The sequence below is a fragment of the Oncorhynchus nerka genome, linkage group LG2 (assembly GCF_034236695.1).
Source record: "Oncorhynchus nerka isolate Pitt River linkage group LG2, Oner_Uvic_2.0, whole genome shotgun sequence".
In the NCBI taxonomy this organism is placed as follows: domain Eukaryota; kingdom Metazoa; phylum Chordata; class Actinopteri; order Salmoniformes; family Salmonidae; genus Oncorhynchus; species Oncorhynchus nerka.
Genome location: NC_088397.1, coordinates 33,807,545 through 33,879,633, shown reverse-complemented (window position 1 = coordinate 33,879,633; position 72,089 = coordinate 33,807,545). Strand labels below are relative to the sequence as shown.

General features: G+C 42.0%; 1 protein-coding gene across 1 annotated transcript; it reads right to left on the bottom strand.

The window, feature by feature from the left end:
- Nucleotides 1-12,624: 12,624 nt before the first annotated feature.
- On the bottom strand, nt 12,625-40,778 carry LOC115145207 (interleukin-10 receptor subunit beta-like). Its single transcript, XM_029686586.2, has 7 exons — nt 40,634-40,778; nt 40,241-40,361; nt 31,099-31,271; nt 30,842-31,005; nt 21,457-21,625; nt 21,071-21,219; nt 12,625-20,786 (listed from the first exon to the last, which is right to left on the bottom strand). The coding sequence occupies exons 1-7, from the start codon at nt 40,677-40,679 to the stop codon at nt 20,553-20,555; spliced, it is 1,056 nt and encodes a 351-aa protein (XP_029542446.1). The 5' UTR covers nt 40,680-40,778; the 3' UTR covers nt 12,625-20,552.
- Between the last annotated feature and the right edge of the window lie 31,311 nt (nt 40,779-72,089).

The window sequence follows — 72,089 nt, the reverse complement described above, 5'->3', positions numbered from 1 at the left end:
AAGGTGCTTTGGTGACAAAACGGATGGCACTGTGATAGACTGCATCCAGTTTGCTGAGTAGAGTGTTGGAAGCCATTTTGTAGATGACATCGCCGAAGTCGAGGATCGGTAGGATAGTCAGTTTTACTAGGGTAATCTTGGCGGCGTGAGTGAAGGAGGCTTTGTTGCGGAATAGAAAGCCGACTCTTGATTTGATTTTCGATTGGAGATGTTTGATGTGAGTCTGGAAGGAGAGTTTGCAGTCTAGCCAGACACCTAGGTACTTATAGATGTCCACATATTCAAGGTCGGAACCATCCAGGGTGGTGATGCTAGTCGGGCATGCGGGTGCAGGCAGCGATCGGTTGAAAAGCATGCATTTGGTTTTACTCGCGTTAGAAAGAAAGTCATTTAAAAATCATGTCAACCTTTCACAGACTGAGTCTGTAACGTATTACGAGATTTGATTAAGCCCCAGTATATTTAGGTTTTCCTAAACAAATTCACCTGTTGCGGATTGTGGTCCCTGTACAGGAACCAAAATCAGCGGAAATTTCAGAGCGCCACCTGTAGTACTCGATAAAACTCGATTTAACTTTCATTAAAACACACATGCAAGGTACTCAATTAAAGCTACACTCGTTGTGAATCTAGCCAACATGTCAGATTTGTAAAATGCTTTTCGGCGAAAGCATGAGAAGCTATTATCTGATAGCATGCACCCCCCGAAATACCTGAACGAGACCTAAACAAAAGATTTAGCGGTAGCCGGCGCTACACAAAACGCAGAAATAAAATATAAAACATTCATTACCTTTGACGAGCTTCTTTGTTGGCACTCCTATATGTCCCATAAACATCACAATTGGGTCTTTTCCCGATTAAATCCGTCATTGTATACCCAAAATGTCCATTTATGAAGGCCGGTCTGATCCAGGAAAATTCACCTTTACAAGACGCAACGTCACTTTTTAAAATTAAAAAAGTTGCCTATAAACTTTTACAAATCACTTCAAACTACTTTTGTAAACCAACTTTAGGTATTAATAAACGTTAATAATCGACCCAATTGATCACGGGGCGATCTGTATTCGATAGCAGCAAGTCTTGAAATCATCGTCCATTTTTTCACTTTCATAACTTCCTCCGGTGCACACCAAGGATATCCCACCAAGGATAAAGATGCAATGAAATGCCAGTACTGGCGACATCGTGTGAAAGCTGTAGGCATTGTAAAAGGAACCTCATCTATTGTCTATCGCCATAGACAATACATTGACTGGCGGATGAATATTTTTTGTGTGTTTTTGGTGAACAGTCTTCCTTGGGATTTTTACTCCTAAACACGTTCTGTTATAGCCACAGACATGATTTAACTAGTTTTAGAGACGTCAGAGTGTTTTCTATACACACATACTTATCATATGCATATACTATATTCCTGGCATGAGTAGCAGGACGTTGACAGGTTTTAACAACTGTTACACTTTTCTTCCACTTTGACATCAGAGTGCTTTGAGTAGATTGTTGACAAGAAAATCATAATGAAATCAATTTGAATCCCACTTTGTAACACACAATTTGAAATCCAGTGGGTATGAATACTTTTGCAGGGCACTGCATATACAGTACCAGCCAAAAGTTGACACACCTACTCATTCAAGGGTTTCTTTATTTTTACTATTTTTAACATTCTATAATAATAGTGAAGATATCAACACTATGAAATAACACGTATGGAATCATCTAGTAACCAAATCAAATGTTACATTTGAAATTCTTAAAAGTAGCCACCCTTTGCCTTGATGACAGCTTTGAACACACTTGGCATTCCCTCAACCAGCTTCACCTGGAATGCTTTTTGAACAGTCTTGGAGTTCCCACATATGCTGAGCACTTGTTGTCTGCTTTTCATTAACTCTGTGGTCTGACTCATCTCAATTGGGTTGAGGTTGGGTGATTGTGGAGGCCAGGTCATCTGATGCAGCACTCCAGTCTCCTTCCTGGTCAAATAGCCCTTACACAGCCTGGAGGTGTGCTGGGTCATTGTCCTGTTGAAAAACAAAATGATAGTCCCGCGAAGTGCAAACCAGATGGGATGGTGTATCGCTCAGAATGCTGTGGTAGCAATGCTGGTTAAGTGTGCCTTGAATTCTAAATAAATCACTGACAGTGTCACCAGCAAAGCACACCCACACCTCCTCCATGCTTCACGGTGGGAACTACACATGCGGAGATAATCCGTTCACCTACTCTGCGTCACAAAGACATGGCGGTTGGAAACAAAAATATCAAATTTGGACTCATCAGACCAAAAAGGATAGATTTCCACATGTCTAATGTCCATTGCTTGTGTTCATAGGCCCAATCAAGTCTCTTCTTTCTGGTGTCCTTTAGTAGCAATTTGAACATTAAGGCCTGATTTACGCATTCTCCTCTGACCATTTGATATTGAGATGTGTCTTAAATGAACTCTGTGAGGTATTTATTTGGACTGCAATTTCTGAGGCTGGTAACTCCAATGAATGTATCCTCTGCAGCAGAGGTAACTCAGGGTCTTCCATTCCTGTGGTGGTCCTCAGAGTCAGTTTCCTCAAAGCGCTTGATGGATTTTGCGACTGCACTTGAAGTTTTGGAAATGTTAAGCTTGCCAAAATATGGACTTGTATACAGAAGACGAATTAAGGAGAGAAATTCCACAAATGAAATATTAACAAGGCACACCTGCTAATTGAAATGCATTCCTGGTGACTACCTCATGAAGCTGGTTGAGAGAATGCCAAGAGTGTGCAAAGCTGTCATCAAGGCAAAGGGTGGCTTTGCTCAAACCCAACCACCTTTCCTACATGCATATTGATGATTGAAATTGTAACTAACACAATGTGAATAATAAAGTTTTTTTTTCTTAAATTTGGAGTAAACTATTACAATCTCTGCACTCTTTTGAGCCACGTCACAACACCTATTGTATCTGAAATGATTCAGCAATATGTTTGGGTTTGATATAAATCTGTATGGTAGATGGTCTCTCCATGATGATTGACGGGTCATGTTCTGCCTTGATGAACCTGTAACACACAGAATATATATTCAATAAAAAACTGTCCCTTCTGACATAGTTACATCCCATTCTAAGGAATCATAACATGCAGTGAACACCCCATAACTCCATTGGCAACACAACATGCTAGGCCTCAAAGTATATAGTAAATGTAAATATTTTTGTTATTAATCTTACCTTAAGTAACTGCAGTATTAAAAGGGACCACAGTATCAGTCCAGTGTTCTATGTCCAGTTAAGTTCCACCATTGTTGGCTTTTCTTTTTCAACTGAAGAGCGATGGCACCAGGAAGCTTCAATATGACCACTCTCCCAGTGATAGGGACTCTTGGGCACCTCACCTCCAAACCATCTGGAGTAAAGACAATGCTCACTGATGATTATCATTTTAATAAATACTATTTTATATCAGTAAAACTACAACAAAAAAAGCATAGATCTGTAATAGATGTGAAACAAGAGTTTGCGTAACAATGTTTGCTATCCCTCACAAAAATGAAACTTTTTGAAAAAAGCCATTATGCTGTTGCTTTCATCAGAAATTAATACAGAATCAATCAATACAGTGCAGAATTAACTCATGAGCCCCAATTACACATTCCATGATAGAAAAATAAAAGAATGTTTGTCTAATATCAGCATTATGATACTAACCCAGGCTTAATAACCAATAGTAGCATAAAACATAAAACATTCTCAAAGCCCCTGGTCACTCGCTGTCGTGTGATAAAAACTAGTTCCAAGAGTTGTGCCTTTAGCCTGGCAAGTGAGACTAATAAAAACATTCTTCACTTGTTTTGTGGCAACAACTGGTGCACGGTCGTCTCCTCTTTATGTCTCCCTTACCTTTAAAGTTTACCCTACGGTGGAATTGGTCATTTCCATTCATTTAAACATGTAGATGGGTGATAATGAGTGTAAACATATAAAAACGCTTTGCTAATTGCTTGATTATTTTATATGCTTTATTATTTTATAAGATTGCAGATATAGTGCCCACATTTGTATGTAGTTTGTCAAATGGCCAATTTCCATATACTGTATGACATGCCATGCTTTTATTATTGCATGTTTTTTTGGGGGGGTACACAAAATAACTCTGGGGAACGCATGTATACAACCAAAATGTATATGGGGAGGTTCTGACCTAGTGTGTAGCCAATAATACACGCAAAATATCACTCAGTTTCACAATTCATAATAACTTCCTTCACAATAGTGTAAAGGTACAGTATTTAGTACTACAGTGCACTCCTGAGCTTTCACATCAAACTGAGGTTGTGATGAACCTCACAAGACAAGCAGATTCCTTTACTCCCCTCACCCTTCCAACAACATAAACTGCTACTAATGCTGTTCACATAGCATTAGGCATCCATTTGTTCGTGCAGATGCTATGTGTGGTTTCCTGTCTTGTATGGACATTTATTCTAAGAGATGCAGACCTGAACGGTGTAGAGACATAGCCTACCATGACAAGAACAGGAGAGAGAACAAAACAAAAAAACAAAAGAAATCGGTACGCATGACAACAAGAACAAAAAAGTATTACAGTGCAGTCCTGCGCCTTCAAATAAAACTGAGATTATGATGAACATCAAAAGACGAGCAGACCATTTTACTAACCCTCACCCTTCCAACCACATGGACTGCTACTAGCTCTGTTTTAGTCCTCCGTTTGTGCAACTGCTATGTGTGGTTTCCTGTCCTGTATGGGCATTTCCTCTAACAGACACTGTCCTGAGAGGTGTGCTTAACATTGTCATTGAGCAATTAAATGACTATTCCAGTGAAATTCTATGAAATCGGATATTATTTTAAGTAGTACAAACCCTCCTGTCTTCCAACATACAAGTTTGAAGCTGGTTTATAAAACGTTTCATTTTTTTCGTAAATGTTAGCCGTTGAATACAAATGATGTAGTCTTTTGAGCCACGTAGCACCTCATTTGTACGTAAAACGATTCAGTTAAATCTTTGGGTTTGAATCTGTATTGTAGATGGTGTCTCCATTATAATTGATAGGTCATGTTCAGCCTTGACGTTATCTGCCATCAGCTAGCAAACCAGCTCAATGATTAACCTGTTAAACACATATAATCATCAATAAACAAGAGACTTAAAAATCAAAATATCTACATTATTTTATGATTGGCTGCGAAGTATAAATGTACAAGTGCATTTTTTGTGTATTACTTTGTTATTGATCTTGCCTCAAGTAACTCCAGTATTAGGAGAAGGGACCACAGTATCATTCCAGTGTTTCATATGTACAGTTCAGTCCACCATTGTTGGCCTTTCTTTGATCAACTATGGGAGCTGCTGTTATAGGGTTAGAATTCAACATTATTGATTAAATGGTTGGTTTGTTGATTGCTTAATTGATTGACTGATGATCATGCTACATGGTTGTTTCACCTTAGTTGAATGTCGTTATTGTAAGTCTCCGTGGGTTAGAGTAACTCATAATAAAAATGTACTGAAAAAATGTAATAGACAATTACCTTTGACCATGACATTTATGTAGTGTCCCATGGTAGTATGGCCTCTGATTTCACATACTGCATGGCACTGATAGACTCCTTGGTCAGCTGTATGAAGTCTGTTACAACGTGTCTATGTCTGACACTGGTCATCCATAAACATCTTGTTGACAACGGTGAGGTTGGGACACTCTTCCAAAGTGTGATGACACCAAATTACATCAGTACGACCAGATTTGTTTTGTGTCATACTCTGCCTTACAGGTGAGCCTCAAGGGCATGCCCTCAATCCCACCCACAGAAGTCCTGGATTACTCTAACTCAACGGCATCTGGAGTAGTTAAAGAGTGGGAGTTGTGGAAAAAGGACATAACTCAGTTCCAAAACACCTCTACATATAACTTCTTTGTTTTTGTTACCAAGCTAGTTTATTAGGGGTTATTTCTGAGGATTAAAAGCATTGAACACTATCTAATCGCAAATACCATACCTAGGGTTTAACCCTGTCCCACTTTTGAGTTAAGACACTTGTGTGTTTATTACCCCCTATTATTATCATTAGTGCTCACCCGTGCCACTGTTTATTTTTTTTATTATTTAACCAGGCAATTCTTATTTACAATGACAGCCTAGGAAAAGTGGGTTAACTGTCTTGTTCAGGGGGAGGGTGATATATTTTTAACTTCTCTGCTCGGGGATTTGATCTAGGAACCTTTTGATTATTGGCCCAATGCTCTAACCACTAGGCTACCTGCCACCCCTGTTAACAGCATGGTCAGCACTTTACATCCAAGGAGCCAAACAGCCGGCCAGGGTGCGAAGTCCAAGGCGAACTTCTGTGCGCTCCTCGTCCCCTGCCTCAAGTGGAACAGACGTTCACCCGCCTCAGTCGAAAACTCTGTGTAATGGTCCAACAACGCTTCTCCTTCCCCTCATACGGCGTTGGCCCACTCCAGGGCTTTCTCTGAGAGACAGGAGACGAGGGCGGACACGCTCTCACGTCCCGAAGGAGCTGGGTGGACGGTTGCCAGGTAGAGTTCCAGCTGGAGTAGGAACCCCTGGCATCCGGCAGCTGTCCCATCATACTCCCTCGGTAGCGCGAGCCAAATCCCACTGGGACCAGGTGAAGGAGGGGTGAACGGTGGTGGCTGTTGTAGTGGTGCCGGTGGAGGCGCTGGCAGAACTCCTCTCTCCCATCGGTCCATCGTCTGCAGCACGCGATCCATGGCGGTGCCGAGATGTTGCCAAAGGGGTTTTGTCTGCTCCTGCTGACTCCATTTGGGGGTGTGTGTTTCTGTAAAAGGTCTGGGTGTGGCTGGTGTAGAGGAGTCAGGCGCAGGACAGCAGAGATGAGTAATTAAAGTACCTTTACTCAAAATTATCCAATACATGTAGAAATACCAAGCCCACAAAAATGGACCGAAATACATAAAACCAACACACGTAAAATCCATGGGGAAAACAGAGGGTTGAATAATGAACATGTAATTGGGGAATTGAAAGCAGGTGTGTAAAACAAAGACAAAACAAATGGAAAATGAAAAATGGATCGGCAATGGCTAGAAGGCCGGTGACGTCGACCGCCGAACGCCGCCCGAACAAGGAGAGGGACCGACTTCGGTGGAAGTCGTGACAGATTTTTGCAATTCTTTCCAGTCATTGGTAGCAGAGAACTGGAAGGATTCCGGCCAAATGAGGTGTTGGCTTTGGGGATGACCAGTGAAATATACCTGCTGGAGCGCATGCTAGGGGTGGGTGCTGCTATGGTGACTAGTGAGCTGAGATAAGGCAGGGCTTTAGCGAGCAAAGACTTATAGATGACCTGGAGCCAGTGGGTTTGGCGACAAATATGAAGCGAGGGCCAGCCAACGAGAGCATACAGGTTACAGTGGTTGATAGTATATGGGGATTTGGTGACAAAACAGATGGCACTGTGATAGATTACATCCAATTTGCTGAGTAGAGTGTTCGTAAATGTAATTTTGTAAATGACATCGCCGATGTCCAGGATCGGTAGGATAGTCCGTTTTACTATCCTTACGAGCATGAGTAAAGGAGGCTTTGTTGCGAAATAAGAAGCCAATTCTATATATAATTTTGGATTGGTGATGCTTTAATTAATGTGAGTCTGGAAGGAGAGTTTACAGTCTAACCAGTCACATAAGTACAGTGGTTCCTCCTTTAAAAGTTGTGTCATACTGCGGCACACCCTGCATGCTGCTGCAGCAGCATTCGGTGGTGCGTCATTTAATTCTCAACCATTTCTTCTGTTACTGCAAGTTATTGCTAGTTTGACCACCAGAGGGCATCTTTGAGAAGCTTTTGTTAGTATTCCGTATTGGCAGAATTTTAAACCTTTTTTGTAATAGCATAGTAAATGGGATTGATTTGAAGAAATTTGGCATAATTAATTTGATTAATATTAAGTTGATAACATTCAGAGAAAAATTGTCAGTTTGTAAATCCAGACCTTGATGCTCTCGGAGCGCACACCGAACGTTCGGGCCGAGGAGTAGGGTTCTGGCCTTACAATGGCAGTCAAGCATCCAAGTTAGCTACTTCCAGACACAAATGATACAACATTTGACTTGCCCTAGCAGAGCTGGTAAGGCAGTTTTCGTGTTAACCAGAGTGTTGGTGACTGTAAATGTGCTGCTGGAAACAATTGAATTATGCATTTTTTCCAACGTTTACTGACACCGGCCATATTCAATGGGTGTTGTCCGCTCGTAAAGTAATTATTCTGCGCTCTGGTACACTCAGACTAGAGTGCTCTGAATTCCGTGTAGATAGTAGGCTGGACCCATTACATTTTTAACAGTGTTCTTTTCTGATAAAAACGAGTTAATTGCATCTGCCGTGGAGCCCAGTTTCATAAAATGCCCATATTTCACAGCTGCTTGCTGTCGTTTTGAAGTCATCGTTTAAAAACAGGCCTTATTTTAGTGCATTTTTCACCCTGCCGGCTCCTATTAGATCTATTGAACACCTTGGCACCAACTCGCCTTCCTATTCCCAGCTTATTGTTCAATGTCACAATGCCTGCTTCGCTATTGTTGGCAATGAGATCTGCTCATGTTGTTTTATAGTTAAAATGTAAACAACAAAAATAATATTGGAAGTCTGCAGTCTTCCCATTGTTTCCAATAGGGGAAATATAGACATGTCTGTCTATTTAGCCAAATATCTCGCAATGTGTATATTTAGATTTTTCAAGTTGGGTGTAACGGTGTGAAATGGCTAGTTTGCGGGGTGTGCGCTAATAGCGTTTCAATGGGTGATGTCACTCGTACTGAGACCTTGAAGTAGTTGTTCCCCTAGCTCTGCAAGGGCTGCGGCTTTTTGGAGCAATGGGTAATGATGCTTCGAGGGCGGCTGTTGTCTATGTGTGCAGAGGGTCTCTGGTTTGAGACCAGGTAGGGGCGAGGAGAGGGACGGAAGCCATACTGTTACACAGGAACCATTTTAATCATGAGAATCTCCTCTTTGTAATTAAGACTGGGCAGCGAGCTCGTTTATCATCGATCGCTGGACCTGAAATAGTCAGAAGTTAAAAAAAATCCCTACTTTTTCATTAATGAGACATAAGCACAGTTGACACCATCAAGGTGCGGATGTTTACTTTCTACACAAGTAGTTTTTTTCCACTTTTGTACCAAGAACAGGTTGTCGTGGTAAAATAAAAAGGGATACCTATTTTATGGAATTCTAAGCATCACTCCAGTCAAAACAGGCTCTGCGAACATTCGAATCCATTAATATTCTATGGGCTCAAGCTAGTGCTCCAGTTTAGCCAAGCTGTTTTTCAGCCTTGGGTGAATTTTGACTAGTTCTATTGTCCAGCCTATAGATCACCAGAGCGAATTTACGAAAGCACCCGGATGTCTATTGAGAAAGCCCAACGACTATACCATTTAGCTAAGCTAAGAAGGACGAGAATATTCAAGTCAATAAACGTTGGGTAGTTAGTTAGCCTATAGTTAATATACTGGCAAGTTTGATGTATAGCTACTAAGGTTAGGTAGCTAGCTAACATAATGGTACATACTGCTGTAATGATATGCTATGTGTTTCGTAAGGACAGCGTAGCAAACAAATTGTCATCCAAAACAACGTGTGAGGTAACTTTTTTGAAAAGTCATTACTTTATTACATTGAGTAGCAAGCTACCCCTTGACCGTTAAGGTCAAATCTGGTCTGTGATAGGGGGGGGGTTCACACCTAGCTCGGCTATTAGGCTATTCTTTAGTAAAGGTTGAATAGTCTATTGTTCAGATATTAGCCCTCCTCCCCAACTTGCAACAAATTGCTGTTCCCATCTCATTCCTTTCACGCGTCATCATTCTGCTCCGGAGTGGCTTGCTTGTGGGCGTGCTGGCAGGATATCTTCAGTTGTGCGTGAAGAATTCTGCATACAGTAGCACATTTGTATAAAGGTGTGGTTAGTCAAAGGCAAACTGTGATTTGCTATGGAGGTACATTTTTTATTTTTGTCGAGAGCAAAACCTTTTTTATTTTCAATGAAAAATAATTGTTCGGTAAGCAACTTTTTTCCGACACAAAGGAAGTCAAAGCGGACACCTGCGAAGATGGCATCTCAGGTGAGCAGCACCGGGCTGTAATTGATATATCCTAAAAATCTGCTGCTTTAAATTGAACAGTCATATCTCAGTTATTGTTTTTATATCTATAAAAAATAAGTTTTTTTCTTTACTTTCAGAGAAACCAAGGGGTCAAAAATGTAGATATGGCCAGATGTTCACTGTCTGAGGAACAGGCCGTGGAAGCTTTATTTCTGGCAAAAGTGGCCATAACCAAAGGTAATTAAACTGTTCTGTGATCTTTTTCTCTATCTCTGCCTGTCTTTTTGTACATGGAACCTGTCTCGCATGCATTAATTTAAAAAAACGTAAGATGTCAGCTGCTAATTTTCAGATTTACACCACATAAACACAACCATTTTCATTGAGAGAGGAACCAGTCCCATCATCGCCACCTCACCCACTCTTAAGATAACCTTCGGGCCAACTGGGGGCCCAAGGCTGGTTAGGAGACACCGCAATTATGATGAACTGAGAGGATATTAGCGTAGCACCGTAATTCATGAAACATATGCTGTCTGCCGCTGTTCTTCTTTCCCTTTCTGTCTTCTACACCTCTCTCCCCACCTCGTCTGTCTTCTTAATTTTATAATGCACACCATGGGTGATTGAACTTGTATTTATAATATTACAATTATCATAATTACATTGCATTTATGTATTTATAACACCTGGATAATGAACTTCTTTCAATAAAACGTTTCACATTCTCCACTGGTTGAAATTAAATATCTCATTGAAATACTATCCTGTGTCCTCAGATTAATGCAGATGAAGGGAATTAGATATGCATTTGTTTCTGTATATATGATTAGGGATAGACGTCCCCGTCAACAGGGCAGTTGTAAATCATTCAGCGCTGTGTGTCACAATTGCAGATTTTAGAGCAGCAACAAATGTCGGTACATATAAGTTTCTTATATGGGCTGAAAGCTTAAATTCCTGTTAATATAACTGCACTGTCCAATTTACAGTAGCTATTACTGCAAAATAATTCCATGCTTTGTTTGATAGAGAGCTCCTATCCTCAGAGATCCTAGAATGTAACCAGACTTCACTATATCATTAGGAGTATAGTATATCCTATAGGACACCAAATTTGTTCAGAGAGCGACTCCTTCATGTCATGCCGATGACACTGCTGGTCAGTCACTTGATTGGCTGTAACTTTATCAAATAAGCACCAATTGGGGTCAAACAAAGTTAGCTAGGTATCTGAGATAGATAGATGAGCTGGGCTTTATGTGAGTATACAGAAACCCCATATCTGCCGCAAAATTTGGCTGCTAACCTTATGCGACAGCAAGCCTTTACCTTTTGGAAAAAAATGGCAAGAATTGTAAATGTTGAACATACCATATGGCTACAAATACTGGAAAATCTAAATCATAGTCCATGTATACCGATTTGATGATATTCTTGCAGAAAAATGTAATGTAAATGTGTCCTTCACAATTTGCCCAAACGTACCTGGGTGACGTCACACTAAATATCATGTAGCTTGCTCATACTTCAATGTATTAGTCTGATACTTTGCACATACACTGGTGCCCTATTGTGGACACCATCGGAATTACAACCAGAGTGATGGCTAGATTTGGGACCTTTCTATTGCATTTCAAAGATGGTGGTAGAAAGAAAATGCAAAACAAAACGGTTGTTTTTTTTCTTTGTATTTTCATCTACTAGATCTATTGTGTTATATTCTCCTACTGTCTCCTGCTACAAATGTTAAAGTGTTTCCTTTCAAATGGTTCCAAGAATATGCATATCCTTGCTTCAGGGCCTGAGCTACAGGCAGTTAGATTTGGGTATGTAATTTTAGGCGAAAATTTAAAAAAGGGGGCTATCCATAAGATGAATTACAAATCAATCATGTTAAAAGTCTATTGCATATTTGTAATGTGTAATCATTGATGTCCCAGGAGCAGAAGTGGTAAACACTGTTGAAGTGTAATTTAAGCTTCCCGGGTGGCGCAGTGGTTAAGGGCGCTGTACTTCAGCGCCAGCTGTTCCACCAGATACTCTGGGTTTGCGCCCAGGCTCTGTCGCAACCGGGAGGTCCGTGGGGTGACGCACAATTGGACCAGTGTCGTCCGGGTTAGGGAGGGCTTGGCCGGTAGGGATATCCTTGTCTCATCGCGCACCAGCGACTCCTGGGCGCAGTGCACGCTAACCAAGGTTGCCAGGTGCACGGTGTTTCCTCCGACACATTGGTGCGGCTGGCTTCCGGGTTGGATGCGCGCTGTGTTAAGAAGCAGTGCGGCTTGGTTGGGTTGTGTATCGGAGGATGCATGACTTTCAACCTTCGTCTCTCCGGAGCCCGTACGAGTGTTGTAGCAGTGAGACAAGATAGTAGCTACTAAAACAATTGGATACCACGAAATTGGGGAGAAAAAGGGGTAAAATTCAAAAAAGAAAAAGTGTATAATACATACATGCAGACACAGTGTTATTCAAATCATGGAGTTTGATATGACTGAAAATGAATGTCTCAGAGATTCCCGAACTGCACCTTTATTTGCCCATGAAGAGTACATGATCAGTGAATATATTCAATGTACAGGCTACAATGTAGGAATCTCATGCGTGGTAATAACTACAGTACATGTGTATACAGGACTTGCATCCTTGGCACAATAAAGTTATTATATTCTACTCTATCCATAGGCTTCATTAATGCCATTCAGACTTTTAGACTTGAAGTTGATACAACAACTATGATAGCTGAGGTTCATAGATTAGTATGAATATTAGTTCAGAAACTAATGTTTTCACACACAGATCAGCTAGCTACACATCCATAGGCATACAGTTATTTTGAATCCTCCACTACACAATAAGCAAGTAAATAGTTAGTTAACTGTGTTACTTCAGCTGCATTGCAAGGCAAGCTTACACAATTGTACATTCAATTTACAGTAAATGCTTTAGCTAGCTAGATTCCTTACATCCACTGTTTCACAAGATGACATCCTGGTCCCTAAAACATTAAACAACACAAATTACAAACTAATTCTCCTAACACTAGCTAGCTGGCTAATATTAGCAGGTCAGATAACTTTTCGTGAATTAACGTCATGACAAAAGTATGCACAAACGTTTGTCTCTACATTAATAACTAACATACTCCTCTCAATTGTACATTTTTTGCTTGACTCGTTATGACATTATAACAACTTACATCTGGTTCAACCGTAATGTTTTGTCAGCCATCTTTGTTGAAGAACACCACAAGGCAAGGGTGGCTCGCGTCAAAATCCGTCATTGGAACCATTCGATATGACTGGACATATAAAAACCTTGGGACCCAAATGCACAATGAGTGCTCTAACTCCCCCTTGTGGTGGTCTGGAGCAATGAAGCCGTGACGCTGGGTAACGCTAAGTCCCACAGTGCAAGCTAGCAACTTTTAAACGAGGAGCCACTGTATTTGCATGCATTTAGTTTTACTAGCATTTAAAAGCAGTTGGAGGCCACAGAAGGAGTGTTGTATGGCATTGAAGCTTGTTTGGAGGTTTGTTAACACAGTGTCCAAGGAAGGGCCCGATGTATACAGAATGGTGTCGTCTGCATTGAGTTGGATCAGAGATTCACCGGCAGCAAGAGCGACTTATATCAGACGATACGAAAGAGAGGTTGAACAGGACAATAATAGGGGTTGCAAAAATTTTGGCGGCTAATTTTAGAAAGAGAGGGTCCAGATTGTCTAGCCCATCTTATATGTAGGGATCCAAATTTGAATGGGGAATGCTAATTTAAGATCGTGAGGAAAACACTTATAAAGAACAACCAGGCATAGTTGGCAGATTGGCTGTACCAACTTCTGACGATTCCCAAGACACTTGTGGGTGTCGATGCAAAACAGAGATCAACATCGTGTTCGTGAGAGTCTACACAAATCATATCAAATGTATTTGTCACATACACATGGTTAGCAGATGTTAATGCGAGTGTAGCGAAATGCTTGTGCTTCTAGTTCCGACCGTGCAGTAATATCTAACAAGTAATATAACCTAACAATTTTACAACTACCTGATTCAATTTTTCAACTACCTGATTCATAAAAATATATGAATGAGTGATGCCCAAATGTTATAGGCAAGATGCAGTAGATGGTATAGAGTACAGTATATACCCTCTGGAGAGCCTTACAGTTATGGGCGGAGCAGTTGCCGTACCAGGCCGTGATACAGCCCGACAGGATGCTCTCGATTATGCATCTGTAAAACTTTGTGAGTGTTTTTGGTGAAAAGCCACATTTCTTCAGCCTACTTAGGTTGAAGAGGCGCTGCTGCGCCTTTTTCATCAGGCTGTCTGTGTGGGTGGACCATTTCAGTTTGTCCGTGATGTGTACGCCAAGGAACTTAAAACTTTCCACTCTCTCCACTACTGTCCTGTCAATGTAGATAAGGGGCTGCTCCCTCTGCTGTTTCCTGAAGTCCACGATCATCTCCTTTATTTTATTGACTTTGAGTATGAGGTTATTTTACACCACACTCCAAGGGCCCTCTCGTCATTGTTGGTAATCAAGCCTACCACTGTAGTGTCGTCTGAAAACTTGATGATTGAGTTGGAGGCGTGCATGGCCACGCAGTCGTGGGTGAACAGGGAGTACAGGAGAGGGCTGAGAACGCACCCTTGTGGGGACCCAGTGTTGGGGATCAGAGGGGTGGAGATGTTGTTACCTACCCTCACAACATGGGGGCGGCCCTTCAGGAAGTCCAGGACTCAGTTGCACAGGGCAGGGTTGAGACCCAGGGTCTCGAGCTTAATGACGAGTTTGGAGGGTACTATGGTGTTAAATGCTAAGCTGTAATCGATTAACAGCATTCTTACATTGGCATTCCTCTTGTCCAGATGGGTTAGCGCAGTGTGCAGTGTGATGGTGATTGTGTCGTCTGTGGACCTATTGGGGAGGTAAGGTAAGGTAGGGTGGAGGTGATATGGTCCTTGACTAGTCTCTCAAAGCACTTCATGATGATGGAAGTGAGTGCTACAAGCTCAGTTACCTTAGCTTTCTTGGGAACTGGAACAATGGTGGTCCTCTTGAAGCATGTGGGAACAGCAGACTGGGATAAGGATTGATTGAATATGTCTGTAAACACACCAGCCAGCTGGGGACGCGGCCGGGGATGCCGTCTGGGCCTGCAGCCTTGCGAGGGTTAACGTGTTTAAATGTTTTACTCACGTTGGCTGCAGTGAAGTAAAGCCCACAGGTTTTGGAGGCGGGCCGTGTCAGTGGCACTGTATTGTCCTCAAAGCGAGCAAAAAAGTTGTTTAGTCTGCCTGGGAGCAAGGCATCCTGGTCCGTGACTGGGCTGGGTTTTCTTTTGTAGCCCGTGATTGACTGTAGACCCTACCACATACATCTTGTGTCTGAGCCGTTGAATTGCGACTCCACTTTGTCTCTATACTGACGCTTAGCTTGTTTGATTGCCCTGCGGAGGGAATAGCTACACTGTTTGTATTTGGTCATTTTTACGGTCACCTTTCCCTGATTAAAAGCAGTGGTTCGCACTTTCAGTTTTGCGCGAATGCTGCCATCAATCCAAGGTTTCTGGTTGTGGAATGTTTTAATAGACCCGCAGGTACAACATCACCGATGCACTTGCTAATAAACTCGCTCACCGAATCAGCGTATTCGTCAATGATGTTGTTCGACGTTTTGCCAGCCCTGGTAGCACAATCGATACGCTGATAGAATTTGGGGAGCCTTGTTTTCAGATTAACCTTGTTAAAATCCCCAGCTACAATAGATGCAGCCGCAGGATATCTGGTTTCCCGTTTACATAGAGTCGAATGAAGTTCTTTCAGGGCCGTCGATGTGTCTGCTTGGGGGGGAATATACACAACTGTGATTGTGATCGAAGAGAATTCTCTTGGTAGATAATGCGGTCGGCATTTGATTGTGATATGACAAACCACCTTCAGGATTGATTCAAACAACGTTTTCCATGTTTCAGTCGATATTATGGAGTTAATTCGGAAAAAAGTTCGACATGTAGGTGACTGAATTTTCGGTTAGTTTCGGTAGCCATATGCATAGTAACAAAAGGGAACGATGTGTACACAAGAATCTTTCAGGAAAAACTGGACATCTGCTATGTAACTGAGAGTCTCCTCATTGAAACATCTGAAGTTCTTCAAAGGTAAATTATTTTATTTGATTCCTTGGCTGGTTTTTGTGAATATGTTGCGTGCTAAATGCTAATGCTAACGCTAAGCTAGCTATCACCACTCTTACACAAATTAGTGATTTTCTCTGGTTCTAAAGCATATTTTGAAAATCTGAGACGACAGGATTGTTAAGAAAAGGATAAGCTTGAGAACAGGCATATTTATTTCGTTTCATTTGCGATTTTTAAAAATCGCTAACGTTGCGTTATGCTAATGAGCTTGAGGCTGTAGTAACGATACCGCATGCGGGATGGGGTGGACTAAGAGGTTAAATAAATTGCACTAATTTGACACAAGAAGTTCTAAATCCAAGATTACAATATATAATATTCCTCCTCCATCTCCTGTAGTTTGAGGAAACTAATTTGAATTGAATAATATCCAAAAAATTGTCAACTATCACTCTTTCGCTCTCAATCAATATGTCACCAACTCACCAAGCTTCTCAACACATAGAACTCCAATAATGCTCTGCGGCACAACCCCAGTACACCACACTAGGTTAGTTCTTTGATCTTAAACCTATGATTGGATGAACAACATGTCAGTTCCTATTTCAAAAGCTTTGCTTTTTTGGAGGATATCCTCCGGAGGTGATCATAATTACCATGTAGGTCTATGGATGTGGGTGAGGCCTACGAGCCTCCTAGGTATTGTATTGAAGTCAATATAGCCAGAGGAGGACGGAAAATAGCTGTCCTCCGGCTACACTATGGTGCTATCCTAAAGTGTGTTGTTGAGACTACTGTTAGACCTTCAACGAAAAACAGTGTGTTTTATTCAGGTATTTGGTGACATGAATATGTTTAGTATAGTTTTATCTAACAAGAATAAAAAAATTATGTTTCATTATGTGCTGATTTAAAGAAGCAACAAAACTGCCTTCTTTAGACTAGTTGAGTATCTGGAGCATCAGCATTTGTGGGTTCGATTACAGGCTCAAAATGGCCAGAAACAAATAACATTACTCTGAAACTCTTTCAGTTTATTCTTGTTCTGAGAAATGAAGGCTATTCCATGTGAGAAATTGCCAAGAAACTGAAGATCTCATACAACGCTATGTACTACTCCCTTCACAGAACAGGGCAAACTGGCTCTAACCAGAATATAAAGAGGAGTGGGATGCACCGGTGCACAACTGAGCAAGAGGACAAGTACATTAGAGTGTTTAGTTTGAGAAACAGACACCTCACAAGTCCTCATCTGGCAGCTTCAGTAAATAGTACCCGCAAAACACCAGTCTCAACATCAACAGTGAAGAGACGTCTCCGGGATGCTGGCCTTTTAGGCAGAGTTGCAAAGAAAAAGCCATATCTCAGACTGGCCAATAAAAAATAAAATACTAAGATGGGCAAAAGAACATAGACACTGGACAGAGAAAGATTGGAAAAAAAGTGTTATGGACAGACAAGTCTAAGTTTGAGCTTTTCGGATCACAAAGAGGAACATTCGTGAGACGCAGAAAAAAATGAAAAGATGCTGAAGGAGTGCTTGATGCCATCTGACAAATATGGTGGAGGTAATGTGATGTTCTGGGGGTGCTTTGGTGGTGGTCAAGTGGGAAATTTGTACAGGGTGAAAGGAATTTTGAAGAAGGAAGGCTATCACTACATTTTGCAACGCCATGCCATACCCTGTGGAGGGCGCTTTATTGGAGACAATTTCCTCCTACAACAGGACAATGATCCAAAGCAAAACATCAAACTACGGAAGAAGCATTCGGCTGGTAATCTGTCTATAATGGAGTGGCCAGCACATTCACCGGATCTCAACCCTATTGAGCTGTTGTGGGAGCAGCTTGACCGTATGGTACATAAGACATGCCCATGAAGCCAATCCAATTTGTGGGAGGCGCTTCAGGAGCATGGGGTGAAATCTCTTCAGATTACCTCAACAAAGTGAAAACTAGAATGCCGAAGGTCTGCAAGACTGTAATTTCTGCAAACGGAGGATTCTTTGACGAAAGCAAAGTTTGAAGGTGTTTATATATTTATATATACTGTATATATATATATATGTATATAAAATATATATATATACAGTGGGGAGAACAAGTATTTGATACACTGCCAATTTTGCAGGTTTCCCTACTTACAAAGCATGTATAGGGCTGTAACTTTTATCATAGGTACACTTGAACTGTGAGAGACGGAATCTAAAACAAAAATCCAGAAAATCACATTGTAGGATTTTCAAGTAATTAATTAGCATTTTATTGCATGACATACGTATTTGATACCTACCAACGAGTAAGAATTCCAGCTCTCACAGACCTGTTAGTTTTTCTTTAAGAATCCCTCCTGTTCTCAACTCATTACCTGTATTAACTGCACCTGTTTGAACTCGTCACCTGTATAAAAGACACCTGTCCACACACTCAATCAAACAGACTCCAACCTCTCCACAATGGACAAGACCAGAGAGCTGTGTAAGGATATCAGGGTAAAATTGTAGACCTGCACAAGGCTGGGATGGGCTACAGGACAAAAGGCAAGCAGCTTGGTGAGAAGGCAATATCTCTTGGCGCAATTATTAGAAAATGGAAGAAGTTAAAGATGACGGTCAATCACCCTCCGTCTGGGGCTCCATGCAAGATCTCACCTCGTGGGGCATCAATGATCATGAGGAAGGTGACGGATCAGCCCAGAACTACACGGCAGGACCTGGTCAATGACCTGAAGAGAGCTGGGACCACAGTCTCAAAGAAAACCATTAGTAACACACTATGCCGTCATGGATTAAAATCCTGCATGGCACGCAAGGTCCCCCTGCTCAAGCCAGCGCATGTCCAGGCCCGTCTGAAGTTTGCCAATGACCATCTGGATGATCCAGAGGTGGAATGGGAGAAGGTCATGTGGTCTGATGAGACAAAAGTAGAGCTTTTTGGTCTAAACTCCACTCGCCGTGTTTGGAGGAAGAAGACGGATGAGTACAACCCCAAGAACACCATCCCAACCGTGAAGCATGGAGGTGGAAACATCATTCTTTGGGGATGCTTTTCTGCAAAGGGGACAGGACAACTGCACCGTATTGAGGGGAGGATGGATGGGGCCATGTATCGCAAGATCTTGGCCAGCAACCTCCTTCCCTCAGTAAGAGCATTGAAGATGGGTCGTGGCTGGTACTTCCAGCATGACAACGACCCGAAACACAGCCAGGGCAACTAAGGAGTGGCTCCATAAGAAGCATCTCAAGGAGTGGCCTAGCCAGTCTCCAGACCTGAACCCAATAGAAAATCTTTGGAGGGAGCTGAAAGTCCGTATTGCCCAGCGACAGTCCCGAAACCTGAAGGATCTAGATAAGGTCTGTATGGAGGAGTGGGCCAAAATCCCTGCTGCAGTGTGTGCAAACCTGGTCAAGAACTACAGGAAACATATGGTCTCTGTAATTGCAAACAAAGGTTTCTGTAACAAATATTAAGTTCTGCTTTTCTGGTGTATCAAATACTTATGTCATGTGATAAAATGAAAATTAATTACTTAAATCATACAATGTGATTTTCTGGATTTTTGTTTTAGATTCCGTCTCTCACAGTTGAAGTGTACATATTATAAAAAAATTACAGACCTCTACATGCTTTGTAAGTTGGAAAACCTGCAAAATCGGCAGTGTATCAAATACTTGTTCTCCCCACTGTACATATATATACACATACATATATATATATTTATGTGTATATACATATATATATTCACATATATATACATATATATATACATACATATACATATATATATATATATATATATACATATATATACACATTTATATTGTAATTTGGATGATATACTGTACATTTATACTGTAATTTGGACACCTACTCATTCAAGGGTTTTTCTTTATTTGGACTATTTTCTACATTGTAGAATAATAGTGAAGACATCAAAACTATGAAATAACACTGAACAAATGTCTTCACTTTTATTTTAAAATGTAGAAAATATTAACAATAAAGAAAAACCCTTGAATAAGTAGGTATGTCCAAACTTTTGACTGGTAGTATGTATATATATAAAGTATGTAAAAAAGCAACTAAAAAGTATGAAGTTGAATACGGTTTTGTAAGCAGGAAAATTGAAGAGGAAAAACACTTAAAAGTTAAAATATTTATGTTGAAGGGTAGGGGCCTCAGCCCCTAATGGGCACGCTAATGTTAATGGCTTGCAATCCATCATGACTACCTGTTATACTCAGATTCCATATGCCCATATACAGAATGATTACAGTAGCTCATGTCTTGATACCATTGTCAGATATTCTTGTAGGGCATGTCAAAATTGGCATTTTCAGCAACAGCATTGTAGTATTTAGGCATCTCCACAGAGACCCCACTATCCACAGGGTAAAGGTTGTCCTCTGGTATGTCAGTCAGCACATTGTATGGATTTTCCTCACACAGAGCGCTGATCTGATCATACTTCTCTTGTAGAGGAGAGGTGATCTGCGAGGCCAGGTAAGGGTATTGATGAGAATCAATCAGGTGCTGTGGGGGAGAAGAACTGTCAGTCAATCAACCATCCAATGAATGGATGGATGAATGGGTGGGTGAATAGATGGATGGATGATTAATTAATTATTTGAACACAGACCCACACAAATGTGCACCAAGTACGCAGGGGTGCACACATGCACCCATGCATACACACACACACACACACACACACACACACACACACACACACACACACACACACACACACACACACACACACACACACACACACACACACACACACACACACACACACACACACACACACACAGTACCTGTTTCAAATGCTCGGGCAGCTTAACCTTGGGATGGAGAAACCTTTTCCCTTTGTAGATGACCCAGGGGACTAGGAGTAGTAGTGGAAAAGCCACAGCTACCGTCACCAAACTGACCACCAGGCCCTCAGACAACCTTCGCTCCCCATCTAAAGCACAGACACAGGTGGACACCAGTTAGAACGACCCTCAGAAACTGAACTGATGGCACAGATCATTTAAATTTCTGTTTTGCTGAGGCAGTTTTACGTTCCATTTGCAACAAGGAACACAAATGCTCTTTGGTATCATCAAATTATGAAGGGCGGGGGAAAAAAGTGGAAGAAAGGGGGGAAGGGTGTGCGTGAGGGAGAAGGGAGAAGTGGTGGAGGAGGTGGAGAGCTCACCTGTGGTTGTGTTGTTTGTGGTGCTCATCACACACGCAGCCTTGCTGTACTGCCCCGTATTGTTGTGCGGCATTGGTATGTACACCTGGACCTGAACGCAGTATCTGGTGTTGGGCTCCAGTGGCTTCAGCTTAACACGTTGCTCAGTCACCATCTCTCTCTCAGACACCTATGATAACACATGTGAGTGAGTGAGTTGAGTGAGTGAGTGAGTGAGTGAGTGAGTGAGTGAGTGAGTGAGTGAGTGAGTGAGTGAGTGAGTGAGTGAGTGAGTGAGTGAGTGAGTGAGTGAGTGATGGGTGAGTTGAATGAGTGAGGGGGTGGTGTGTGGGTGGGTGAGAGAAATAGTGGGAGTATGTGTGTGTTTGTGTGTGTGTATATACACTCACTGTATAAACATTAGGAATACCTGCTGTATCCATGACATAGACTGAAAAGGTGAATTTAGGTGTAAGCTATTATCCCATTTCAATCAGTGTAGAAGAAGGGAAGGATTTTAAAGAAGGATTTGTTAGCCTTGAGACAATTGAGGCATGGATTGCATACATTGAATTCGGAAAGTATTCAGACCCCTTCCCTATTTCTAAATCTTATTCTAAAATGTATTTAAAAAAAAACATACAGTTGAGGTCGGATGTTTATATACACCTTAGCCAAAAACATTTAAACTAATTTTTTCACAATTCCTGACATTTAATCCAAGTAAAAATCCCCTGTTTTAGGTCAGTTAGGATCACCACTTCATTTTAAGAATGTGAAATGTCAGAATAATAGTAGATAGAATTATTTACTTCAGCTTTTATTTCTTTCAAGATTTACATACACTCAATTGGTATTTGGTAGTATTGCCTTTGACTTGTTTAACTTGGGTCAAACGTTCGGGGTAGCCTTCCACAAGTTCTAACAATAAATTTGGGGAGTTTTGGCCCTCCTGACAGAGCTGCTGTAACTGAGTCAGGTTTGTAGGACTCCTTGCTCACACACGCTTTTTCAGGTCTGCCCACACATTTTCTATCGAATTGAGTTCAGTGCTTTGTGATGACCACTCCAACACCTTGACTTTGTTGTCAAGCCATTTTACCACAACTTTGGAATTATGCTTGGAGTCATTGTCCATTTGGAAGCCCCATTTGCATTTTTAACTTCCTGACTGATATCTTGAGATGTTGCTTCAATATATCCACATAATTTTGCTGCCTCATGATGCCATTAATTTTGTGAAGTGTACCGGTCCCTCCTGCAGCAAAACACCCCCACAACATGATGCTGCCACCCCTGTGCTTCACCGTTGGGATGGTGTTCTTCGGCTTGCAAGCCTCCCCCTTTTCCTCCAAACATAACGATGGTCATTATGGTCAAACAGTTCTGTTTTTGTTTCATCAGACCAGAGGACATTTCTCCAAAAAGTACGATCTTTGTCCCCATGTGCAGTTGCAAGCCGTAGTTTGGCTTTTTTTATGGTGGTTTTGGAGCAGTTGCTTCTTCCTCGCTGAGTGGCCTTTCAGGTTCTGTCGATATAGGACTCATTTGACACTGGATACAGATACTTTTGTACCTTTCCTCCTGCATCTTCACAAGGTCCTTAAATGTTGTTCTGGGATTGATTTGCGCTTTTTGCCGCAAAGTACGTTAATCTCTAGGAGACAGACCGTGTTTCCTGAGCGGTACGACGGCTGCATGGTCGCATGGTGTTTAAACTTGCGTACTATTGTTTGTACAGATGAACGTGGTACCTTCAGGCATTTGGAAATTGCTCCCAAGGATGAAGGGGATTATTTTGATTTTCCCATGGTGTTCAGCAAAGAGGCACTGAGTTTGAAAGGAAGCCTTGAAATACATCCACAGGTACACCTCCAGTTGACTCAAATGATGTCAATTAGCCTATCAGAAGCCTCTAAAGCCATTACATAATTTTGGGGAATTTTCCAAGCTGTTTAAAGGCACTTTCAACTTAGTCTATGTAAACTTCTGACCCAAAAGAATTGATACAGTGAATTATAAGTGAAATAATCTGTCTGTAAACAACAATTGTTGGAAAAAATACTTGTGTCATGCACAAAGTAGATGTCCTAACTGACTCGGCAAAACTATAGTGTGTTAACAAGAGATTTGTGTAGTGGTTGAAACACGAGTTTTAATGACTCCAACCTAAGTGTATGTAAACTTCTGACTTCACTGTACATCCTCATCAATCTTCACACAATACCCCATAATGACAAAGCAAAAACACGTTTTTAGAAATGTTTGCAAATGTATACATTTAAAAAAAACAGAAATAACTTCTTTACTTAAGTATTCAGACCCTTTGCTATGAGACTCGAAATTGATCATCATGATTCCATTGGTCATCCTTCAGATGTTTCTACAACTTGATTGGAGTCCACCTGTGGTAAATTCAATTGATTGGACATGATTTGGAAACCTGTCTATGTAAGGTCCCACTGTTGACAGTGCATGTCAGAGTAAAAAGCAAGCTATGAGGTTGAAGGAATTGGTCTGCAGAGCTCCGAGACAGGATTGCGTCAAGGAAAAGATCTGGGGAACATTATCAAAACATTTCTGCAGCATTGAAGGTCCCGAAGAACAGTGGCCTCCATCATTCTTAAATGGAAGAAGTTTGAAATCACCAAGACTCTTTCTAGAACTGGCCACCTAGCCAAACTGAGCAATCGGGAGAGAAGGGCCATAGTCAGGGAGATAACCTTATGGTCACTCTGACAAAGCTCCAGAGTTCCTCTGTGGAGATCGGAGAACATTCCAGAAAGACAACCTTCTTTGTCAGCACCCTACCAAACAGGTCTTTATGGTAGAGTGACCAGACGGAAGCCACTCCTCAGTAAAAGGCACATGAAAGCCCATTTGGAGTTTGCCAAAAGACACCTAAAGGACTCTCAGACCATAAGAAACAAAATTCTCTGGACTGGTGAAACCAAGATTAAACTCTCTGGAAGAAACCTGGCACCATCCCTACAGTGAAGCATGGTGGTGGCAGCATCATGTTTTTCAGTGGCAGGGACTGGGAGACTAGTCAGGATCGAGGGAAAGATGAACAGAGCTGTTATGTTCTGTTAATTACTGATGTCCACTTTAAGGAGCACCCTTGGTCATGCGCAGTGTTGTTCTATGTTATTCTGGTACTAAATCGTTTGAGTAAATGTGAAGCTCCAGTTCAATTGCTTGTCTTCAGAGTCTTTCATTTTATATAAATACAGTTTGCTAAGAGATCTGACTGCCCCTCTGAAGCCCTCCAATAAAACATTCACAGAGATTGTGGAGATATTGCAAAATCACCTATCACCTAAACCACTCCTCATCGCGGAACGTTTTCGTTTCCACAAGAGAGATCAGAATGAGGGGGAGGGGGTTAGTACATATGTAGCAGTGTTGAAGAAACTGTCGGAACATTGCCAGTTGGGAGAGAACCTAAATGACACATTAAGGGATAGATTTGTTTGTGCACTGAAACATGAACACATTCAGAAACGTTTGCTCACAGAATCAGATCTCACGTTTGCAAAGGCTGTTGAAATTTCTGTGACAATGGAAATCGCGACTAAAGATGCAGTTGAGTTGCAAAGTAAAATAATTACTGGCCTTTCACAAACTTCTCTGCATAAGTTTTCACGCAGCCGACAGCGCCCCCGTGTGGCCTAAAAATGCAACAGGTGTGACAGAGATGGTCATAGAACAGAGGACTGCCGTTTTAAAGACAAAATTTGTCACAAATGCAGTAGAAGGAGGCACATTCAAAGAGCATGCAGAGCAAAATTCAGTCACAACAGGAAAACTGAAAAAATTAAAGGGTCTGTGAATGCACTAGCAGAGAACAGTGGCAGTGATTCAGATGAATGATTAATTGGTACAATGGAGTTTTTTTTTATTTTAATTTTTTTATTTTTTTATTTCACCTTTATTTAACCAGGTAGGCTAGTTGAGAACAGGTTCTCATTTGTAACTGCGACCTGGCCAAGATAAAGCATAGCAGTGTGAACAGACAACACAGAGTTACACATGGAGTAAACAATTAACAAGTCAATAACACAGTAGAGAAAAAAAAGGGGAGTCTATATACAATGTGTGCAAAAGGCATGAGGAGGTAGGCGAATAATTACAATATTGCAGATTAACACTGGAGTGATAAATGATCAGATGATCATGTACAGGTAGAGATATTTGTGTGCAAAAGAGCAGAAAGGTAAATAAATAAAAACTGTGGGGATGAGGTAGGTGAAAATGGGTGGGCTATTTACCAATAGATTATGTACAGCTGCAGCGATCGGTTAGCTGCTCAGATAGCTAATGTTTGAAGTTGGTGAGGAGATAAAAGTCTCAACTTCAGCGATTTTTGCAAATCGTTCCAGTCACAGGCAGCAGAGTACTGGAACGAAGGCGGCGAATGAGGTGTTGGCTTTGGGGATGCTCAATGAGATACACCTGCTGGAGCGCGTGCTACGGATGGGTGTTGCCATCGTGACCAGTGAGCTGAGATAAGGCGGAGCTTTGCCTAGCATGGCCTTGTAGATGACCTGGAGCCAGTGGGTCTGGCGATGAATATGTAGCGAGGGCCAGCCGACTAGAGCATACAAGTCGCAGTGGTGGGTAGTATAAGGTGCTTTAGTGACAAAACGGATGGCACTGTGATAAACTGCATCCAGTTTGCTGAGAAGAGTGTTGGAAGCCATTTTGTAGATGACATCGCCGAAGTCGAGGATCGGTAGGATAGTCAGTTTTACTAGGGTAAGCTTGGCAGCGTGAGTGAAGGAGGCTTTGTTGCGGAATAGAAAGCCGACTCTTGATTTGATTTTCGATTGGAGATGTTTGATATGGGTCTGGAAGGAGAGTTTGCAGTCTAGCCAGACACCTAGGTACTTATAGGTGTCCACATATTCAAGGTCGGAACCATCCAGTGTGGTGATGCTAGTCGGGCAAGCGGGTGCAGGCAGTGGATGGAGTTAAACACAGTGACTTCTGCCAGCAGTAGCATAATATGGGTGACACCAGATATCGAAGGCAAACCCCTCAAAATGGAGCTGGACACAGGATCTGGAGTGTCTATAATTTCCACTACTGTCTACAATAAGCACTTCAAGGCTATCAAGCTGAAGAACACAAATGTGTTGCCGAAGACCTACTCAGGAGAGAGATTGAGCCCAATGGGGGCATTGCAGGTCAGAGTGCATTATGGGGGGCAAACACAGCAGTTACAGCTGTATGTGGTGCCTGGAACTGGCCCCCCATTATTTGGCAGGGAATGGCTTTCAAAAATAAAGCTGAACTGGTGTGACTTGAAAATGCTCCAGCCGTTCCAGTCCAAAGAGAAAGGCACAGACCAAACACTGGAACACTTGCGGAAGAAATACAACACAGTGTTCAGTGATCAGATGGGAACAGTAAAAGGCTTCACAGCCAAACTTGTACTGCGAGATGTCGCAACCCCGAAATTCTGCAAAGTCAGATCTGTTCCATACTCCCTGACACTAAAGGTGGAAGCTGAAATCGATCGCTTGCAGAATACAGGGATCCCGACGAAAGTGGACAGAAGCGAACGGGCCGCACCCATAGTTCATATTGTGAAGAAAGACGGGTCTGTTAGAATGTGTGGGGACTTCAAGGTAACTGTGAATTTCATGTTGCATGTGGACCAATTCCCCCTGCCACATCTGGATGACATCTTTGCTGCACCAGCTGGTGGGAAACACTTCAGTAAAATCGATCTGAAACAGGCTTACCTGCAGCTACCGGTTGAAGAGAGTTTCAAACAGTACCTGACAATAAACACACACAAAGGTCTATACAGGTATAACTGCCTGGTTTTTGGCATTCCATTGGCCCCAGCCCTTTGGCAACGAACTATTGACCAGATTTTGCAAGGAATCCCAGGATCCCAATGTATCCTGGATGACATGATCATAACAGGACGCACCGACAAAGAGCACCTGGCTAACCTGGAACAGGCCCTGAAAAGACTGAAAGAGTATGATCTACAGGCAAACTTACAGAAGTGTGAGTTCTTCAAAGACAAGATTGTCTTCTGTGGACATGAAATTGACTGCAATGGATTGCACAAAACACAGGACAAAATTGAGGCAGTGGTACAGGCACCACGACCACAAAATATCACAGAAGTGAGATCTTTCACGGGACTGATCAATTACTCCAGAAGATTCCTCACAAACCCTTCAGCAGTACTGCAGCCTCTAAATCAGCATAGGACATGGCGGCGGACAGAGCAGTGTAAAAATGCATTTCTGGAGGCAAAACGGCTCATAACATCTGAACAGGTCCTGAGGCATTACGACCCTGAAATGCCAGTGAAGTTGGCTTGTGATGCGTCCCCTTATGGATTAGGGGACGTCCTTTCACACACACTGAAAGATGGGTCAGAGAGGCCAGTTGCATTCGCGTCACGAACATTGAATGATGCAGAGAAAAACTACTCACAAATCGACAAAGAGGCACTGGCACTAGTGTGGGGCGTCAAGAAATTCCACGCATACCTATATGGCAAGCGTTTCACTCTGGTTACAGATCACCATCCGTTGCTTTCCATTTTCAGTCCAAAGAAAGGCATTCCGGGAATGACAGCAGCCAGGTTACAGCGATATGCCCTGTTCCTTGCCAGTCATATGTATGACATTGAGTTTAAGCCGTCATCCCTCCACACAAATGCAGATGGATTATCCAGACTGCCGTGTACAAGAGAAAGACAAAGTAGGGTGGATGCAGTGGACATGTTCCATACCGCTCAGCTCGAGGCACTACCAGTCACAAGCACATTTATCAAACAGGAGACAATGAAAGATGTGACCTTGTCAAAAGGGTACACCTACACCATGTCAGGATGGCCAGCTACTGGCAGAAAGGAGCTGACTCCGTATTTCCAGCGGAGAAACGAAATTACAACGTACCAAGGATGTTTGATGTGGGGAATGAGAGTCATGATACCCCAGAAATGCCAACATCTAGTATTGCAGTAACTACATGAAGGTCATGTTGGAATTGTCAAAATGAAGCTGCTCGCAAGGAGCCACTTGTGGTGGCCAGGTCTGGATCAACAGATAGAAAATATGGCGAAGAACTGTAGTGGATGTTTGGAAACCCTCCACATGCCTGCTCCTGTCCCAGTCCACCCATGGGAATGGCCCGCAGAGCCATGGCAGAGAATTCATGTGGACTACGCTGGTCCCTTTGAAAAGCACATGATTCTGTTTATAGTTGATGCCCATTCCAAATGGCCAGAGGTGTTTTGCACTGACTCCTCCACCTCAGCTCAGACGATAGAGTGTCTCAGAACAACGTTTGCATGCTTCGGTTTGCCGCTGCAGCTGGTAAGTGACAATGCACAAGCTTTTGTAAGTGACGAGTTTACAAGATTCATGTCAGTAAATGGAATCAAACACTCAACCTCAGCTCCGTACCACCCTGCCACCAATGGGTTGGCAGAACGCTTTGTGCAAACCCTAAAGCAAGGACTCCGTGCAGCAAAACGAGATGAAGGGACTTTGCAAACAAAACTGGCCAAGTTCCTGGCCTCCTACCGAAACACCCCACATGCCACGACAAATGAAAGCCCAGCCGCACTGATGTTCGGGAGGCCTCTCGCACACAGCTGGACATCATGAAGCCAAGCAGTCATAATGAAGTGCTGAACAAACAAGCCAAGATGCTCTCCGGTGGCCGGGAGCGCCGTTTCCAAACAGGACAGGAAGTGATGGTGCGAGACTACAGAAGAGGAGGGAAATGGACAAGAGGGACCGTACACACACAAACGGGACTCAGAACTTACTAGGTTCAAGTGAGCCCAGACATAATGTGGCGGCGTCACATTAACCAAATGCATTCCACGGAAAACACCACAACAATCGAGAGAGAACAGGCACAGAGAGATCCTGAGAGTGACACACAGGGAACTGTAGAGGATGGTGGGGCAGTAAAGTGACCCCAGGCTGAAAGAAGGGAATGTGTTGATGAAGGTGCTGCTATAGCAGAAGCTATAATGGAACAAGCACACACTGAGGATGTTCAAGAGCCTCCAGACAATCCGAGGCGCTACCCAGAACAAAGGCACCGTCCACCAGACAGACTAGACTTATAAACAAACAAATGAAAACGAACTGTTCAAATTAAAAGATGCAAAATAACTACAACAAGTTCTGGGAAATGTTTCAGTTGTGATTTGGTAAAAGTAAATCTCATTGTATAAGAGAAGGAATGTTATGTTCTGTTAATTACTGATGTCCCCTTTAAGGATGGAGCACCCTTGGTCATGCGCAGTGTTGTTCTATGTTATTCTGGTACTAACTCGTAAATGTGAAGCTCCAGTTCAATTGCTTGTCTTCAGAGTCTTTCTTATTATATAAATAAGTACTAAGTGTTAAGACACTACAAGAGCAAAGAACAGAGATATCCTTGATGAAAACCTTCTCCAGTGCACTCAGGACCTCAGACTGGGGTGATGGTTCACCTTCCAACAGGACAATGACACTAAGCACACAGCCAAAACAACGCAGAAGTGGCTTTTCGACAAGTCTCTGAATGTCTTTGAGTGGCCCAGCCAGAGCCTGGACTTGAACCCGATCGAACATATCTGGAGAGACTTGAAAATAGCTGTGCAGCGACGCTCCCCATCCAACCTGACAGAGCTTGAGAGGATCTGTAGAGAAGAATGGGAGAGACTCCCCAAATACAAGTGTGCCAAGCTTGTAGCGTCATACCCAAGAAGACTCAAGGCAGTAATTTCTGCCAAAGGTGCTTCAACAAAGTACTGAGACAAGGGTCAAAATACTTATGGAAATGCGATATTTGCATTTTTCATTCCTAAAAACCTGTTTTGCGTTGTCTTTATGGGGTTGTGTGTAGATTGACAATAAACGTTTTAATCAATTTTAGAATAAGTCTGTAACGTTAACAAAATTTGGAAAAAGTCAAGGTGTCTGAATACTTTCCGAATGCTCTGTAGCTTCTGAATGAAAGGTGAAAAGGTAGTTTTAAACTTTGAGACAATTAAGACATGGATTGTGTATGTGTGCGTTCAGAGCTTGAACAGGGTATGGTTCTAGGTGCCAGGTACACCGGTTTGAGTGTCAAGAACTGCAACGCTACTGGGTTTTTCATGCTCAACAGTTTCCTGTGTGTATCAAGAATGTTCCACCGCCCAAAGGACATCCAACCAACTTGACACAACTGTGGGAAGCATTGGAGTCAACATGAGCCAGCATCCCTGTGGAACACTTTCGACACCTTGTAGAGTCCATTTCCTGACGAATGCAGGCTGTTCTGAGGGCAAAGGGGGGTGTGATAGTAGGAAGGTATTTTGTACACTTAATGTAAATAGTATATGTGTGTGTGTTTGTGTGTGTGTTTGACTGTCATATGTTTCTCTTACATTCTTCTTGTCAGTCTTCTTCCAGTATCTGATATTGTATTCCACTTTGCTGTAGGCTTCTTTCAGTGATGAGATCTTTAGCACCGGATTCTGAATGTTCACCTGCACAGCTCCTATAGCTCCTCCCTTGGTGACCAAGGTTACGTTTGGAGGACCAATTACGGCTGAGGAGACACAATACAGGAAGTTAAAGATAGGATGTCAAGAATGAGAGAGCTACAATGAACAATGTAACCAAAGTGCATGTTGGTACTCACTTCCTTTCTTAAGAGAGAAGTTTGGGGTTTCCGCCCAACTGGAGTTATTTCCCTCTAACTCTATCCTCACTCTGAATTGATAATTTCCATGGCAACTGGGAAGTTTACCGAAGTCACACCTGTGCTCTTTGGTGGCTTTACATACGGTGTAGAAGAAGGTAGTTGAAGGCATTCTGAGTATCAGACAATAACAAGAGGTTAACATTTTAATTGCATTTTTTTGTGGCATCGATGTGTAATAACAGTGTCTTTATGTTGCTTTACTATTAAGAAGAGAGGAGAAAACACACAGCTGATTTGGCAAGGTATTCCAGAATAACATAACACTTGTTAATGAATGTCAAAAAAGTAGCTACAAACTCAATAGCTCTGATGCAATTGATTCATTCGACAGGAAATCCTCTTCATTCTCTTAATTTCTCAGTGTTATGTTACCTGTTGTTATGTTATCTGTTTCATAAAAATCGAAAATTGGCAGGTGTGTGCGTCTTGTTCTCTTCCAGAAAAGATGGAACTTTTTTAGTTCCTATACTGTATGTATGGTCATATCAATGCCCTATCATTGTTCACAACTTCCCCTCTCAGTGAAGTTCCTCATGCAGATTTAGAATCTTCATTCGAGCCAGTTTGCTAAAGCAGGAAAATAATCCTGCAGCAACAGGACATTTGAATTATTAAGTGGATAACTATTATTATTTTCTTATAGGGGTTGTTAGGGCAATCAAGTCTGGCATTTTAAACCTTGAATACACTGACGAGTAGAGTGATCAAATTAAGATCCTACATCTGTATAACCACAGACATAATGGTACTGATACACTCACACTATGGCAAAATTTCAACATGCTCTCGCACACCCCGAGAGCTTCTGGTCAGCGGGGTGGTGGCACCGGGATCCTCATCTCTCCCAAGTGGTCATTCTCTCTTTCTCCCCTTACCCATCTGTCTATCGCCTCCTTTGAATTCCATGCTGTCACAGTTACCAGCCCTTTCAAGCTTAACATCCTTATCATTTATCGCCCTCCAGGTTCCCTCGGAGAGTTCATCAATGAGCTTGATGCCTTGATAAGCTCCTTTCCTGAGGACGGCTCACCTCTCACAGTTCTGGGCGACTTTAACCTCCCCACGTCTACCTTTGACTCATTCCTCTCTGCCTCCTTCTTTCCACTCCTCTCCTCTTTTGACCTCACCCTCTCACCTTCCCCCCCTACTCACAAGGCAGGCAATACGCTCGACCTCATCTTTACTAGATGCTGTTCCTCCACTAACCTCATTGCAACTCCCTCCAAGTCTCCGACCACTACCTTGTATCCTTTTCCCTCTCGCTCTCATCCAACACTTCCCACACTGCCCCTACTCGGATGGTATCGCGCCGTCCCAACCTTCGCTCTCTCTCCCCCTTCTCTCTCCTCTTCCATCCTATCATCTCTTCCCTCTGCTCAAACCTTCTCCAACCTATCTCCTGATTCTGCCTCCTCAACCCTCCTCTCCTCCCTTTCTGCATCCTTTGACTCTCTATGTCCCCTATCCTCCAGGCCGGCTCGGTCCTCCCCTCCCCGCTCCGTGGCTCGACGACTCATTGCGAGCTCACAGAACAGGGCTCCGGGCAGCCGAGCGGAAATGGAGGAAAACTCGCCTCCCTGCGGACCTGGCATCCTTTCACTCCCTCCTCTCTACATTTTCCTCCTCTGTCTCTGCTGCTAAAGCCACTTTCTACCACTCTAAATTCCAAGCATCTGCCTCTAACCCTAGGAAGCTCTTTGCCACCTTCTCCTCCCTCTTGAATCCTCCTCCCCCTCCCCCCTCCTCCCCTCTCTGCAGATGACCGTCAACCATTTTGAAAAGAAGGTCGACGACATCCGATCCTCGTTTGCTAAGTCAAACGACACCGCTGGTTCTGCTCACACTGCCCTACCCTGTGCTCTGACCTCTTTCTCCCCTCTCTCTCCAGATGACATCTCGCGTCTTGTGACGGCCGGCCGCCCAACAACCTGCCCGCTTGACCCTATCCCCTCCTCTCTTCTCCAGACCATCTCCGGTGACCTTCTCCCTTACCTCACCTCGCTCATCAACTCATCCCTGACCGCTGGCTACGTCCCTCCCGTCTTCAAGAGAGCGAGAGTTGCACCCCTTCTGAAAAAAACCTACACTCGATCCCTCCGATGTCAACAACTACAGACCAGTATCCCTTCTTTCTTTTCTCTCCAAAACTCTTGAACGTGCCGTCCTTGGCCAGCTCTCCCGCTATCTCTCTCAGAATGACCTTCTTGATCCAAATCAGTCAGGTTTCAAGACTAGTCATTCAACTGAGACTGCTCTTCTCTGTATCACGGAGGCGCTCCGCACTGCCAAAGCTAACTCTCTCTCCTCTGCTCTCATCCTTCTAGACCTATCGGCTGCCTTCGATACTGTGAACCATCAGATCCTCCTCTCCACCCTCTCCGAGTTGGGCATCTCCGGCGCGGCCCACGCTTGGATTGCGTCCTACCTGACAGGTCGCTCCTACCAGGTGGCGTGGCGAGAATCCGTCTCCTCACCACGTGCTCTCACCACTGGTGTCCCCCAGGGCTCTGTTCTAGGCCCTCTCCTATTCTCGCTATACTCCAAGTCACTTGGCTCTGTCATAACCTCACATGGTCTCTCCTATCATTGCTATGCAGACGACACACAATTAATCTTCTCCTTTCCCCCTTCTGACGACCAGGTGGCGAATCGCATCTGCATGTCTGGCAGACATATCAGTGTGGATGACGGATCATCACCTCAAGCTGAACCTCGGCAAGACGGAGCTGCTCTTCCTCCCGGGGAAGGACTGCCCGTTCCATGATCTCGCCATCACGGTTGACAACTCCATTGTGTCCTCGTCCCAGAGCGCTAAGAACCTTGGCGTGATCCTGGACAACACCCTGTCGTTCTCAAATAACATCAAGGCGGTGGCCCGTTCCTGTAGGTTCATGCTCTACAACATCCGCAGAGTACGACCCTGCCTCACACAGGAAGCGGCGCAGGTCCTAATCCAGGCACTTGTCATCTCCCGTCTGGATTACTGCAACTCGCTGTTGGCTGGGCTCCCTGCCTGTGCCATTAAACCCTACAACTCATCCAGAATGCCGCAGCCCGTCTGGTGTTCAACCTTCCCAAGTTCTCTCACGTCACCCCGCTCCTCCGCTCTCTCCACTGGCTTCCAGTTGAAGCTCGCATCCGCTACAAGACCATGGTGCTTGCCTACGGAGCTGTGAGGGGAACGGCACCTCAGTACCTCCAGGCTCTGATCAGGCCCTACACCCAAACAAGGGCACTGTGTTCATCCACCTCTGGCCTGCTCGCCTCCCTACCACTGAGGAAGTACAGTTCCCGCTCAGCCCAGTCAAAACTGTTCGCTGCTCTGGCCCCCAATGGTGGAACAAACTCCCTCACGACGCCAGGACAGCGGAGTCAATCACCACCTTCCGGAGACACCTGAAACCCCACCTCTTTAAGGAATACCTAGGATAGGATAAAGTAATCCTTCTCCCCCTCCCCCCTTAAAAGACCTAGATGCACTATTGTAAAGTGGCTGTTCCACTGGATGTCATAAGGTGAAAGCACCAATTTGTAAGTCGCTCTGGATAAGAGCGTCTGCTAAATGACTTAAATGTAAATGTTAAATGTCAATGAAGTGCATGGCCCTATTCCCTGTACGATAGATATGGCGAAAGAGATTTCTACTTATCAATTATTTGTCCACAGCTCAAATTGACCATAAATATCACAGTAGCCACTAGCCAGGGAGCACAAACTATTTAACAATGTTGAATAATTCAACCACGCCATATTACACTCTTGAATAATGCAACAATCCACAAGCATGTGGAGACAATGAAAGTTAGCAGCTTACTCCTGCTAACTAACAACATGATTCATGATCAAGTAACGTTAACGAATTGTTAATAAACATATTAATATAAATGTACAGTGAAGTATTATAACTTTGTTATTCACAGTTGAAGTCGTAAGTTTACATACACTTAGGTTGGAGTCATTAAAATTCGTTTTTCAACTACTCCACAAATTTCCTGTTAACAAACTAAAGTTTTGGCAAGTCGGTTAGGATATTTACTTTGTGCATGACCAGTATTTTTCCAACAAATGTTTACAGAGAGATTAAATCACTTATCATTCATCGAATCACAATTCCAGTGAGTCAGAAGTTTACATACACTAAGTTGACTGTGCCTTTAAACAGCTTGGAACGTTTCATAAAATTATGTAATGTCTTTAGAGGCTTCTGATAGGCTAATTGACATCATTTGAGTCAATTGGAGGTGTACCTGTGGATGTATTTCAAGGCCAACCTTCAAACTCAGTGGCTCTTCGCTTGACATCATGGGAAAATTAAAAAAATATCAGCCAAGACCTCTGAAAAAAATTATAGACCTCCACAAGTCTGGTTCATCCTTGGGAGCAATTTCAAAATGCATGAAGGTACCATGTTATTCTCTACAAACAATAGTACGCAAGTATAAACACCATGGGACCACGCAGCCGTCATACCACTCAGTAAGGAGACGGGTTCTGTCTCCTAGAGATGAACGTACTTTGGTGCGAAAAGTGCAAATCAATCCCAGAACAACAGCAAAGGACCTTGTGAAGATGCAGGAGGAAACTATTACAAAAGTATCTATATTCACAGTAAAACAGTCCTTTATCGACATAATCTGAAAGGCCGCTCAGCAAGGAAGAAGCCACTGCTCCAAAACCACGATAAAAAAGCCAGACTACGGTTTGCAACTGCACATGGGAACAAAGATCGTACTTTTTGGAGAATTGTCCTCTGGTCAGATGAAACAAAAATAGAACTGTTTGGCCATAATGACCATTGTTATGTTTGGAGGTAAAAGGGGCAGGCTTGCAAGCTGAAGAACACCATCCCAACCATAAAGCATGAGGATACCAGCATCATGTTGTGGGGGTGCTTTGCTGCAGGAGGGACTGGTACACTTCACAAAATAGATGGCATCATGAGTATGGAAAATAATGTGGATATATTGAAGCAACAGCTCAAGACATCAGTCAGGAAGTTAAAGCTTGGTTGCAAATGGGTTTTCAAATGGACAATGACCCCAAGCATACTTCCAAAGTTGTGGCAAAATGGCTTAAGGACAACAAAGTCAAGGCATTGGAGTGGTCATCACAAGCCCTGTCTTCAAGCTGTCAGAAAATGTGTGGGCAGACCTGAAAAAGCGTGTGTGAGCAAGGAGTCCTACAAACCTGACTCAGTTACACCAGCTCTGTCAGGAGGAATGGGCCAAAATTCACCCAACTTATTGTGGGAAGAATGTGTAAGGATACCCAAAATGTTTGACCCAAGTTAAACAATTTAAAAGCAAAGCTACCAACTACTAATTGAGTGTATGTAAACTTCTGACCCACTGGGAATGTGTTGAAAGAAATAAAAGCTGAAATAAATCATTCTCTCAACTATTATTCTGACATTTCACATACATTTCAGTATAAATGTATTTGGCTAAGGTGTATGTAAACTTCCGACTTCGACTGTATATAGGCTACACAGCTAGGTAATGTTATCTCCCTAGCTTAACAAAGTAATTTCTGTATCCTTACGTAAACGCTGTAGCTGAATGCTGAGGTTTCGGTGAACCAAAGCTAGATAGGAGCTCTTAGGCTTACACTATCTACCATATTAAAGTTACACTAGAACAAAACAGGCTTCATTGTATCAATATCATGGAAATCAAAAGCAAATTGCAATTGAAAACATTGATGAATCCCTCAGAGTTGCTTCTTGCCTGGATCTCAGGGGAAGGGTGCAATTGCATCCAGCAATTCTCAACGTTCTCTTTATACTTCTATTGGGACATGTTTAATTTAGGACAGGTAGGAGGCAGGGGCGGTCCAGTACAGTAGGTGGCATTAATGCACAATAACTTTGAATGCCAGACGCCGACAAACCCCACAGAACTGCAAAACATTGCTATGCTATTATTATTCGTTCAGCAGCAGATGATGCCCTGTCAGCCACTGACTTGTCATTCCCACTCACCATCACTCACCGCCATCATCAAATGGACTCATGCTAGCCACAAGTTCTGACTGAGCTCAATTGTCATGAAATACAAATACAGGGATGAGTTTCTCTCTCTTTCATACAAACTTTGAGAAATAACGAGAAGCGCCCACAATGTGTTTTGTGCGGGGAAGTGCTTAATGTTACTATTGAGTCTCTCAAAACCAACAAATGAATAAAATGACACTTCCTGACCAAACATACAGCATGATGATAAACCCAGGGAGTTCATTCAGAACAGGGCATCATGCTTCAGGAAGCAGTGCTTTGACAGTGGAAAAGTAAGTCAGCTAGCAAGGCATTGTTGTCATTTTATAACAGGCGATAAGCAGAAATAACGGAGTACTAACTCTAATAGTAGTAGATGTGAGTTTCTCTTTCAAACATTCCCGTGGCCTTGTAAGGTACACAACTAATAGCTAACATTAGCCAAAGGAAAGAAAGCTAGCTAGTTACTGATGGTGCAACCCTTAGTAACAGTACAGATGAATATTTTTATTTTACCTTTATTTAACCAGGTAGGCTAGTTGAGAACAAGTTCTCATTTGCAACTGCGACCTGGCCAAGATAAAGCATAGCAGTGTGAACAGACAACACAGAGTTACACATGGAGTAAACAATTAACAAGTCAATAACACAGTAGAAAAAAAGGGGGAGTCTATATACAATGTGTGCAAAAGGCATGAGGAGGTAGGCGAATAATTACAATATTGCAGATTAACACTGGAGTGATAAATGATCAGATGATCATGTACAGGTAGAGATATTGGTGTGCAAAAGAGCAGAAAAGTAAATAAATAAAAACTGTGGGGACGAGGTAGGTGAAAATGGGTGGGCTGTTTACCAATAGATTATGTACAGCTGCAGCGATCGGTTAGCTTCTCAGATAGCAGATGTTTGAAGTTGGTGAGGGAGATAAAAGTCTCCAACTTCAGCGATTTTTGCAATTCGTTCCAGTCACAGGCAGCAGAGTACTGGAACGAAAGGCGGCCGAATGAGGTGTTGGCTTTAGGGATGATCAGTGAGATACACCTGCTGGAGCGCGTGCTACGGATGGGTGTTGCCATCGTGACCAGTGAACTGAGATAAGGCGGAGCTTTACCTAGCATGGCCTTGTAGATGACCTGGAGCCAATGGGTCTGGCGACGAATATGTAGCGAGGGCCAGCCGACTAGAGCATACAAGTCGCAGTGGTGGGTAGTATAAGGTGCTTTAGTGACAAAACGGATGGCACTGTGATAAACTGCATCCAGTTTGCTGAGTAGAGTGTTGGAAGCAATTTTGTAGATGACATCGCCGAAGTCGAGGATCGGTAGGATAGTCAGTTTTACTAGGGTAAGCTTGGCAGCGTGAGTGAAGGAGGCTTTGTTGCGGAATAGAAAGCCGACTCTTGATTTGATTTTCGATTGGAGATGTTTGATATGGGTCTGGAAGGAGAGTTTGCAGTCTAGCCAGACACCTAGGTACTTATAGGTGTCCACATATTCAAGGTCGGAACCATCCAGTGTGGTGATGCTAGTCGGGCATGCGGGTGCAGGCAGCGATCGGTTGAAAAGCATGCATTTGGTTTTACTAGCGTTTAAGAGCAGTTGGAGGCCACGGAAGGAGTGTTGTATGGCATTGAAGCTTGTTTGGAGGTTAGATAGCACAGTGTCCAATATGAAAAATGATCAAGCCTACTGTACATCTTACTGTAGAAATGATTGTTGAAAACTAGTCTAGGTTGGAATGTTGCTGTTAAAATACAAGTAATAATTAGTATTCTAAACTGGAATAAACTGATTGAAGTAAGATGCTTTTTGAGGCAAACACAGTTCTGGGTTGCTCATCTACAGCAGGAAGCGGCCTCCTGCCTGACTGAGAAAGCAGTAGAAGTTCTGATCCAGTTTGGCACCACATACTCAACTCTGACATACTTAAAAAACAGATACAGAAACGGTCTCATTGCTGAGTTTGACCTCAGTGTTGCACTGTAAAAAACTGAGTCCAGAATATAGACATGCTTTTTTGAAAACTTCAACCAGCCACACACCTCTCATTAGGACTGTGTGTGTGTGAGTTTTCTGATCTACATCTGTGTGATGTGATCAATCAGTTCAGAATAAAAGAATGTACTGTATTTCAAACAGCAACACTTCCAACCTTGATTTTCTTTCAACAATCATTTCTACAGTAAGATGTACAGTAGGCCTGATAATTTAGCATCTGTAGGGTTAGGGTTGCCCTATCAAAAAGCATGCGTGTGCATTCTGTTACTCATCTGTGTGATGTGATCAATCAGTTTATTCCAGTTCAGAATGAAAATGATTTATTGTATTTTAACTGCAACAGTTCCAACCTAGACAGATATCTAAGAGTGTTTTTAATGGGGGAAAATTAACATGAATATACATTTATATGAAAATGTAATTTAATTGTTATTTGTTTTTGTCCATATTGCATTTGTTTTAAGCATAAGTGCAATTAAATGTACTGATATTTACATATAGTTGCATATTTTCCTAAGCTTGTCCCAGGGACGCAACATTTCTAATTTGGGTCCCAGGCTGAACAAGTTTAAGAATCCCTGCCCTATTCTGTTGCATAAAACAACCATTTGATGCAATTACAGTATTATTACATAATCGTGCAATTTTGCTCTCACAATATGTGTAGCTGAGGATATTTTTGCTAAAAATGCTAGTAAGTGTGAACAACCTCTAAGTATGATGTCAAAGACAAAACACTTAAACCAGAAGTATTTGTGTGTCATAAAAATGTATGATCTTAACTGGAGCCAGTCTCCTACAGCAGGAAAATAATCCCGCAGCAAAATAAAACGTGAATTATTATGTCCATTAAAATGAATGGAATTTTTGAGCAGTTGATCATTTTTATAAAGGAAAATCAAATTAAGATCCTACATCTATATATGTGAGTATTTTGTTCTTCGGTTTGGTCTGGTAATAAGATCTCGTCCAGTATAGTCCAGGAATGGATGTACCAGTCTAAATGCCTCTGAGACACTGCGGGGGGAGGAAAACTGCATCCAGAATGAGCAATACTTTTTATTGTGTGTGTGCGTGTGCGTCTCACCTGTATTCAGCTGTGTAGGTAAGGTTTTTCAGTGAAGTAAGGGGAGCGTCCCACTTAACTATGGCATCCATGTTGTAAGAGACCACCTCAACGTTTCGTGGTTGAGGCAGAAGTGACTCCGCTATAGAATGAAAGAAACAAACACTCAGTTGATTACCAGAATTAGACTGAGACAGAAAGACACTCTTCAGATGCAAGAGACCAGTGAGATGAAATAACACTCAAATACTAGAGTCAGACCTGGGTCAAATACTGTCAAGTGCTTTGTCTGATTGATTTAGCTTGCCACAAAGGAATCACAAGTTACAAAGGAATCCAAAGTTAAACAGTGACACTGCAGCAATGATATTACTGTATCTAGGCTACAGTAAGTTAAGGCCTGAAAACACAAACCTGAAATGAATCGAAATCCCAGAGTGATAAGAAGATAAAATGCCATCACATTGTCATGTGGTGTGTTCCAATTGTAACAACAGCTTTAAGTAACACTAGATAAGAGTGCCTGCTAAATGTGCACAATGTCAAAATGTAAGGGGAATAAACTGATAACTTCTCTTTTTATGGGCGTATAGTGAAGAAAGAAGAACAATCTTATTTCCTCATTGGCACTGAGACAGTTGCCCTAGCCCAAATGATGTATTATCATTGTGGAGGCCACTGATTTTGACATATCATTATTATATCAGGTATCAGTGGGCTTCCAAACATTTAATTATCATCCGAAAGTACATACATTTTTTCACATGCTCCACAGTGTAACGGATGCGAAACTTCAAGCGTAGTTAGCGGTGGTACGCGCGTTTCAATCGGTGACGTCATTTGCGCTGAGACCTTGAAGTAGTAGTTCCCCTTGGTCTACAAGGGCCGCGGCTTTTGTGGAGCGATGGGTAACGATGCTTCGTGGGTGACTATTGTTGATTTTATTTTATTTTTTTATTTTACCTTTATTTAACCAGGCAAGTCAGTTAAGAAAAAAATCTTATTTTCAATGACGGCCTGGGAACAGTGGGTTCTTCAGTCGACCCTCTACTTTTTTGAACATTTTGTTAAAAATCGCGCAACATTTCAGCGCCCTGCTACTCATGCCAGGAATATAGTACGTTCATATGGTTAGAATGTGTGGATAGGAAACCCTCAGACGTTTTTAAAACTGGTTAAATTACGACTGTGGCTATTACATAACGTGCGTTACATCGGAAAGCGCAGGAAAACCTGATCACAGAAAATGGAAATAAATATCCTTGCGCCACTTCCAGCAATTGTTAACAGTGAGCCGAATTAGATAAGACCGAGCATTCAACTCCCACAGCATCCCCATGTTGTCTAGAGTCTTGTGAATTGAATCATCTTTGATTCTTGGTTGAACCGAAACAGGGGCACCGCTTACCTCCGGTCTCCGCCCAGATCATTCCGGAAGAGCTCTCTCCTGAAATTTTTTCCAAGACGACAGCTAATGATATTTACATCGCCTACGGATGATTTTTATCGCTTATTAACGTTTACTAATACCTAAACTAGCATTACAAACGTATTTCGAAGTGTTTTGTGAAAGTTTATCGTCTACTTTTTGAATTTTAAAAAATGACGTTACGTTGTGAAATCGCTGTTTTTTTCGTTTATCACACAGTCTACATATAACGATATCTTGGCTTTATATGGCCTGATTTAATCGAAATAAAGACCCAATAGTGTTTATGGGACATCTAGGAGTGCCAACAAAGAAGATGGTGAAAGGTAATGACTGTTTTCTATTTTATTGTGCGGTTTGTGTAACGCCGAAATGCTAATTATTTTGTTTACGTCCCCTGCTGTGCTTTTCTGTTGTAGTGTATTGGTGCATGCTATCAGATAATAGCTTCTCATGCTGTCGCCGAAAAGCATTTTAAAAATCTGACTTGTTGCCTGGATTCACAACGAGTGTAGCTTTAATTTGATACCCTGCATGTGTATTTTAATGAACTTTTGAGTTTTAACTAATACTATTAGCATTTAGCGTAGCGCATTTCCAGAGCTCTAGTTGGGACGCAAGCGTCCCAAGTAGAGGCAAGAGGTTAACTGCCTGTTCAGGGGCAGAACGACAGATTTGTACCTTGTCAGCTCGGGGGTTTGAACTTGCAACCTTCCGGTTACTAGTCCAACGCTCTAACCACTAGGCTACCCTGCCGCCCCGATGTGTGCAGAGGGTCCCTGGTTCGTGCCCGGGTATGGGTGAGGGGACGGTCTAAAGTTATACTGTTACAACCGCAAACTGTCATAAACAAATCTCACAAAAATCAGACACTGCAAAATCCTGGTTAATATCCAATCAAAGCCACGATGACACTACTACCAACGGTTAGCCACATTTGGCTTAAAAGGCCAAACGTAACATAATATCTACCAATTAATTTCCAGCAACATTGCGCCTGCGTGTTGCGCACGTCTGTCTATCATGATGTGTAACCAGTTAGCGATGCTCATGATTACCGTCTTGTGGGTAGACAGAAAGGTTTTCCTCGAAACCTTCTCAAATAAATGTTCACTTCAAAGTAGGCCTACCTGGCTATGATGATATAATTATTATTTGTGTCAATTTGTTGCCATCACATGTGCAGTTGCAGTAAACTAATTGGTAGAAGAGGTTGGAGACCCCTGTTCTAGTTGGTCTTATCTATAGGGGGTAGATGCTCGTTTCTAGTTGTATTAGTCGTATGTACGGGATACGCATGGTATACATCGTCCAAGGTTTCTTCTTGACAATTGCAACAACAATAACAAATTATTAAAGATAAGAATATGAACATAAAGTAAATGGCTCATCAAAATAAAATACAAATGTTAGTACAAGTATAATACAGGATGGCACAATTTATGATTTAGTATTTACATGTGTATTGGGGAACAGGGCGATGGAGGGGCGGTGTATAAACTGAGCAGTATAATATGAGTCTGGTAGCTGCAGTTGTGACGTGTGTGTGTAGCATGAATGTATATGTGTGTGTGTGTCTGTGTATGTGTGTCTATGTCTGTGTGGGTGTGTGCATGAGTGAGTGCATGTACATGTATGCTAAGGTGCGGAGAATAAGAGCAAGTGGTCAGTCCAGTTGGTATCAGACCTCATGCTCTGATACCATCTACCCGACGGTAAGAGAGAGAACAGCTTGTGCTGGGGTGTGTGGGGGTCCTTGATGATGATGCGTGCCTTCCTCAGGCACCGTTTCAAGTAGATTTCCTAGGTGGGTGGAAGCACTGTCCCAGTGATGTATGGGACAGGGACTAGTGACTAGGGGTGGGGGTTGGGATTGGACAGGTTTGTCAAAGAGAGTACTGCAATTTACAAATTACGTTTAAAAAAATGGCATAGAATAAAATGCGAAAAACTATTGAGTGAGTGTTGTCTGATTGATAATGGTACATGGGAACAGGAAATGCCGAGTGATGTATCACAATGTAAGATCTTTGCAATATATTTGTGAGCGTAGCGACTGCTGAAATGACATGGCTGTCAACATTATTCAAACACACAGCATGCTACTGTCCCCATATTGTGTGTGTGTGTACGTGGATGTGTGGGTGAGTGTAGTATCTTGAGAGAAAATGTGATCAGAGAAAAGAGAGAAAGACATAAAATAACTCTGTTGCTGTAACTGTAATACGAAGGTGTTTGTGTGTGTGTGTGTGTGTGTGTGTGTGTGTGTGTGTGTACGCGTGCGTGTGTGTGTGTGTGTGTGTGTGTACGCGTGCATGCGCGTGTGTGGACGAGTGAACCAGTGGACAAAAAAATAAAATGTGGGACGCATAACAGCAAAGCCACTACACAACACAACACTAAACAATACATTAAATGCACTATAACGGTGACAACGGGGCAGCAATTAGCCTAGTGGTTAGAGCATTGGTAGTAAGAGTAACAGTAACAAAAAGTTGCTGGATCGAATCTCCGAACTGACAAGGTAAAAATACGTTGTTCTGCCCCTGAACAAGGCAGTTAACCCTCTGTTCCCCAGTAGGCCATCATTGTAAATAAGAATTGGTTCTTAACTGACTTGCCTGGTTAAAATACAAAATTTAAAAACTAACTCTGACCCCAAACAGCAAAACAGATTTTGAAAGTATGACGTTGACATTATCAGTCCAATCAAAGCTACTGCAATTTCACATAATTATATCTGTGTCTAATGACCTTGAGCCTTCATGGATAGGCACTTCTAATGTGACTCTATGGCAGCACCAAAGGGGCTTGAATTTTCTAGCTCTACCCTTAGACTTGGCAGTGACGTAGTGTCCCCATGAGTGGCAAAACCATGAGTCAATCACGGCTCAGGGTTCTGCTGGCTAGGCTGAAACCTGCACTTTGGAACTGTCTTACTCAATAAAACAAAAAAGAGACCATGTTTGTATGTGGCTTTATTATCTCAATGATATATATATATTTTTTTACATGTTTTTCACACTGATATGTGACACATATTAATGCCAAAATAGCATGAAAACCCGGAAAGGCCCCCCCAAAAAAACATTTGCTAAAAATGTGGGGCTCAAAACCGCCCTGAATGACGGATCGCCACTGGAGTGAACTCATTTGTCACTTCAGCATCTGCCACCCGTAGATAGTGCAAACCTTGTACCTGTGTACAGATGCTCCTGGAGCCTCCATTTTGCAGTTATTCAGTAAATCCCCCAGAGGGCAGCACAGCCATACATTTAATCACAGACAACTGCAATACAGAAAAGAATCTGTCACATCTCCCTTTGGATGATGTGTCCTTAACATCGACAGATCTCATTACCGAGTCGTGACACAGGATTGTGACATTGATGTGCTTGAGTGGGAATGGAGAAGTTCATCTGATTACGTAATCTCACTCTCACTATATCGGCATCTGGTCTGACACTCCCAAAGCTGTGTCTACAATAAGCTTGACCCCAGGCAGCCAGAGGAGATTACATTTCCTCAACTACTCAGACACAGACCCAGCTAAAGTAAGCCTCGATCCCCTCATCCCTCCCTCGGGAATTAAACAACCAGGCAACTGAGGCCAGAGGAGGCACCTTTTCTCTCAGTGGATGAAAAGATCAGACATTTGAACCCCCCCTCCAATTCACCTGTAGCTGGCTTCTCTTCTTCTCCCTTTCTCCCCTCTCTCTATATCACTCTTTCTCTCTCGCACGCACGCACATGCACACACATACACACACACACACGCAGTACATTTTCTGCAGTTCTACACATTTTGTCATGGTGTGAGTAATCCATTTTTTTAAAGGAATTTTATAACAAATTTCATGCAATTCTACTCATTTTCCCATGGGGCAGAGAGAGATTTTTGCAGTATTAATTAAAGAACGTTTTCATAAATTCTACACATTTTACCATGACTTATGCCATGATATTGATATCTGACTGAGAGTGATGAGAAAAATCAATGGAGGCCCCCTGAAGGTCAGGATCTCTGGGCATATGCCTGGTGTGCCCGTTCGGTATTCGGCCATGATTACTACAAGTTTAGATAGCTGGCTAAACTAACTTACCAATTTAAAATTGTTAGCTAAAATTGACTGACAAAACAAGTGAGAAATTGCTGATGCACAAACACATTTTGAACTTACACCTTTTGTATTCTATTGTTCTAAATATCAACAGTAAGTTGAGACCCCAACTGAGTGAGACAGAAATAATGAGACAATCCATGCGATGTTGGGAGAAAGAAAGATACAGGGATTGAAAAAGAGATCGAAAACAGAGCAAGGGATGGTGAAAGACAGAAGGTGAAGAGAGAGAGAGAGATGGATAGCGCGAGGGAAGGAGGGTAGGAGCATGTATCTGTGCTAAGCAAAAACGGGGCTAAAGAGCTGACCGGCGGATAGAGAGGTGCACGCTGCGATGCCGGCGGGGTGTGTAATGATATCCTCGGTCTGTCCTTCGCTTCCTTCGTCTCTGCCCTCGCTCTGCCAATCACTATCCGATGAGGGGGGCCGGGGATGGGACTGGATGCAACGCAGGAGTCTGCAGCCACTCCAAAAGAGCCCTATAGAGTCAGATAAGGGGTGGAGGGTTAGTGGGAGGAGGGCTGGAGGGTTGGAGGGAGAGAGCATGGTTCCATGGCCATGAACAGGATTCCAAAACAGCCTGATGGGAGTGTTGGCACAGGAGGAATGTGGGTGTCTGGGTGGCAGCCCATTTGGGACACAGATGTAGTGACCTACCTCTTTTGGAAAGGTAACCTGACCTCTGTCCCCGCCTTCTACCTCGGGGTGGTAAGAGGGCTTGGGAGGGGGAGAGGATGAGAGAAGACGACCCTATCAGAGGATAATGGCCTAAAGTCAGAGTGGTACATACTGAAACGCCCCCGTGCAATTCCCCTTCCCCTTGAAGAATTCTCATGGCTACATAGGCTATAAAATTAATATATAAATTCCCCTAAGTGAATTTCAGAAGAGGCATTGCATGAGGATGAATATTGAACTGTTAAAGTGTGGGTTTTATGTGGGGGGTCTCTAGACCAAATTTTTTGTTTCCAATGGTCAGACCTTATTGGCCTTTTCCGGTAAATGTCCCACTCTGGCAGTGTATCGTCGAACTTGACTTTGTGATCTCAAAAATGGCCTGTCCATAACTGGGTGTCTCAGTCTCCTAGGCAACTAGCTAAATTTAGATAGTAATAACATGATATTTGATTGGGGAATTCAAGCAAAGAGCCACTCCATGGAAATGTGCAATAGGTTTCCCCTCTTCCCCTCCTTCTGCTTCCACCTTTCTATCTGCTTACTCCTCTTACTCCTCTGCTACCTCTTCCCCTCCCTCATCCTATACATGTTCCTCTCCTCTTCATCTCTCCCTCCTCTTCACTCTCCTCTTCCTCTCTCCCTCCACTCTACACTTGCTCCACTCCTCCCTCCTCTCTCCACATATCTATCTTTCCAATCATCTCTAACTCCTCTTCCTCCATGGATTTTGCTGCTGAGCCCGGACTCTCTACATCACTTCCCTATTTTGTCACTGACCAAGAGGAACAGAGTAACAGAGGGAGAGGAGAGGAGCAACAAATAGTATAAAATTGTGGTCAGGAACATAATCACTCGCTCTCCCTATCTCTCACTTCCTTCCTCCACCATACACATCCTCTCTTCCTAATAATGGGTTTCCATAATACACTGTATGATACAGTGTTTTTTTTTTCTCTCTCTCTCTCTCTCTCTCTCTCTCTCTCTGAGACATTTCAAATGTCATATTTAGTGTAAATAGTTAAGGTACAAAAAGGAAAATAAATCAACATAAATATAGGTTGTATTTACAATGGTTTTTGTTCTTCACTAGTTGCCCTTTTCTTGTGGCAACAGGTCACAAAGCATGCTGCTGTGATGGCACACTGTGATTGTAGTGGTGATTACCTATGAAATGCCACTGGCACAGGAGAGAGATAACACGTCCACAAAAATCAGATTTCCAAATGCTTCTCTTTTTGGGTGAATATTACGCAAATAAAATATAAATAGCTCCAAACACACATTCCTATAGAAAAGGTGCAGAGAAATGCATTCTATGACCTGTATATGTGATATGGTAAGAATGTTATGTGCTCTCCTCTCACCTGTGCTAACCCTTCCTGGTCACCTGTGCTATCTACATACAAACGTGACCAATGACCCATGACACCAACATATAGTGCCCTCTAGTGTACAAAACAAGTAAAAATAACCCTTGACAGACAACATACGTACAGTCGTGGCCAAAAGGTTTGAGAATGACACAAATATACATTTTCACAAAGTCTGCTGCCTCAGTTTGTATGATGACGTTTTTCATATACTCCAGAATGTTATGAAGAGTGATCAGATTTATTGCAATTAATTTTAGTCCCTCTTTGCCATGCAAATGAGCTGAATCCCCCCCAAAAAAACTGCATTTCAGCGCTGCCACAAAAGGACCAGCTAACATCATGTCAGTGATTCTCTCGTTAACACAGGTGTGAGTGTTGAGGAGGACAAGGCTGAAGATCCCTCTGTCATGCTGATTGAGTTTGAATAACAGACTGGAAGCTTCAACAGGAGGGTGGTGCTTGGAATCATTGTTATTCCTCTGTCAACCATGGTTACCTGCAAGGAAACACGTGCCATCATCATTGCTTTGCACAAAAAGTGCTTCACAGGCAAGGATATTGCTGCCAGTAAGATTGCACCTAAATCAACCATTTATCAGATCATCAAGAACTTTGAGAGCAGTTCAAATCTTGTGAAGAAAGTTTCAGGGTGCCCAAGTCTCCTAAAGTTGATTCAGCTGCGGGATCGGGGCACCACTTGCTCAGGAATGGCAGCAGACAGGTGTGAGTGCATCTGCATGCACAGTGAGGCGAAGACTTTTGGAGGATGGCCTGGTGTCAAGAAGGGCAGCAAAGAAGCCACTTCTCTCCAGGAAAAACATCAGGGACAGACTGATATGCTGCAAAAGGTACAGGGATTGGACTGCTGAGGACTGGGGTAAAGTCATTTTCTCTGATGAATCCCCTTTCGATTGTTTGGGGCATCCGGAAAAAAGCTTGTCCAGAGAAGACAAGGTGAGCGTTACCATCAGTCCTGTGAAATGCTAACAGTAAAGCATCCTGAAACCATTCACGTGTGGGGTTGCTTCTCAGCCAATGGAGTGCGCTCACTCACAATTTTTCCTAAGAACAAAGCCATGAATAAAGAATTTTACCAACACATCCTCCGAGAGTAACTCCTCCCAACCATCCAGGAACAGTTTGGTGACAAACAACGCCTTTTCCAGCAAAAGTGATAAATAAGTGGCTCGGGGAACAAAACATTGATATTTTGGGTCCATGGCCAGGAAACACCCCAGACCTTAATCCCATTGAGAACTTGTGGTCAATCCTCCAGGGCGGATTGCAGATGTCTTGAAAAAAAGGGTCAACAGTGCAAATATTGACTCTTTGCATCAACTTCATGTAATTGTCAATAAAAGCCTATGATACTTGTAATTATATGCTTGTAATTATACTTCAGTATTCCATAGTAATCTGACAAAAATATCTAAAGATGTCACGTTCTGACCTTAGTTCTTTTGATATGTCTTTGTTTTAGGTTGGTCAGGGTGTGAGTTGGGGTGGGTTGTCTATGTTCGTTTTTCTATGTTGTGTTTTGTGCTTGGCCTGGTATGGTTCTCAATCAGAGGCAGGTGTCGTTAGTTGTCTCTGATTGAGAATTATACTTAGGTAGCCTTTTCCCACCTGTGTGGTGTGGGTGATTGTTTCCTGTTTTGTTGTTTGTGTCACCATTCAGGACTGTTTCGGTTTTCGTTTTCATTCACTTTGTTATTTTTGTATTTTGTCGTGTTCAGTGATTATTAAAGTATCATGGACACTTACCACGCTGCGTATTGGTCCGATCCTTGCTACTCCTCTTCAGACGAAGAGGAGAAAATCCGTTACAAAAGACACTAAAGCAGCAAACTTTGTGGAAATTAATATTTGTGTCATTCTCAAAACTTTTGGCATCGACTTTATATATTTATTTTATTTTAGCATTATTTAACTAGGCAAGTCATTATTTACAATGACGAAGTACCAAAAGGTAAAATGCCTCCTGCGGGGATGGGGGCCTGGGATTAAAATGAATAAATAAATACAATATAAATATAGGACAAAACACACATCACAACGAGAAAGACAACACAACACCACATCAAGAGAGACCTAAGACAACCACATAGCAAATCAGTATTTTCACGCAGTATTTTCACATCCGGATGAAAAGTGTGCCCAAAGTAAACTGCCTGCTACTCAGGCCCAAAACCTAGGATATGCAAATGTTTGGTATTTTTGGATAGAAAACACTTTATGTACAACTGTTTGAATGATGTCTGTGAGTATAACAGAACCTATTTGGCAGGCGAAACCCAGAGGACAAATCATTCAGGTTTTTTTCTTTTTGAGGTCACTCTTTCAATGAGGTTTCTATGTGGATCTAGATTTCTAAGGCAATTGCTTGCAGTTCCTATCGCTTCTACTGGATTTCTACAGTCTTTAGAAATTGGTGGATGTTTTTCCTTTGAGAAATGAAGAAGTAGGGCTGTTCAGAACGAGGGTCGAGTCTAGTGTACTGTTGTGGTTGGGGCGCGCGACCTGAAAGCTCGCTCCACTTTGTTTTTATCCTCTATTGAACGCAGTTTATCCCGTCTTAAATTGTATCGATTATTTACTTTAAAAAATGCCTAAAGTTGTATTAGGAAAGTTGTTTGAAATGTTTGGACAAAGATTACAGGTAACTTTTTAGATATTTTGTAGTCATGTTGCGCGAGTTGCAACCGGTGTTTTTCTGGATCAAACGTGCCAAATAAATGGACATTTTGGAGATATAACACTGGAATTAATCAAACAAAAGGACCATTTGTGATGTTTATGGGACATATTGGAGTGCCAACAGAAGAAGCTCTTCAAAGGTAAGGCATGAATTATATCGTTATTTCTGACGTTTGTGTCGCGCCTGGCGGGATAAAATATTATTGTCTGGGTTTGTTTGATGGGGTGGTGTCCTCAGATAATCGCAAAGTCGTTTTGAAATCTGACTGGATTAAAAAACTGGATTAACAAGAAGTTAAGATTTATTTTTAGATATTGCATGTGTATTTTCAAGAATGTTAAATATTTACAATTCTGTAGTTTGAATTTGGCGCCCTGCACTTTCACTGGATGTTGGTCAGGTGGGACGCTAGCGTCCCATCTAGCCTAGAGAGGTTAAGTCTATATTTAAGATTCATCTCTTCAGTAGGTCCTATGATTGAGTGTAGTCTGGCCCAGGAGTGTGAAGGTGAACGGAAAGGCACTAGAGCAACAAACCACCCTTGCTGTCTCTGTCTCGCCGATTCCCGTCTCTCCACTGGGATTCTCTGCCTCAAACACTATTACAGGAGCTGAGACACTGGCTTACTGGTGCTCTTCCATGCTGTTCCTAGGAGGGGTGTGTCACTTGAATGGGTTGAGTCACAGACATGATCTTCCTGTCCGGGGTGGCGCCCCCCTTTGGGTTTGTGCAGTGGGGAGATCTTGATGGGCTATACTCGGCCTTGTCTCAGGATGGTAAATTGGTGATTGAAGATATCCCTCTAGTGGGGTGGGGGCTGTGCTTTGGCAAAGTGGGTGGGGTTATATCCTGCTTGTTTGGCCCTGTCGGGGGGTATCGTCGGATGGGGCCACAGTGTGTCCCGACCCCTCCTGTCTCAGCTTCCAGTATTCATTCTGCAAAAGTTTATGTGTCAGGGGGCTAGGGTCAGTCTGTTATATCTGGAGTATTTCTTCTGTGTTATCTGGTGTCCTATGTGAATTTAATATTATTCAGTTCCTTTGGCTTTGATGCCTCGTGAATACGTATTGCTCTGTTCAATTAGACTGTGATTTTGCTTTGATCTGATAGTGGTGTCAGTGGGCTGACTCTGAACGCTCTGAGAGACTCAACCCAGAGGTGAGTGATAAAGTAGTCTACAGTACTACTCCCAAGAGATGAGCTATAGGTGCACCTACCGTATGAGTCCCCTCGAAGCCTACCTTTGACTATGTACATACCCAGCATGGGACAGAGCTGCAGGAGTTGTGACCTATTTTTATTGGTTATGTTGTTGTGGTATGCCCAGGGGGGCATATGGGGGAGGGAATGCTGTCACCTCCAGGTAGGTGTTTGTCCCCCTGTGTGCTGAGGGTATCAGGTTCTTGTCCAGTTCTGGCACTTAGGTCACCACAGACTAGTACATGTCCCTTCATTTGTCTTTCCTGCTGTGATGTTGAGGCTATGGTCAGGGTCTGGTGTGGACAGTTCTGCTGTGATGTCGAGACTTTGGTTGGGGTCTGAGGTGGGCTGTTCTGCTGGCTTCTTTAATGTTTTGTTCTCTGTCACACGTCATCGTTCTGACCTGCTCCTCGAGCACTTTCACCTTCTCCTCTAGTGCTCTATGCTTCTCCTGCTCCTTCTCCTCTTGATGTTGCCTCACCACAGTCCAGAGTGCAGATATGTCTCTCTCCATCTCCATCTCTCCGGGTCTGGTTGAAGGGGTGTCGTTGAGCTAGACCATTTTTTTGTGCTGACTGGAATGTGTTCACCTGCTGTTCCAGCTCCACCTGCCTTACCTCCAGCTGGGAGAATTTTTCCTTAATTTCAATGAGGGAGTAGTTGGTTGATTTTCCTTTTGGGGTTGTATAATGAAGAGGTCTGATCTGACACGTTCGGGGTGGGGTTATCTTTCTCAAGACAGCTCAACGGGATAAACTCTATCTCTTTGATTATGTGAAAGTCCAGCCGAAATTGTTTGGGGTTTCCCTGAACCATTATTGTTCCAGACTTGTAGAGGTTGACATTGGCTCACTCAGTTTCCACCCATTGCTAACACCCTCCCTCTTAACAGATGGATAGTGTGCTAATATAGTACTGCGCCATGCCAGGGGATGGTCTGTGTGGAAGAATAAGTTGCTTATGTTCCCATTTTTATAATAGTCAGCCTTGTCTTTGGAATGTACAGGGGTGTATATGTTTAATAACAACCCGAGAGCCATTTTCTGTCATGACTCTAAGAGTACTCCTGTCATGTCAAATTTCAAATCAATCAAATGTATTTATGAAGCCCTTTGTACATCTGCAGATGTCACAACCTGCTTATACATAAACCCAGCTTAAAACCCCAAAGAGCAAGCAATGTAGATGTAGAAGCACGGTGGCTAGGAAACTCCTTAGAAAGGCAGGTACCTAGGAAGAAATCTAGAGAGGATGAAGGCTCTGAGGGGTGGTCAGTCCTCTTCTGGCTATGCCGGTGGAGATTATAAGAGTACATGGTCATTAAGGCTAGACGTCCCACTCTTTCCACCTTCCACTGCGCTAGCCAGCAACATTAATAATTACACACACATCCATTTAGTCCTGTTAGCCTAGTCCCTGAAAACAAGTTTTGAATTCAATTTACATCTCAACCTTACGCCTGGCTGTCCCTAATTACTGCAGCTAATTGTTGACTACTTTCCCTTACTTGATGTGGCCCCGTAGTCACCACCAACCCACTATGGTTGTTTAAAAGATACTACATAGTACGTCATAGAATAGGGGGGCGCAACATACAGAAGGCCGCTGGTTCAAATCCTGCTGTTGCTTTTAAAGTTTTCTAACCTTAACCCTAACTCTAAACTTCCCATGAAACTGTTTGGTCTCAAGAGTTCTGGTCTCTGATATGACCTATAGTGGAGGATGTTTTTGTAGCATCTCCTGCGAGTAGACATTGCCATGTTTATATAAATAAATAAATAAATAAAGGAGAATGTCCAATATGAGCTCCAGTTGACACAAACATAAGACAATTAATTTGCACAGTGAATCAATAAGTAAAAAATAAAGAAATTCAGCCAGCATGGAAAGTGTTTTCCTTTCTCCTACTGTTTCATTGAGATGTCTCTGTGTGTGTGTGTGTGTGAGAGTATGTGCTTGCGCACACTGAATGACACACTGGGACAGACAGACATACTCATAGAACACGCACACACGCACACACACACACATACAGTAGACAAGGCTTGTTCCAGGCATAAGAAGTCCGGCCCCGCACGCAGCATGTGTTCCATGCTGAGCTGTGGTGATAAAAATGACTAATTGTCAGACAGGTTTAGAATTGAGCTCAGAGAAGCCAAAGGACATAATTACAGAGCTGTCAGCGGCTAAAACACTTGGATAGTGATGCATGATAATCACTGTGGCTGAGCTGAGCTTCATATGCCCTAACAAGCTTCATTTTTTTCTGCCACACCATCGACAAGGGCAGCTTATGACGAGCTATATCTTATTTCCAGTCTAAGCCAAAAACTAAATCATAAGCACTGAAACCGAGTCTAAAATATGGAAAGCTGTTTTGAAATGGAATATGTAATACCTTGCTGTTTTTCTAATCACACTGTATCACAGCCCATATATACAGTACAAGTCAAACGTTTGGACACACCTACTCATTACAGGGTTTTTCTTTTTTTTACACTATGTTCTACATTGTAGAATAATAGTGAAGACATCAAAACTATGAAATAACACATATGGAATCATGTAGTAACCAAACAAGTGTTGAACAAAGTTAATTTGTGGAATTTATTTCTTTCTTAATGTGTTTGAGCCAATCAGTTGTGCGGTGGTATACAGAAGATAGCCCTATTTGGTAAAAGACCATGTCCATATTATGGCAAGAACAGCTCAAATAAGCAAAGAGAAGTGACAGTGCATCATTACTTTAAGACATGAAGGTCAGTCAATCCGGAAACTGTCAAGAACTTTTAAAGTTTATTCAAGTGCAGTCTCAAAAACAATCAAGTGGGATGAAGCTGACTTTCATGAGGACCGCCACAGGAAAGGAAGACCCAAAGTTACCTCTGCTGCAGAGAATAAGTTAATTTGATTTAACTGCACCTAAGATTGCATCCCAAATAAATGCTTCACACATCTCAACATCAACTGTTCAGAGGAGACTGTGTGAATTTCTGCAAAGAAACCATTACTAAAGGACACCAATAATAAGAAGAGACTTGCTTAGGCCAAGAAACACGAGCAATGTACATTAGCCTGGTGGAAATCTGTTCTTTGGTCTGATTTAACACTTGTTTGGTTACTACATGACTCCATACGTGTTATGCCATAGTGTTGATGTCTTCACTATTATTCTACAATGTAGAAAATAGTGAAAATATAGAAAAACGCTTGAATAAGTAGGTGTGGTACTTTACATTGTCACGGGTGTTTTGTAGCTAATACATTCTGATATTTGTCCATGACAGTGAGAAGATAGACAATTTACAAATACACATAAAAGACACTTCAAATATAATATTTTCCTCTATTATGCTTGACATTTGTTGATAAAAAATGACTGAGAATGAGACAAAGACAGAATAGAAAAAGGAACAAAATAGGAGTAGAAATACATAGGAATATACACCCACATTTTCAGGATGAGTCAAAACAGATGATTTCAAACCATACTTTCCCCCAGGCACCATAGTCATCCTAAATCAGCACACAATAAATGTCAAAACCTCACAATGTTTCCAATTATCATTTTTATTCTCACCGGCACTAATATTGCTTGATAGCGACTATTTGGAAGGAGCTTTTACAATTCAGGTGTAGGATCTTATTTTGAGCCATTTTGCTGCAGCAGTAAAATAAATCTGCAAGCCACAGACAATGTGAATTATTATGTGGGTGATGTTTTTGAAAGGGCTGATCATTTTTCCGTTTCCTGAACATTTCAAAGAGGTAAATGAGCAACTTCAGAAGCCTTTTTAGACCTCAAACACACGGAACGTTTCAAAAGTTATCCTGCGACCGGGTGATCAGATTGCCATACGAACATCTGTACTTGCAGTGGTCGAGATACTGTATGTGTTTTACCTACTTATTGTAAGAAGGCTAGCTCTGGATAAAAAAAGATATGCTAAGGTAACTGTAAAGGTCATTGTAAAAATGTGTAAATGGGAAGAATGCAATTCATATATGAAAAATGAGCACAGTGTTAAGGCTGTAACAATAGTGATCTAGTTGATTTTGAGGAGAAAGACATTCCTTCTTTTGGAGGAATGTGATTTATCCCTTAACGGAATTTTTTTTTTAAAGTCTGTATTTAGCAACTGGTCACCTCATACAACCATCCAGAATTCTCATGAGTTTACATTCCAGTAATCTGTCTGGTAATTATGAGGCTAAGTAACTGGTACGCATATGTAAAATTCTCTAAGTGTCCCATTTCAAATGAGTCCCATTCAATGGTTGTCGTCTGGGATTGGTACGTCAATTTTTAGAATCATACAGAATCATCATTTATTTGATTGCCCCTTTAAAGCCATTCTGAATAACTAATTTGTCATTTCAAACTGTGTGAAGCCATGTGTATAACACAGTATCATACTTCTCTGCTAAACATTCACCCTTTCCACTGCCTGCTGTGGATCTGATTCATTTGCGTGAATGGTGTGTGTGGGCATGTACCGACTACGGAGCCACGATGTGAATGGCAATGGTAGAACTGTACAGTACCAGTGTATCTCAGTCACAGACACACACGCACAAAGTCACACAAGTGCACAGGCACACTGTCAGCGATTGGGTGCAGAGTGAAAACCACTAACGACATGAACAATCACGGACAGAACAGAAATGTATGTCAGATGGTTAAATAGGGAATGTAATGAGGGAATGTAAAACAGGTGTGTGTGTAATCAGACAAAATAAAACGAAACAGAAAAATGGATCGGTAGGGACTAGAAAGCCGGTGACGTCGACCGCCGAACACCACCCGAACAAGGAGAAGGGCCGACTTCGGCGGATGTCGTGACACACACACACACGCATACACACTGTATCTGGGGCAGTTTGTAGCAGATTTGACTGACTCTTCTCTGTGTGACATGTGGTGACATTCAAAGCGGTGAATCTGTGAATCGTGTGACATTGTACGTTTAGCATCTCTCCGCTGGAGGAGAAAGGTGAGAGATTACTCGGTTCACCTTCACAAACCGAGAGGCAAATTACACTTGAATTTGAGATGACCAATCTCTCTCCATCCTGCTCTTTTTCATTCTTAAACGAGTGAAGTAAACTAATGGCCTGTGTGGGTAAATGTCCCGGGGGCTCCAGAAGATGACTGACAGAGGGACAGATACCGAACAAGAGAAAGATAGCGAGAGAGACACAGACGTTAATAAAAGAGACAGGAGGAAGGGTGGGGGAGGAGTGGGATAGAGGACAAATGCAGAGTGGGTGAACGGAGGCATTGATCATACGATCCGCCTATGCCCAAGATAGACCATTAGGTTATGTGAAGAGATACAAGTGGTTAAGTGTAGGAGAAGCATGAGGCGGATGAGAGGAGAACAGAGATAGCGAGAGAAAGACAGAGAGACGGACAAGTGTCAGAAAGAGCACGTTAAAGAAACAAGAGATGAGAGAAGGGTGAGAAGGCGTCCTGTCCTTTTCCTACTGACACAGTTTCTCCATCAATCAATTACTTCCTGTCAGAGTGGGCTCCGTGAAGAGGTTGCTGGAAGTCATGGGTTTTTGTAGTGTGTCTTTAAATACTGCATTCTCAATATACCTCATTCCAATATGCACCCTACTGTACATTGCAATTTAGTTACACTGTTTATACACACCCCATATTCATTTATATACTGGATTCTTGACATAGCTCACTCTACTATCTACTGCTGTGCATAACATTCATTCTTAGATATCTTGTGTAAATTCATCAGATATAGATACAGTATGTATAGATTGTATTTGGATTACTGTTACAGTACTATTTGGATTGTAAATTGGATTCATTCTGACATTTCGCAATTTCCTGTGTTTTATTTCAAATGTTTGATTATTTGTGTACATTTTACTGCAATGTTAGGAGCTAGAAACAAGGAATTCTCTGCACCCACTATAACATCTGCTTAACTGTATACGCAACCAATAAAATTTGATTTGAATATGTTAAATAGGGAGGGGCAAGGCATGGTCCACATCGTAATAAACAATGACGCATTTCAGAGAGGAGGTGGTGGCATCGCCCCATATTAGAATGAGTCAAAACATTCAAAGCCATGTTTCTCATTGTCCAAACTTCCCCGTCAGTAAACTCTAATTCTAATTAATGAGTTCAGGAGGAGGACTGAACTGCATCTGAGCGAGGACACACTCATCATGTCATAATCCTCTTACTGGGCTAGTTTAATTAAAATATTAAGCACACACATCTGAGCATGAGAAAGCAAAGGGATAATGCTATTTTCAGGATGTGCTGCAAGGTTCTTCGAAGCCACCAGGGGAAATGACAGTCATCATGCAGGCTCGACTGCAAGGTTTATTTGTTACTTTCGAAACTCGGGAATGTCCAGGTAGAAAAATATCAACAAGCTCACTGAGAGCTTTTGGATGTGGTTCCTCTACATTCCAAGTAATGATTCAGCAAATCTTACCTGACAGTAAATTGTTGCCTTATGCGATTCCAAACCAAAACCTATGGGGTTACTGAAATGTTCTTGTTTTCCTCATTGTGTCTTGGAGAATATATTTGACCCTAGGAATTCAAAGCTGTAGAATTTCCAGACATTGTCAGATATCCTCTCTCATTCATATTCTGTGTCTGTCTCCCCTCTCTCCATCTCTCTTCCTCCCTGTCATCCCACTCCTCTCCCTACACATCACAGCCGTCACTCAGAGAGCTACTGACTTGTTCAATGACATTGTCATTCTGCCCATGCTAGGACAGTGAACACGTTGTTCATGGGATAAACACGATTGGAAAAAAATGCAGTGCTTATCTACTGGACTATCTTGATAATGGAAAACCCCTTCCATTGCTGCCTGTGTGTGTGTGTGTGTGTGTGTTTGTGTTTGTGTGTGTGTGTGTGTGTGTGTGTGTGTGTGTGTGTGTGTGTGTGTGTGTGTGTGTGTGTGTGTGTGTGTGTGTGTGTGTGTGTGTGTGTGTGTGCGTTTAGTTTGTCTATTTGCTCTGGTAAATAGTCAGTCTCCAGTTCAGTGTAGTCCAGGATGCTGCTAAGTGTTTGTGTGCTGACTGACTGGAATGGATGTACCAGTATAAATGCCTCTGAGACACTGCAGGAGGAAAACTGCTTCCAGAATGAGCAATGCCCTCTCCATCTGTTTATGTCATTCCATCTCTTACAGGGATATCCCTCTTTAGTGGCTCAAATTGTACTTTTTATAAAACAATATCAAAACATGGAGTATGTTTCCTTCTGACTGTAAAAGCAAACAATGCCGCCAAAACAATCATGTTACCTTGTCCCCAGGCTCAAAATGCTGGCACATAGTGCCTGCTAACACTGTTCCTCAAAGTGGAGTGTGGTTAACATTGAGGCAGGAGAGGGAGCAAGCCTGCAACAGCTCTATTAGATGGGACTTTGAAAAATGACAAAAATCACCTATCAAAATAACACCATGGTGACCATATTATTTTTGGAGCTCAATTGAGTTCGGCAAATAAAGTTTATACGTGAGAACAATTCCTTAGATGCATACATTCCAAATTCCAAAACTCACTTCCTTATTTAGCCCATTACTTGAATTTAGCCAATTAAAACCTGCCACAAACTGCCATTCAAGTCTACCATTCAAGGCGTTCTGAAACCACACGTCTCGACAGAGAGAGAGAGCTGGCTGGTAGGCGAGATTTAAAAAATATGTGACGATGTACAGTGCATTCGGAAAGTATTCAGACCCCTTGACTTTTCCCACATTTGATTAAGTTATAGCCTTATTCTAAAATTGATTTTTTTTTAAAATTTCACAGCAATCTACACACAATACCCCACAATGACAAAGCAGAAACAAAAATAGCTTATTTAAATAAGTTTTCAGACCCTTTGCTATGAGAACGAAATTGAGCCTAGGTGCATCCTGTTTCCATTGATTATCCTTGAGATGTTTCTACAACTTGATTGGAGTCCACCTGTGGTAAATGGAATTGATTTGACATGATTTGGAAAGGCACACACATGTCTATATAAGGTCCCACAGTTGACAGTGCATGTCAGAGCAAAAGTCAAGCCACGAGGTCGAAGAAATTGTCTGTAGAGCTCTGAGACAGGATTGTGTTGAGACACAGATCTGGGGAAAGGTATCAAAACATTTCTGCAGCATTGAAGGTCCGCAAGAACACAGTGGCTTACATAATTCTTAAATGGAAGAAGTTTGGAACCACCAAGACTCTTCCTAGAGCTGGCCACCCGTCCAAACTGAGCAATCTAGGGAGAAGGGCCTTGATCAAGGAGGTGACCAAGAACCTGATGGTCACTCTGAAAGACCTCCAGAGTTCCTCTGTGGAGATGGGAGAACCTTCGAGAAGGACAACCATCTCTGCCGCACTGCCTTGATGCTAAAGTGGAAAGAAATTAGGTAGCACATATCAAGTCTGAGGGAGTTAAGGCAAAACATAAATCCACCTGTTACAACTAAATCCTTAATCTCGTTTCTCCATGCACAGCTTAATCTCTGGCATTTTGCTCTGTAATCGACTGTTTAAATGACTAAAGATGAAAAGAGCAGAGTTTAGCTGCAGCACATCAAATTGGCCAGACTGAAGCTACTTCTGGAGGAAACCTGGCACCATCCTTACGGTGAAGTATGGTGGTGGCAGCATCATGCTGTGGGGATTTTTTTCAGTGGCAGGGACTGGGAGACTAGTCAGAATCGAGGGAAAAATGAATGAAGCATAGTACAGCGAGATCCTTGATGAAAACCTGCTCCAGAGCTACTTGGACCTCAGACTGAGGTAAAGGTTCACCTTCCAACAGGACAACGGTCCTAAGCACGCAGCCAAGACAATGCAGGAGTGGCTTTGGGACAAGTCTCTGAATGTCCTTGAGTGGCCCAGCCAGAGCCCGGACTTGATCTCCGATCTAGCATCTCTGAAGAGACCTAAAAATAGCTGTGCAGCAATGCTCCCCATCCAACCTGACAGAGCTTGAGAGGATCTGCAGAGAAGAATGGGAGAAACTCCCCAAATACAGGTGTTCCAAGCTTGTAGCGTCATACCCAAGAAGACGCAAAGCTGCAATCACTGCCAAAGGTGCTTCAAAAAAGAACTGAGTAAAGGGTCTGAATACTTATGTAAATAAATATTTAAAAACAGTTTTTGCTTCGTCATTATGGGTATTGTGTATAGATTGAAGTGGGTAAAAAAAAACGATTTAATCAATTTTAGAATAAGGCGGTAACGTAACAAAATGTGGAAAATATCAAGGTGTCTGAAAACTTTCCAAATGCCCAGTTAGTAGGTATGAAACCTTCAAATCAAGTCAAATTTTGTCTTTGTCTCTATTGACATCAATGCATGACTCAGGGAACATTTGACTTACAGTATAGTAAGACTTGTATCATGAAAAAGCAAAACAGAGAAAATATTGTTCTTCTCTTGCTCTTGGTGACGGAGAGCCATTACTGAAGAATCCTCCCCTGAAACGATGGAGATGCAGACAAACTATTAGTCTGGAAGTATTCATCACATTACACACACACACACACACATGTCTGGGTATCTAAACAACCTCAGGTTAGAAGTGTCATTAGTAGTGTCCATTATCTTAACAAGACTGGGATACTTTGAGGGCTCGCTGTCGCAGTCAGACTGAACACTCACTTGTATCTGCACCTTTGCAAAGCGATACATGAAGGAATTGAGTAGAGCTACTGGGGAGTTGGCCAGGGTCATTTCCATAAAACCCGAAAATGTGATGCGCTAATAGTCCTTTAATAATGACCTTGCTGATTGTGGTTGATATAACACCCATCCCTTCCGACGGGGGCTTCTGACGGCTGCTGCGGAATTTTTTTAGCGAGACGAATGAAAGCGCCGCATGCAGTCTCAGGAGGAGACCAATGACATTGTCAGATAAATGGGTCCCTTTCTAATTTGAACAAAACAGCAGTTTAAATGTCACCAGCAAGGTCTAACAGGCTGATTGTGGTTGTGTTTGATGCACCTTCTGCCTGATTACCAGGACTGTGTTTGATGTGCAGCACGACATCCACACACACAACCGCACACACCCATGCACGTATGCACACAGACGTGTACACACACACACACACACACACACACACACACACACACACACACACACACACACACACACTGAAATTAGGTTTCACAGTGTGTCTGTCTGTTGTCGAAAGTTCCAACTGCTCCCTGCATTGGAAGGCCATCTCACACAGAGTGGCATCAAATAGATATGAAAAGGGCGTACTAGAGAAAGAAGCCCTCTCCTCTCTCTCTTTTCTCTGTCTGCACATCGAAGTTTGCCTGCCTGCTGCATTTATCGATGTTGGAATCCATTGTTAAGCTGGTTTAATGCACTTCTACATCATACCATTACATTACATGTCAAATAGGTAGGCATTGTGAGAAATGGGTCAACAGCGCTTAGACACACATCAATTTGTTCCTGTCTAACAACTTCTGCCATTTTGTACAATGTACATGTCAGTCAAAGCAAAGCACAGTAAGATTCATTTAGCTTGAATGGATAGAGCAAGAGGTAGTGGGGAAGCATAGGTTTCAGGCAAATGTTTTCTGAGTAAATCATGGAAAAGGTCTTCATGTCGCTCCAACTTAAAATGGCACAGCCCAATTCCTAAAAAATTCACCTGATGTCTGTGATATGGCCTGTTCCAGGGTGCGAATTCCAGGGGAGTCGGGGGTCATAGCTCCCCTGACTGAAACAAAAGTCAAACTTTGTGTGTGTGTGTGTGGGGGGGGCTCTAAACATTGCTAATTTAACCACTCTTCTATTCTGTTTTACAGTGGTACATATTAAAATAAAAGCTTCCAAATGAAACAAACACCCCCACCTCTCTGTCATGGTTTAAACCATTTATTTCTATTTGGCTGCACACACGTCACCCTGTCCACTGCACTGTCCACTCAGTAGTGCTAGATTTGGCCTCGACTGGCCTCCTTTAAACGCGTAGATTTTCCTTTGTACTTTCTAATTTTCGCCATTTGTTTGCCAATGCACCCTAGATAAAAATAGCCTATCACTTTATTCCAATAAATTTGATTTATCTGTTGATTTATCATTTGTTTTTGTCAGTCAGTTTATAGCGGTCATTGCTTTGTTTTCAGGTGCGCGTGGGTATTGGTGTTCTTTGTGCTGTCTGTGGCCAGAAAAACTACGGCTACCGGTAGGCCTATTTACAGTTCATGGTAATAGGCCTACATATTGTACATAGCTTAGTCTAGTAAACTGACCTGTGTGTTAGGGTGACCATCCTGTTTTTCATGGGACAGTTTCAGACCCGTTTCTAGTGTCCCGATTTTCCAGGCTACAAAGAAAATTCAATTTGTCAGCACGACGCATCAATTAATGTACTGTAGGCCTAATTAATGGCAATTGCAGAATGTCGTTAGGCACACTTTTTGGTGTTTTGTAAACAGCCTATTTCCATTCATAAAATGGCGCGAGCGTATATGCATTGTACTGTTTGGATTCTTTTGGAGTGGACGAACATGCACAAGCAGCCTACTTTTTGAAAATATTTTTTTGACAATCAGATGAAAGCATCATGACTGGTTTTGTTCATGCCACATTAAATGGTAATACTTGTTCCTCTTAAATGACATCTTCATTATTAGGCCCATAAGCGAGTGCACCCAATAGAGACCCTCTCGAACGTCACAGGATAGTTCGAACTCTGGCATGATCATAACCTATTCACAATCCATCCAGCAAAAACCTTGGTCAAGTGTCAAGGTTGAAATTCCCTGCCCTGCATTTTGACCACACTTACATCTCACTATAACCCAGCTCAATGGTTATAGTGATGCTGGTGTGTTGACAGTAAGAGAGAACCAGTGGCAGATTCTATCCATGAAGTGCTTTGAAAGGCTGGTCATGGCTCACATGAACACCATTCCCAAAAACCCTTGCATACCACCCCAACAGAACCCCAGATGACGCAGTCTCTATTGCACTCCACACTGCCCTTCCCCACCTGGACAGAAGGAACACCTATGTGAAAATGCTAATCATTGACTACAGCTCAGCGTTCAACACCATAGTGCCCTCAATGCTCATCAATAAGCTAAGGACGCTGGGACAAAACACCTCCCTCTGCAACTGGATCCTGGACTTCCTGACGAGCCGCCCCCAGGTGGTAAGGATAGGAGTGCCAACAAATTATCCGCCACGCTGATCCTCAAAACAGGACCTCAACACACATCCAGGACCTCGATACCAGGCGGTGTCAGAGGAAGGCCCTGAAAATTGTCATAGACTCCGGCCAACCTTGTCATAAACTGTTCTCTCTGCTACCGCAGGACAAGTGGTACTGGAGCACCAAGAGGCTTCTAAACAGCTTTTACCCCCAAGTTAAATGGCTACCCAGACTATTCACATTGCCCCCCCTCTCCACACCACTGCCACTCTCTGTTGTCATCTATGCATAGTCACTTTAATGAACTCTACCTATATGTGCATACTACCTCAACTAACCGGTGCCCCCGCACATTGACTCTGTACCGGCACCCCCCTCTATATATTGTTATTTTTACTGCTCCTCTTTAATTACTTGTAACTTTTCTCTTATTCTTATCCGTATTTTTTAAATATGCACTGTCGGTTAGAGGCTCGTAAGTAAGCTTTTCACTGTAAGGTCTACACCTGTTGTATTCGGCGGATGTGACGAATAGCATTTGATCTTGTGTACAGATGAGGCACAATCGGAATTGATCAGCACATATTAAGGCTTCTTGAGCTTGATCGCATCAATCACCTTCACATTCAGATCCTCTTGCCACTCACTTCCTGTGGCATAGCTGTGGTATTTGATATTTGTGCTTGTCTACATCTACTATACCACCATCTCCCAACTCATTATATCTCATTATATCTGGGACATATCTGGGACATTGTTATGCTCTTTCCTCCTCCACCCCACCCTCTCTCTCATGAACAAGAACAATCAAGTCTGCCAAGAGGGCGCAAATGACAAGAACAAATAGTAGCAGTCTTTACAGATTTGAGTGTTGTTTATGTCTGTAAGCAAGAAGTATCCCCACCGTGTATGAAAATGTCATATTACTGAGTCTACCTTTAAGGTGTAAACTTGCATCAGATAGACTATATCAGTTTTGATACCCTATGGTGCTCAAGGTTTCTTTAAAACAAATATGTAAGTTCTGTTGAGCAGTCCCCATTGCGGTTCTGCCAACTTTCTGATGTCTTTTCAGACTTCTCAAACATGAAACTTGCTTAAATAACGGAACTTTCTCAAAGAATGCCACATTTTTATAATTTATGTATCTGGAAATTCTTTCCCTCCTGCAGAGTTGGAGTCCAGAATGTTGAAAAAGGATAGAGCACATTCAGTACAGAAGCATTTAAATGAACTCTTCATTCCTATCAGGGTTTTTTTTAACGCAAGACCACCAAGCTATTTTATGTATGTAAAAATATGTTACCATCATTTTCAGTAGCATGGCTACATTATGGAGTTGGCTGGTCAGCTGAAAGAACATCTACACTTAAACACATTCAGGCTTTTACCAATCCTTCCACTTACTCACACTTGAGAGAGAAGGGGAGAAAGAGAATGAAAAAGAAAGAAAAAGAGAAAGAAAGAAAATAAGAACGAAAGAGAGAGAGATTGGAGGGAGGTTGTTTAATTTAGTCTTTTAATCCGGTGTTGTGTTGTTGCAGTGGAATCGCTGGCTGCAATTTCAGAGAGGCAGCAGACAGAGCAATAAATCATATGTCTACTGATGGCAGTTCCAAATGAGCTCTCTCATTGGGCGAGACAAGTACATCGCTTTGTGTGTTACTTACGTCAGGCTCCACCGCACCATCTGTCTGAGCACTCCAAAACCAGCTGAGCGTACAGTGTGAGTGCGTGTGTTTGTGTGCGTGTGTATCAGAGTATGGGTAGTATTGGCAAAGGATAAAGTAGGCATTGTTTGAACATGTTATGTGTACAGACATGGATATGTTTCAGATGATGGATGGTTCTCTGGGCAATCATACCGTAGGATAGATGGAGTCTGTGTAATGACTAGGGTTGCAAAGCTACCGGTAATTTACCAAAGTTACATGAATCTTCGGTAAAGTTATAAGTAATCTATGGTAATTTAGGTAATTTACACTTGAATAACTTTAAAAAAAAATAGTAATATTCATACAGTGTGGTGGAAAAATATTTCTGATTTTTTACTATTTTTGCATCTTTCTGACACTGAATGTATCTTCAACCAAAACCTAATATTAGATAAAGGGAATCTGAGTAAACAAATAACAAAAATATGATACTTATTTTCTCTATTTAAATAAATTATGCAACACCCAATTCCCCTGTGTGAAAAAGGAATTGACCCCTTACACTCAATAACTGGTGGTGCCACCTTTAGCTGCAATATCTCCTACCAAATGCCTCCTAATTGCCCCCTTTGAGAATTGGAGAAATTTAGAAAATACTTTTTCAAAGCACTGTATAGTTTTATTGATCTCTGCCCATATTGTCCTTGAGTTTCTAGTGGCTAGACCATATGGTTCAAAGAGAAAATAGCCTAATTAATGAAAAAGGAATCTTATCAACAATGTGATTAATTTCAATTAACTCTTCCAACGCTTCACTTTTTTTTTATAATTGCCAAAAGATTTACAACAAATACATATTGGTATAGTTAAATAAATAAAAGGGTGTATAAAATTGAGCACAGTGACTTTCAACGTGGCACCGTCATAGCTTCCCAGCAAGTCAGTTCGTAAAATTTCTGCCCCGCTAGAACTGTTGTTATTGTGAAGTGTTAATGTCTAGGAGGAACAATGGATCAGCCGTGAAGTTATAGAACATACAAGCTCACAGAACTTGACTGCCAAGTTCTGAAGCGCAAGCTCCCTGCCATTGGTCTCTGGAGCAGTGGAAATGCGTTCCCTGGAGTGAGGAATCATGCTTCACCATCTGGCAGTCCGATGGACAAATCTGGGTTTGGCAGATGCCAGGAGAACGCTACCTGCCAAATGCATATTGTCAACTGTAAAGTTTGGTGGAGGAGGAATAATGGTTTGGGGCAGTTTTTCATGGTTCGGGCTAGGCCCCTTAGTTTCATTGAAGGGAAATCTTAACGCAACAGCATACAATGACATTCCAGACGATTCTGTGCTTCCAACTTTGTGGCAATAGTTTGGGAAAGGCCCTTTCCTGTTTCAGCCTGACAATGCCCCCGTGCACAAAGCAAGGTCCATACAGCAATGGATTGTCAAGATCGGTGTGGAAGAACTTGACTGGCCTGCACAGAGCCCTGAACTTAACCCAATCAAACACCTTTGGGATGAATTGGAATGCCAACTGTGAGCCAGGCCTATTCGCCCAACATCAGTGCCTGATCTCACTAATGCTCTTGTGGTTGAATAGAAGCATGTCCCTGCAGCAATGTTCCAACATCTAGTGGAAAGTGTAGAGGCTGTTATGGCAGCAAAGGGGGGACCAACTCCATATTAATGCCCATTATTTTGGAGTGAGATGTTCGACGAGCAGATATCCACATACTTTTGTCATGTCGTGTATATTCCCCTGCAATTATACTGAGTTTAAAAAACATTAGGAACACTTGGTCTTTCCATGACAGACTGACCAGGTGAATCCAGGTGAAAGCTATGGTCTCTTTTTGATGTCACTTTTTATATCCACTTCAATCAGTGTAGATGAAGGGGAGAAGACAGGTTAAAGAAGGATTTTTAAACATTGAGAGAATTGAGACATGGATTGTGTATCTCTGCCATTCAGAGGGTGAATGGGCAAGACAAATTACCCTCTAATGGCCACATGGGTGGAATGTTATAAAAAAAAATCATAATCTCATAATTAATAAACATTATTTTAAATAAACTGCCGACAGTCCTGTGTTTCTATGTCAAACGGTTTTGTTATTTAAGTCTTCTGTGATGTATATAAAGTGGTATATTGGGATGCAAACATGAAATTGAATGCATTTCAACTGCTGTCTTCTTTTTTTAAAGCCCATAACCATGTGTTCGAGCTGTATACCTTTGTTTCAATGTAGATTATTTTAACTTCCAAGAATCACGTTATGTGACCCTGCCCACTGTAGTGAAAAGTTATTAAGTGCCTTTGAACAGGGTATGGTAGTAAGTGCTGGGTGTCAAGAACTGCAACGCTGGTGGGTTTTTCATGCTCAACAGTTTCCCGTGTATCAAGAATGGTCCATCACCCAATGGACATCCAGCCAACTTGACTCAACTATGGGAATGGGCCAGAATCTCAGTGGAAAGCTTTAGACATCTTGTAGAGTCCATGCCCCAATGCATTTAGGCTGTTCTGAGGGCAGAAAGGGGTGCAATGCAATAGTAGGAAGGTGTTCCTAATGTTTTATACACTTACCTTCATTACTTAGTTTAATGCATCCAACTATGTGTCAAGTGGTCTCAACGCCTCAAGATGCTATTTTAAATCGTGGGACATATAATACAGACAGAAGCAAATCTGTATCCTCTTAGTGCTTTCCCCCGAATTCTCTACACTATGTTTTAGTTGACATTACTAGGCACTCTCTGGATGGTTCGGAAACCTGTCTCCTCAGTCCTCCACAATGAATCACAAACTTTGAATGTTGTGTCTTTGTTCTTTTTTTTTGGCAAGCCCACAATGGGTTTGGTGGGTGAAGAGTGTGTGCCTCTGTCAGACAAGGACTGAATGGACAAGCAAGTAATTACCAAACCTGTCTAAGCGACAATAGCTGACCGCCTTTCTTCCCCCCGTACTCCGACAGTAGGGCACAGACAGGAAGTCCTGTTGCATTGTTGGAGAATAAAAGCTGCCTGTGTGATGACTCTGGGAGAAGTGACTCACACTTAAGAGAGTGAGGGTGGGATTGGGGGTGAGGAGAAAGGTTGTTTAGATAGGGTGTGTGGGGGGTGAGAAGTATGTTGGAGAGGGTGTGTGTGCATGTGTGTGAGTGTGTGTTTCAACACTACAATAAAGCCAACTTGCAAAACGATGGAATCACAATAATTGGTAAGTAAACCGGACAAAGAAATGTGAAAAAGTTTAGTTAAACTGTTAAAACTAGTTGGCCAAACAATTCTCCCTAGTGTTTTGGATAAATGTTGTTTTATGTTTTGGCTAAATGTGCACACCCAAGTTTCACTACAGAAGGTGGCTTTTCAACTCATTGAGATCTCTGAACGCACATGTTGAAACTGGGTTTCCTGATCCTTTGTCCAGGAGCTTCCCTTTACTAACTTGCACCGGAGGCCATTGATGGACATTTCATACAAAACAGAGTGGTTTTGCATATATTATTGAACTGATAACATTCGCTTGTGTGTCTGGAGTGGGCTGGCAAGTAATAGTTAGTGCTAGCTAGCCCGTTCTGAATTGTGGAATCACAGTGAAAAATGGTCAGTTCCGGTCTAGTTAAGAGCAGGCTCTCCCATAGACACAAATGAAATAGCAGCTGGGTCTGGTCTACTTAGTTCATTGACTTCGATAGAAACAGAAAACAATTAGGGAGTAGGATGTCTCACTTCCTCTTCCATCTTTGTTGTAGCTACAGTTGAAGTCGGAAGTTTACATACACATTAGCCAAATACATTTAAACTCAGTTTTTCACCATTCCTGACATTTTAATCCTACAAACAATTCCCTGTCTTAGGTCAGTTAGAGCACCACTTTATTTTTTTATTTAAATTTGTATTTATTTTTTAGAAGGAGGATCAGCTTAATATTGCGGAAAGAATGTTGCTTCCAATGTAATTGTCTGCATCATTTCCAATCCCCCATATTTTAGGGGTAAATATATCCATACACACATGTATACATACACATACCTATGTAGACATACATACTTTTTTAAAGTATATAACTTTATTATTATTCCCGCTAACTCTACCGCCGATCCCCCAATTGGAGTAAACTAATAAACACTTCTGCTTTTACCTTCAATTTATACATCTTATACACATTTTACAGACACAGTCTACTTTACAATAGTTCTCTCTTGTTTGTTCTTAGTCCTTCCTCTTTTTCTGATATCCATCCAGTTTGATTTCTATTTGTAACTATGCTTTTTCACAGAAGTTCCAAACCTATATACATTTTACAGATCCCGTATGCTTTACATTGTTTATCTTGTTATTAGTCCCACCCTTCAGCTCCATTCAACCCCTCCCATCTATCTCTCAACATCATCCATTTCGGGTTTCTATTTGCCATATATTTGTGCTGTGATGCTTCACAAAAGAATTGAACCTTCCTATTCTCATGGATTATACAGAGTGTAAATTAAAAATAAACATTTTTGCTAAAATATTTATTATATTATTGATTGATTGACTATGGATTTTCAAATCACCCAATATTGCTTTTCCCCTTCTACTTGCCTCTTCCATTTTTGTGGTAATGCTGCAATTAATTGGTTGTAATTTTTGGTAGAGCAGACATTTCCATATGTCTGTGGTAGCTGCATGTGTGACATAACTCCACCAGTCCTATTTATGATATCATTCACTAAAATTATACCTTTTTTAAACATTTCTTCAATGAATACAGTTTTTTATTATCAATTAGTACATTTGGATTTAACCACAATATTTGTTGTACTATTTGTTCCGTCCTTTCAGGTGGATTAAACTGAAATTGCAACCAACTTTCTAAGGCTTGTTTAAAAAATAAAGATATTTTGGAGATTATTTCCTTTTCAAACAACCGAAAGTGAGCCGGTGTAATCTGAATAAAGGGGAAAAGGCCCTTCCTGAATATAGGATGAGACATTCGTACCAATTGACTAGAGAACCAGTTTGGATTTAAGTATAACTTTTGTATGACTGATGCCTTTAGTGAGAGGTCTAATGCTTTAATATTTAATCATTTCTGCCCACCAAATTCATGTTTGTTATATAAATAGGCCCTTTTAATTTTATCTGGCTTGCCGTTCCAAATGTAATTGAATATTTTTTGTTCATATAATTTTAAAAAGCAGGTGTAGGCAAAACCATAAGCAAATAGGTCAACTGTGATATAACTAAGGAGTTAATCAGGGTGATTTTTCCACAAATAGACAGGTATTTTCCTTTCCATGGTAGCAAGATCTTATCTATTTTTGCTAACCTTCTATAAACATTTATTGGAGTGAGATCATTTCATTCCTTTGGGATTTGTATACCGAGTATGTCCACATCTCCGTCAGACCATTTAATTGGTAAACTAAATGGTAATGGGAAATGTGCATTTTTTAGTGATCCAATACGTAATATGGTACATTTATCATAATTTGGTTTTAATCCAGAGAGGATAGCAAAAGTATCTAGATCCTCTAAGAGGCCGTGGAGAGACTCCAATTGTGGATAAAATAAAAAAAATGAATCATCAGCGTACAATGATACCTTAGTTTTTAAGCCACGGATTTGTAATCCCTTAATATTATTGTTTGATCTAATCTTAGCAGCTAACATTTCGATGGCAAAAATAAATAGATATGCCGATAGTGGACAACCTTGTTTTACTCCTCTAGATAGTTTCAAACTTTCTGAGATGTAGCCATTATTTATTATTTTTTACCCAGGGTTACTATACATAACCTTAATCCATTTTATAAGAGATTCCCCAAAATTGAAATATTCTAGGCATTTATATATAAACTCCAGTCGTACTTTATCAAAAGCCTTTTCAAAATCAGCTATGAAAACCAGGCCTGGTGTCTGATATTCATAGTGTTCTATTGTTTCCAGTACTTGTCTTATATTATCTCCAGTGTATCGTCCATGTAAAAAACCTGTCTGATTAGAATGAATAATATCTGACAATACTTTTTTAATTCTATGTGCCAAGCATTTTGCTAGGATTTTTGCCTCACAACACTGAAGTGTAAGAGGTCTTTATATATACCTGTCACGTTCTGACCTTTATTTCCTTTGTTTTGTCATTATTTTGTATGGTCAGGGCGTGAGTTAGGGTGGGCAGTCTATGTTTGTTTTTCTATGATTTGGGGATTTCTATGTTTCGGCCTAGTATGGTTCTCAATCAGAGGCAGGTGTCATTAGTTGTCTCTGATTGAGAATCATACTTAGGTAGCCTGGGTTTCACTGTTTGTTTGTGGGTGATTGTCTATGTCTATGTCAGTTGCTTGTGTTCAGCACATTATAGCTTCACATTATTTTATTGTTTTGTATTCAGTGTTCAGTGCTTTATTTGATTAAAGCATCATAGGATCATTGTAGGATCATAGTCAGTAAAGAAAACTTTAAGCTTGTCTCTCAGTTAACACTTGTGTTGTCAAAAATGTGTTTAACAGCAGAGAAAAGACCCTAAATTGTATTTTTTCAACTTCAAATTTGATTAC

Excerpts from the sequence above, each read along its gene's own strand:
- LOC115145207 (XM_029686586.2), bottom strand. The coding sequence starts at position 40,679 with ATGGCATTTTATCTTCTTATCACTCTGGGATTTCGATTCATTTCAG. Across the intron at positions 40,362-40,633 it reads GGGATTTCGATTCATTTCAG|CGGAGTCACTTCTGCCTCAA; the intron begins GTTTGTGTTTTC and ends TTCATTCTATAG. Across the intron at positions 31,006-31,098 it reads CTTCTCTCTTAAGAAAGGAA|CCGTAATTGGTCCTCCAAAC; the intron begins GTGAGTACCAAC and ends GTGTCTCCTCAG.